This window comes from Pituophis catenifer, unplaced genomic scaffold, assembly GCF_029215685.1.
Source record: "Pituophis catenifer annectens isolate HBS135680 unplaced genomic scaffold, rPitCat1.0.hap2 SCAF_8, whole genome shotgun sequence".
NCBI classification, from domain to species: Eukaryota; Metazoa; Chordata; class Lepidosauria; order Squamata; family Colubridae; genus Pituophis; species Pituophis catenifer.
Window position 1 is genome coordinate 56,130,381 of NW_027256888.1, and position 52,894 is coordinate 56,183,274.

General features: G+C 37.6%; 1 protein-coding gene across 1 annotated transcript; it reads left to right on the plus strand.

Annotated features, from left to right (window-relative positions):
* The first annotated feature begins 1,481 nt into the window (after positions 1-1,481).
* FHIP1A (FHF complex subunit HOOK interacting protein 1A) lies at positions 1,482-47,391 on the plus strand. Its single transcript, XM_070948776.1, has 11 exons — positions 1,482-1,586; positions 2,978-3,604; positions 9,874-10,032; positions 14,551-14,637; positions 21,857-22,024; positions 26,861-26,940; positions 29,057-29,244; positions 31,796-32,839; positions 42,041-42,219; positions 42,494-42,632; positions 47,126-47,391. The coding sequence occupies exons 1-11, from the start codon at positions 1,482-1,484 to the stop codon at positions 47,389-47,391; spliced, it is 3,042 nt and encodes a 1,013-aa protein (XP_070804877.1).
* Positions 47,392-52,894: the final 5,503 nt, after the last annotated feature.

The following is a 52,894-nucleotide window of genomic DNA, read 5'->3' on the forward strand; positions in this document are numbered from 1 at the left end:
TGTCTGGGGGGTGAAATTGGAAAATGAATATACATCAAGATATCAAGTTCTTGATTGTTTTTTTGAGAGAGACTAGTACTTTCACAGTACAGCATATTTTTATTTGAATATTATATGAAGAAAATATATTTTGTTTTTGTTTATGTATAAATAGTATTCAAGCATATAGATTTATAATAAACTAAATTGAATTACAAATAACACTTCATTGGAGAAGTTTTCTATTCCCGCCTCTCTTGCAACTCTGTCCTAGTAGCAGTAGCTTTGAGTGGAAAACAACCATTCAAACTGTAATGAATAGCTTGTACAAATGGGAAAAGAAGAAAGATTGGGAACTTAGCTTGCATAAATAGTTTGGTTATGCAAACTTTGTCTCTACTATATTAAGTCTGTAACATGTTTCATTTATATGAACATATATGGATACTTTCATTAAATACAAGAACTTCTGTTCTTATAATAACATTTTCTTATCTGTACAGTGATGCTTTCAGCCAGAATAAGTTAACATGGTGTAATTTCACACATTTTGCCACTACGGAAAAGGAAAATTAAGTATTTCTAAAGCTGTAGCTGTTTTTGCAAAACAGAAAATATTTTTTACATTTGGATATAATTGTTCTCATTGTCTAAATAAACAGTATTGTCTTACAATGAAAAGAAGAGTTACCAAATTAATTTTTGTTCCATTTTATATTTTTCCAGTTAATAGATTCTGCAGAATTTTATTGAAAGCTCTTACTCTTTGAATCAGTAATCCAAACAGTCTACGCCCAAACTTAACAGTATTCTTCTTTTGAGAATGATTGATAACTTTTCCTGTAACATCTTCCCACTTGTACTTCACTGCAAAGGGATCACAGAGATATACCATTCATAGCAGGAGTGAAATCCAGCAGGTTCTGACAGGTTCTGGAGAACCGGTAGCGGAAATTTTGAGTAGTTCGGAGAACCGGCAAATACCACTTCTGGCTGGCCCCAGAGTCGGGTGGGAATGGAAATTTTGCAATATCCTTCCCCCAGGAGTGGGGTGGAAATGGAGATTTTGCAATATCCTTCCCCCAGGAGTAGGGAGGGAATGGGGATTTTGCAGTATCCTTCCCCTGGAGCGTGGTGGAAATGGAGATTTTGCAGTATCCATCCCCTGCCACACCACACCCACCAAACCACACCCACAGAACCGGTAGTAAAAAAAAAAAAGAATTTCACCACTGATTCATAGTGCCAAACATTGCACAATATAGGAGAAATACAGACTTGTTTATGGAAGCAGAGCATGTTTATAGGTTATTCCAGGCATTTTTGAGAGCTATTCCTGTTTCTTGCATTTATATTGTATGTTACAGTCCACATGCTTTATCTGGATTATTCTGAATTCCTTGCAGATCAGAGATGTCTATCCACATGCTATGCAGTGATATGCTACTCATGTTGAAAAGGAAATTTAATATGGTCTAGTAGAATTGACCATTGAAGAGCTTATGATGTCCACAGGTACAAGTGGGAAAAAATCCCATCAGGCTGTGAGCCTAGAAGGAGTTGACCCAGAAACATGCATGATAGTATTTAAAACCCACTGGGCACAGGTAATGGAGCTCCGAGAACTTTTCTTCTTTTTCTCTTTATTATTGATTGAATTGTTAGGAACCCATTTGAATTATCAGATATTTGCTTGTATTGTCAGAGTTCAAGCCATATTGTATAATACTGACACCAAGTGTATTTTTATTGACTTTTGAAGAACTGTATAACTTACTGCTTTTAAAAAAACCATCTTATATTAGGGATATAACAACCAATTGAATAAACTCATATTCTAATTAAGATTGCTAGGCTCTATTGCAAATGAAGTAAAGTCCTTTTAAAATAATTGTATTTTGAATCTTCATGGACAGTTCACTTCTTTGCCCGGTTATATTTCTTAAATCCACCAAAACACTTCCTATGCTGAAAGGCTGCATTACTATATTTAGAGTATGCAATACATTATTTCTATGCAATATATTATTTCTGAATCCTGTATGGTTCATTTTTAATTGGTGTTGTCTAATGCCCACATATATCTGCCAATAGAGCCCCTTCCAATGTGGGCATTAGTATCAATCTAGTATTTTTATATCTTCTATTTCAGCTATTGAACTTTTACTCTTTAAATGTACTTGACCATAAACGAAGCTAGGAAGATATTGGTTATTAAAATTCAGGTGACTAAGAACATTCTTAGTTGCTCAACATGGTCCTATGTTGGTGAGTAGACTGAGTCATGTGCTGCTCTTCTTAAGTAGCACAATTGATTAGATTAGCCATTTGGGGTGAGATATTTCAGATAAGGAATGCATAGGCTGTTTCTACTCATCAAAGCGCTCCATGGCTTAGAGCCCGGTTATTTACGAGACCACCTTCTGCCACCGATAACCTCCCACCGGCCAATACGCTCCCACAGAGAGGGTCTCCTCAGGGTGCTGTCGGTCAGGCAATGTCGACTGTGGGGGCACCCGCCCTCTGGAATGAGCTACCACCAGGGATACGACTGATCCCGGACCTCCGAACCTTTCGCCGGGCTCTGAAAACGTTTCTATTTCGGCAAGCCGGGCTGGCTTAAAAATTTTTATTGGTGAATTTTATGGGTAAGGGGTTTTAAATTGGGGAAAGCCATTATGGATTTAATTTTGTTTTAAATGTATTTTAATGTTTATATTGTATGTTTTTTAATCTTGGCTGTTCACCGCCACGAGTCCTTCAGGAGAGGGGGCGGTATAAAAATTTAATAAATAAATAAATAAATAAATAAATAAATAAATAAATAAATAAATAAATAAATCCATAGCTTGCCTCTTATGATCCATTTGGAATGTTCTGAACTATTATGAAGATATTTGTTCATAAATTCAATTTTTCATAATTAAAGATTGCAAGAGTGAGTCCATATTTTAATGCCTATTGTATGATTGAATATTTTTTATTTAATTTTCCATAGGTTGTAAAAATTTTAGAGAAGCATGACCCTTTAAAAAATATTCAAGCAAAATATGGGACAATTTCTCCAGATGAGGCCAGCACTGTGCAGAACTATGTAGAGCACATGCTCTTCCTTTTAATTGAAGAGCAGGCAAAAGATGCAGCAATGGGACCTATCCTGGAGTTTGTGGTTACAGAGAATATCATGGAAAAGCTCTTTCTTTGGAGTCTCAGGCGGGAATTCACTGATGAGATGAAAATTGAGCAACTGAAAATGTATGAAATGCTTGTCACACAGTCTCATCAGCAGCTGCTGCATCACAAACCCATCCTAAAACCATTAATGATGTTGCTGAGTTCTTGCTCAGGAACTACCACACCAGCTGTTGAAGTAGAGCTGGTGGTTCTTCTCAACCAGCTATGCTCAATCCTAGCCAAAGATCCGTCCATCTTGGAACTTTTTTTCCATACCAGTGAGGACCAAGGAGCTGCAAACTTTCTAATCTTTTCTCTCTTGATTCCTTTTATCCATCGGGAAGGGACTGTTGGCCAACAGGCTCGTGATGCACTACTTTTTATAATGTCTCTTTCTTCAGAAAGTTGTGTGGTTGCTTATCACATAGTAGAGAATACTTATTTTTGTCCGGTAAGTTTTTTTCTAGCTACTCATTCATATCTTCCAAATATGGATTCTTTTGTAAATGAATATTCAAATTAAGATTTTGCACAAAGGAGAATTAAATTTACCTGATGAATTGTAATTTTATTATGGCTATGTAGAAATTCTAAATGGTATAATTGGGAAAAATGGAACTTCTTCAGAAAGCCCATCACATTGAATTCAGAAGGGAATTTGTTGTCTTAACTTAAACATTCAGCTTAATATTGAACATTCTAAGAATAATGCAAATCGAAAGCTAAACTTGTATATTAAATTGTGGTTGTAATCTGGATCCTCATTTTACCAACCTTGAAAGGATGGAAGGCTGAATCAACCTTGAGCTGGTCAGGATCGAATTCTAGGATGTGGGTAGAGTTAGCTTGGCAGTGCTGCATTTTAACCACTGCACCAAGGGGTTGTGATAAGCTGGATAATGGCAGAATAAAACACTAAATTGACATATATCCAGTTGCCTTTGGCAAGATCTTGCAGATAATCTATATCTTCCTGGTAAGCTTACTTCGATGGAGGAGATACAATTCTGTGATGGCTTGTCACAAAACTTTGATATATGCTCCTTCACTTGTACATGCTCAGAGTATTTACATTAGATTTATTTCCAATCGGGATGAAGTGACTGGTGTTCTTAGCGTGATGTAATGTTCTTCCTGGAGAAGAAAGTTGATTTTATGGAACAAAGATGATAAATATTAGGAATTAATTATGTTTTCTTTTTAGTACATTGGTGGCTATTACACACTTGCACTCATTTTAGTAGAAATTGCAGACCAGACAAGATATTTGGAGCAGTCCTCTTTTTTTTTCCAGGAACATATTTCAGACATTATACTGTAAATAGGTCCAAATTCAGGATCTTATATGTTATTCTTACATCAATTTGTCTTTTTTAATCTTCCCATCCCAAGGTTTGTTTTGAACAATGAAATTGAGTAAGTTGAGAATAATTTTATTGATAAAAGATGTCATAATCCTAAACATTAGTATAATGTTGACTTTGCATGTAATCATGAGGTTAGAAAGGACCATTTAGACAGGGAGCCTAACCCCAAACTAAGGGCAACAATCCAAGATCAAGCATTGACCACAGATGGCTGCCTATTCGCTGCTTGAACTGATGGGAAATGATGACATCTCCAGGAAATTGTTCCACTTTCAAATTGCTCTTAGTGGTAGAAGTTTTTTTCTTACAATAACCAAATCTGCCTTCCTGTAACTTAAATTAATTATATTAATGTCTTGCCTTCTGAGATGATGGAGAATAGGTCTTGATTGGCTTCTATATTGCCTTCTTTTAGATATTTGAAAAGTATGTATTATATCCCGCCTCAGTCTTTTTAAAGCAGGAGTCAGCAACCCGCAGCTCCGGAGCCACAAGTGGCTCTTTGGGCCCTCTGCCGTGGCTCCCTGTCCCATCACTGGTTGGCCCCGCCCCTCATTTCTTTTTTGGATTCCAGCCCGAAGCGGCAGGAAGCGAAGGCTGCCTTACGCACAAATGTGGCATGAAGGCAGGTACAGGGCAGCTTCGCTCCTGCATTTTCCTCCCCCCCTCCACTCGTAACCCCCTGGCTGGCTGTGGCTGAGCCAGGAGAGTGCGCACGTACGGAGAGACCCTCCTTAAGTGAGCTGCTGCCCGCCCCCTGCACGCCTTTCCTGAGCTTTGGCGCTCACTTGAGGAGGGTCTCCCCACACGTGCGCACACTCCCGGCTCAGCCACAGCCGGCCAGGGGGTTACGAGACGACAGGGGGAGAAGAAGGACGGTCGCCCGAAGGGACGGGGAGAGAAAGACACACACACACACATACAGAGAGAGAGAGACAGAGAGAGAAACACACAGAGTGATACACAGAGAAGAGGTGAGAGAGGGGAAGAGAGGGAGAGATACAGAGGGAGAGAGACACAGAGTGGGGAGAGAGGGGAAGATAGGGAGGGGGACAGACACAGAGATACAGAAAGAAGGGGGAGAGGGGGAGAGAGACATAGAGAATAGTTTCGTGGCTGGGTAGGCATGGCTAGGTGGTCATGTGACTGGGTGGGAGTGAGTGACATCGAGTTGGCCACGCCCACCCGGGTTTTGTGGCTCCCGGTGTGTTTTTTTTCTGTAGGAAACGGGTCCAAGTGGCTCTTTGAATGTTTAAGGTTGCCGACCCCTGTTTTAAAGAATCCCAGTTCCTTCAGGCATAGGACTCAATTTGTAGTACCCCTTACATTCTTATTTCCTTTCTCTGATCCATCTTCCAAAATGTCATAAAATGCAGAATAAATTGGAACCATTATCCTTCCAATCCCCAATGCCATTCTCCATAAATAAAATAGAATAGAATAGAATAGATTTTTTATTGGCCAAGTGTGATTGGACATACAAGGAATCTGACATAAAGATATATCCAGCCTAGAGAAACCTTGTTGGTTTCATTTAAATGAATACATATAGAAAGTACTTATTTTAAAAAAGGTATTTTAATGATAAATACTTTTATTATATCCATGCCTTTGTGTACAAGCCTACATTTGCCAATTAACTTTTAGGAAGACTTTTTACTTAGAAGATTAAAGCTAAATGTGTTAACCTTCAAACAGTAGGGGCCATTATTGTCAAAATACATTAATTAGAATAATTGTTTTAGGATGTTGGAGTGAGAAAAGCAATAAAGGTAGCAAACCCGAGGCTATAATAAAAAGAACACAGACCATTCCTGAGGGCTGTTCAATTGTTAAATATCTCTAATATGCAGCCTTTATAAGAATGATATTTCCAGTTTGGGAAGCTTTGGTTTCCCCTTGAGGAAACTCAGAATGATGCCTCAGATTTTGGGTTTCTTATCATTTCCCAATGGATGCAACTGAATAATCTAATTCTGATTAAAGTGAAGTAATTCTTGTTAAATGTTACACTGTATGTAATATTTCTTTATAATTAAAAAAAAAAAAACAGAATGGAGCAAATTGTTCCTGACTGTATCCTTCAACTTAGAATTATGCTGTTATATTTAACATGTTTGGTGGGATTTATTTAGGATATACATGCCATTTTAGAAGTTGAAGACTTTCTCCTCAAAACAGACATGCATTTTTAAAATTTGCATGGAAGATTCAGACCAATAAAATGTTTGATTTTTAAGTGGCAGTTTATGGGAATCCATTTACTGTGATTTATACAATGTGGTTTATAGCTTAGCATATTGTATGAACCTAGACAATTGTGATTCATCTAATAAACTGTGGTTAATCAAACCAGACACAGCACAGTATTTGAATTCTGTCGATAATGTTTCTATGGGAGTTACTTCTATTTGGCAAACATGTCATGCCCTGGCTATAATGTTCTCTGACTTCATAAATATGTTCTGCCTCTGGAAACAGTTAGCAATTATGAAGATCCATGCTCACATATATAAGAAGCAATGCTAGATATTATAATTAGGGTTTAGAGAATTGACCTTGGAAATGTCATCCCACCAGGAAGTTTAAAATAGTAAATTGTCCTCCCACAAGCGCAGTTTATAGCTGTGATTTGCATGCAAAATACCTCCCAAATCTATTTTGCTGCTGGCAAAGTTAAACAGTACTGGTTTCAATAGATGAATTGGGAATTGCCTTCAGTGACTTGGAAGCAAAGCACGACCAGTATCAAAGGCAATAAATTCAAGATTTTAATTAAACTACATCAAGTTTTGATATATAATATCTAAGCATAGTAGCACTTTAAAAGTAGTCAATAGCATTATTTTAGTATACTTTGGCAGATTTTTTGAACATACAGCAGTATTGCAGCTGTGCAAAATTGTTGTGGCCCATGGCAGCATATTATTAGATAATATTTTTCCACTGTGTGTTCTTTATCAGCTATGATGATCTCACATGGAATCTTTCTAACATTCAGCAAAATTAATTTGCATTGAGCTGAATTTCCCCAGTTGTCATCTTCATCCATTGTGGCTATTGTAGAATTAGAAGAATTGTGTTCACTGAATCTTAAGAGTAAACTTTTTCCCCACTTCCCATATCCTAAAATGCGATGAGGAATCTTCTGACCCACTTCTGTTGTGACCCATGTCGGTTGAGCTTGGAGACCCAGTATATAGTCAAATCCTATTAATTCTCAGAGGGAAGAGCTACCTTGAACTTGTGGTAGCTAGAAAAATGAAAATAGAGAGAGTGGAAGGTCTGGGTTTACATTTCTTTTTAATGTTACCTATGTCAATTGGGAAAGAAAAATAATGAAGTGGGGAAGATCATTCTTTTTGTACATTCTTCTGTTGCTCAGTTTTATTTATTGAAATAAAGATGATTGGAAGGACAGCTTTCAGGAATAATTGCCTGCTGGAAAGAGGTAGCTGCTAAATTAACATATTCGCAAAATAAATTGGTGGGAAGCTAATGTCTTTATTTATGTGACTAGAATACATCAAACCTAGAGATATAGTGTCAAATTAACATTTCTGAAACATTAACCTGACAGGCTAGAACTTATTTTCCTTCCTCCTCAGTTTGGTTAATGGTAACTTAGGTACCGGAATAAGTTTGTAAGCACTTTTCCAAGCAAATGCACAAAAAATTAGAATTGGCAAGATATTTTGTTTTTACATGAATTAATACTTCATTTTGACTCCTGTGGAAAAACAAACCTGCTCTTTTAACTACTCCAAATGAATCATAGCTAGTTCTTACAAAATTGAAATTTTATGAATTAGGGTTTTTATTTTTGTTTTGTCTCCAAAATTGTATGCGTATGGATGGGTAGATAACTAATAGATACCAATTTCTCTCTCTTACTTATATGCATGTGTGTTTTTTTGTGTGTTTAAAAAAACAGTAATTATTTTCACTGCTCCTGTCAAGATTATTTTAATTTAAATATGTAAATTTAAATTGTAAATCTTAGAACTCTACAGATAGTCCATGATGCACGCAAGAAGCCTACTAATTACAGTCATAAGTCAAGACAGTTGTAAAATGGGTCTTGATGTGACCGACCTGATTTTATGACAGTTTTTGTGGTGGTCATTAAGCAAAAGACCATGGATGTTAGATTAATCTTTGTTGTTAAGCAAATGCCATGGTGATTCAAACCTATTATTTGCTATGAGGCATTTTTGCTGAAAAGTCTTACAAATGTTTTCAGCAAAAACATCATAAATCATGGCCACACGATTGCAGGATGCTCTAAACAATAGACAGTTTCCAAGGGCCCCAAATGTGAACACAGGAGGGCTCCGGCCATTGGAACCTGGATAGAAGTAGGTTGTAAGTACCTTTGGGGGGGGAGGTCCTATGGTAACTGAATGATCACTAAGTCATGGGTTATAAGTTAAGGACTACCTATGCCTAGTACTCTTTCATGAAACTTTGCTTGCATTGATGCCCAGTTTAAATCATGTGAATTTAATCTACCCCTTGTCTTCCATAGATTTTTTTTAGCTACTATAAAGATGGCATCTTTTTAATATAGGCAGATTCAGTGGTGGGTTGCTCCCAGTTCTGTCTGGTTCTTTAGAACCGGTAGTAAAAGCGGCGGAAGGCTCCGTCCAGATGTCATAATTGACGATCTGAGCAACTACCTATTGTGAACCGGGAGTAAAGGTAAGTACAACCAACCCCTGGGCAGATTGTTGGATGAGTGAATCCCATTTTAAAAGACTTATAGCCTATTATTTAGAAATAAAGAGATACGTAAAAATGTAAATTGTGGGAGAAAATTGTCAAAATTTAGAAAAAAAGATTTCCACATTCTATGCTTTCCATATCTGATGTCTTTCCTGGATAATATGGTTGTTTACAAAGCTAAACATTAAGAAATATGAATCAGATCAACTGCTATTTAAATGTATAATCCAGTTATCAAAACTATGGAAATGTTGTAACACGAAGGTTATAGCCACTAAGCCCCATTGCTTGATACAGAGCCTTACCACTTTTCTGTTTTCAATAAAAAACTGCAAGCTGTTGATTATTTATTTTGCAAATATTTCAAGTGGGAAAGTTCTCTTTGCTTTAATTTGTTTGGAAATACTTTATGTGATAACAATAAGTACATAGAAATCTGCCATTAACCTAAATTCAGATGCTATTCAACAGCATAATAGCAATTATTGGGAGGGAATATTTTAGATTACGGGAATTAACCTTCCACAAACTGAAAGCATGTTTCTATCCTTATAACAAAATGCTAATGCTTTTTTTTTAAACAAAACAAAAATCTGTATTTCTCTTCTCTTTCTCTTTCATCTTGCAGGTGCTAGCAACAGGCTTAAGTGGTTTATATTCATCTTTGCCTACAAAGCTGGAAGATAATGGAGAAGAATGGCACTGTCTTCTCAAAGACGACTGTTTACTTTCTCCAGCTCTTGTACAATTTATGAATTCTTTTGAATTCTGCAATGCAGTAATTCAGGTACTGGGCCAGAGAAAAGACTTACAAATGGAAGTAGTATTTTAAAACAGTAGTATACAATTTTATGGATATTTAGAAAAAAAAATATTGGGGTGTTTATTTTATATGTGTGATATACTATTTTTTTTTAAATGAATATCAGCATAAGTTATATTTTCTTAATATATAAGTGAAATACAAGTTTATTTAGAGGAGTCCTGGTGGAGCAGTGGTTAGAATGCAGTATTGTGATATATAAGTCTGAGTGCTATTGCTATCATTGTTACAAAATTTAACAATTTGCATGTATTTTTAAAGCAACTTTTATTGCAAACCAATTGATTTAGTTTTGGGAGGAAAATACTGTGCTTATTTGTGGTACAGGCAGTGCTTGACTTATAACCCTAATTGGGACTGGAACTTTCATTGCTAAACAATGTGGTCATTAAGGGAATCAAAATCAGAATAGGACTGGAAGGGACTTTGGAGGTGTTCTAGTCCAGCAGCCTGCTCAAGCAGGAGATCCTATACCAGTGATGGCTAACCTTTTTGCCACTGCGTGCCAGAAGTGGGGGAGGGTCGCGCGGCGGATCGCGTGCACATGCCCACACCCATAATTCAATCCCCCATGCCCTGCCCCCTTGCACATGCACGCGCGACCCTCCCCCGGGCCCCATTTTTGGCCTAGCAGGTTTCCCTGAAGCCTCCGGAAGCTGGAAACAACCCATTTCTTGACTTCTATTGGAACCAGAAGGCCCGTTTTTCACCCTCCCCAGGCTCCAGAAGCTTTCTTGGAGCCTGGGGAGGACAAAAACGGCCTCCTCCACCACCTCCCGGAGGCCCTCCAGAGGCCGAAAACGCCCTCCCAGAGCCTCCGTGCGAGCCCTGTACTTACCTGGCATCCAAAACGGGGCGCGTGGAGACTCCTGGGAGGGGAGAGGCAGCCAAAAATCAGTTGGCCGGCGTACACGTGCACTTTGGAGCTGAACTAGGGCAACGGCTTGTGTGCCCACAGATATGGCTCCGCATGCCACCTGTGGCACGCGTGCCATAGGTTCGCCATCATAGTCCTATACCATTTCAGACAAGTGACTGTCCAGCCTCTTCTTAAAAACCTCCAGCAATGAAGCAACTACAACATCTGAAGGCAAACTGTTCCACCAGTTAATTGTCCTTGCTGTTAAGAAGTTTCTCCTTAATTCCAGGTTGCTTCTCTCCTTGATTAGTTTCCATCCATTGTTTCTTGTCTTGCCTTCTGGTGCTTTGGAAAATAAATTGACCCCCTCCTCTTGCAGCCATTTTTACAACCTTTTTTTTTTGCCATGGCCATTAAGCAAATCACACAGCCATTAAGTGAATCCAGATTGCCTCATTGACTTTGCTTGGTGGAAGCCACCTGGCATAAATGGTGATCATGTGATCCTAGGACAGTGCAACTGTTGTAAATACATGCCAGTTGCCAAGAGCCCAAATTTTGATCATGTAACCGAGGGGATACAGCAATGGTCATAAGTGTGATTACTTTTTACAGCATCATTGTAACTTTGAAAGGTCACTAAACAAATGATCATAAGTCAAGGATTACCTGTAATTATATTTTGCTTTATGATAATAGAATATACTGTGTATATGTAGATGGTTTTGATTTGTTCAGTATTTAAAATTATTCTGGTTTTTTCATATTCGTTACTTTGGTTAATAATTAGGGATTTTTGTCCATTCTGCTTCTTGTTCCTCATCTGTCTAATGATAAGATTATACATTATACCACTTTGATGCTGTATTCAGGATTTTATTGCATCTACATCAAGGGTGTCAAACTCAAGGCCTGGGGCCCGAATCTGTCTGCGGGGGTACTTAGATTTGGCCCACGGGGCTGCCCTGGAAACAGCAAAGGGCCAGCCCGCGGTACTTCTGCCAGCAAAAATGCTCCCGAGCTCCGTTTTCAGCTACCACAGCACCCAATGGCACATGGCCCTCCCGGGTTGCAGGAGGCCATGACAGCTGAAAATGGAGCTCCGGAGCCCGTTTTTGCTGGCAGCGCTCAGGCCACCACAGGCACCCCCGACAGGAGTGATGTTGAGCTGGCCATGCTCCACCAGCCACGCCCCCTGCCCCCCGAGGTGAAACACAACCTTGATGCGGCCCTCAATGAAATCAATTTGACACCCTTGATCTGCACCTTTGATTTGATTTGTGCAGGCTTTATTAGTTACAGAAACTCAGTACAGTAGTTTTTCCAGAATGCAAGACTTTGTATGAGAGGTTTTTGCCAAAGGAATCTCTGTCTGTTGTGTTTAAAAAGGTTATGTATTTATTCTGTATACCTGCACATTCTAAATATAGAATAATTTCTAAATGCGAAAGCCATTCTTATGAGCCAAAGGCTATGTCTTCTGCTGAGTGGAACACTCTTAAAAAATAGCAGATAAATCCATTCATTTATATTTAATTATAAAACATGCTATTTGTTACTTTGAAGTCATGTATTAAATGTTGTTTGCTATTTTTAACTGAAAGATATAATGTGGTACTTCGTAAGGTCCCGCAAGATCATATCCAACATTTTATGTCAACATTATGATACTTCAGGCTTACCTAGCCCAACATATTTTATGAAATGGCCAAAATAGAATAAATAAAATAATACTCTCCAGGTCATGGTTACTGATGATTGGTATTTGGAGGCATACTTCAGTAGACAAAACAAATAAGCTACAGTTTCTAGTGGTGATTAATATCTTTATGTTTCATGAAACATGAAGTATCAGAGGCCTTCATAACTTGCCATTAATTTATGGCTTTGGATGGCATAGTGCAAAAAAGTACTAAATGGCTAAGGATGAATTACTTAACTTTAAACTTAAAGTTTAAATTAAAATCATTTCTTATCTGGCCTCTGGTGACTTTTTTGGAGAAGTTTCTTCCTTGGTTCAAAAAAGTTTTACATTCCTGTTTTAAACTTCTAAGTTAATGACTGACAGTTTATGTTGGTGAGAAAAATTGCTGATCTTTTGCTGTTAGGATTTAATTGGATGCTCTCATATTATGGAAGTAAATATTTTCCTATTTAAATTATCCACAGCACATCTTTGGATGTCGGAGATGAACAGGCTAAGCCAAGGGTGGGAGTCAAGATGTCATCAATTTAGAGTTGCTATGCTCCCACAAGAGAACAAAGTCCAATCTCTCCATGAATTCTGTTGAGTCTTACCTAAGGCCAATTTGCCTTGACCATTAGTAGATCAGATTTTTGTGTATAGGTAGCATGAAATAAACTTGTAGTACTTTTGAACTCTATCCCGGCTCTGGATTCTTGCACCTGAAACTGTTCCATCTTATCTATCTTTTCAATAGTTAAAATGTATTGACTTTTTAAAAACAATTTTGATATTCAAGATTGGTGATTTATTTTTTAACTTTTGTGATAAATTCAGAAATAAAGAAAAATATAACAAATATTTATTGCATAGCTTATACAATTCAATATCAGTAAAATATTAGATTCAGTATTCGGAGGTCATGAATGTTATAGTGATTTTCGTAACATTAAACCGGTTAAGATTTAGTAGGCAGTTTTATGTGCAAGTTTCTTAGTCTTGAACTTACATCTTCATAGTGAAAGGCAGTAATAACAATAGCACTTAGATTTATATACCGCTTTACAGTGCTTTACACCATCTCTAAGCAGTTTGTAGAGTCAGCATATTGCCCACAACAATTTGGATCCTCATTTTACCCACCTCGGAAGGATGGAAGGCTGAGTCAGCCTTGAGCCTGGTGAGATTTCAACTGCCAAATTGCAGGCAGCTGGCAGGCAGAAGAAGTAGCTTGCAGTACTGCACTCTAACCGCTGCGCCAACATGGCTCATTGTAATAATTAAAAATGTATGCAAAACTGCTTGAATTGAAATGATTTTGATGGAGTTTTTTAAAAAAATGTTTTATGTATTTTTATTTTGTCAATGCTGAAGAAATAGCCTGTAATAGAGATAGTGGAAAGTCATTAAATGATTTATAGACTGAAGTAAGGCATGTTGGGAAGGATATTTTAGAGATCTGTAGGGATACGAGAGTGACAAACTGCAGATTAGAATTTAAAAACCTGCTAAAAGCCTTTATTTCCAATTAAAAATAATTAAAAAATTGCTTGGGCTGCACAGGGGGGCACATAGCTACGGGGTTGGTGGGTGCCCTGAAATCCATCCTCCGTTTTTTAATTTTTAATTTTAATAATTTTTGTTTCTAATTGCTTTTTATTAAAATGTTTATATATAACTTTTATGCTTTTATGTATATTTGTACACTGATTGGAGTAACTCTCTGAGGGAGATGAGTAGTTTCTAAATGTGTTGTAAAATTTCTGGAAAATGTTACTTTTGCAAATGCAGATGTTGGACCTAGAGAAAATTTAAAATATGGATGTGGTTTACTCATCAAGTTCAGCTTCTTTAAATATATGTTTAAATTGCACAGTGGGAAAGTAAATGCTTATTTATTATTTCAGGTATATCCTTCTCTTTCTCTTTCCATTTTTAGGTGGCACATTCTTTGATTCGTAACCAGCTTGTGAATTACATTTACAATGGATTTTTGGTCCCAGTTATGGCCCCAGCTCTCCATAAGGTTAGTGATAAATAATACATTTTAGTCAATGAATCATAAAGCTAAATTAATATAAATTCAATATTTGGGCTTTGAATTTGGTGGAGAATACAAAAGCAGAGAATCATTTTGGTGTAGTGGTCATGCATGAGGTTAGAAACCAGGAGACTGTGAGTTCTAGCCCTGCCTTGCTCACAAAGCCTGCTTGGGTGATCTTGGCCTATCATTTTCTCTCAGCCCTAGAACAGGAGTGTCAAACTTGATTTCATTGAGGGCCGCATCAGGGTTGTGTTTGACCTCGGGGGTGGGTGTGTTTGGCCAGCTTGAGGTCACTCATGTCGGAGGTGCCTATGATGGCACTCTGTCAGCGAAAATGGGCTCCCGAGCTCTGTTTTCAGCCACGACAAACTTCTGCAGCCCTCTGCCAGTGAAAACAAAGCTTGGGGTGTATGTGCATGTGGTTTCCCCAAGCTCCATTTTCACTGGCAGAGGACTGCAGGAGGCCATCGTGACCAAAAACGGAGTTGGCAGAGGCACTACGTGTCGTTCCTTTGCTGTTTCTAGGGCAGCCCCGTGGGCCAGATCTAAGCAAACCCCTTGAGTTTGACACCTCTGATCTAGAAAGAAGGCAGTGGAAAACCTTGCTAAAAAAATTGCAGAGACTTGCCAGGCAGTTTCCAGGAACCTGATGCAATTTAATGGAAGGGGAAAAAAACAAAAGCAAAAAGTGACTTGTCTTCAGTAAAACAAAGTATTCTTTTAAAATTTGATGAATGAGATGTCAAGTAGATAATATCCCAATTCATAAGCTGGCATGTTTTTAATACAGAGGCTTTTAATATATTTTTTGGCAACAATGCAGATATACTGCATTATAGCAGTAATGTGTAATTTCATTATGCAAGAGGCTTGACTAACACAACCTGGATTACAGGAGTAAGAAAAAAAATGAACCGAATATGAAAAGTTTGTTCATACATAGGTTCATAATTCTACTTCCGGTCCTGATATTTCATTGATATGTTGAACTAAGGACAAATGTTTGTTTCACTTGAAGAATTTAATAAAACAGGCATTCACTTTTAACTGAATGTTTCCATTTATATGCAGAACTTTCATTAGCTCTTGATTATTGTGTAGTCTTTTATTCACTATAAGGGTACTGAAACCTTTCTTTGTTCCTAATAAAGCCTTTTTTTATATTTAGAAAAATATAATGGTATGTGGGTAAGTAATTCCCTCTGCCTTCTCTCTTTTAGTATTGTAAATCTTTTGTATACTTTTTTAAAGACTTGAAATAAATGAAAAATCATTTTAATAACTCGAATAATTAATTTTAAAATATATGGATCTTCTTGACAAAGGATTTCTTGACAAACTTCATTGTTAATTATGTTCTCATCTTTTTTCTCAACATGTTTTGAATCTATTGCCTAAATAAACATGTTGATCTCCAGATGGCGACCCATAAACATAACAAGATAGACGGGAAATTTAAATTAGAACCTAGCAGTTACCTCAAATGTAGATTGGTATTTCAAAATGTATTCTTATAGCATAAGCACTTTAGCTATTAAATGATGGAATGTTATAACAACTTATGAAAATATTTCGGGATAACTTGCTAGTCAGAACATTAATAAAAATCTTAATTTTGCTTATCTTACCTTCTAATTCTCAAAATCTGCTATGACATCCACTTATTAATTACTTTTTGTGGTCCTATTGTAATTGTAAGCCTATTGGATCCAAATAGATTGCATGCTTGTGTGCCTCCTAATACTGTTATGCCTGCAATCCAAACTTAATTTCTAGCCACACGTGACCAAATAAATAAAATTTAATTAGTGGAAAAACTTAGGTTTTTTACTCCAAAAACCAGAAAGGACTTAATATATATGAGCAGTATTTCAGAAATATTTGTAGAACATTTTTTATTTTATATATAATATATAAAGAAAGAATAAAATTTATGTTCCAATAGGTGGAATACAGAGGGACGCGGTAGTTCAGTGGCTAAGACGCTGAGCTTGTCGATAGAAAGGTCGGCAGTTCAGCGATTCGAATCCCTAGTACCGCGTAATGGGGTGAGCTCCCGTTACTTGTCCCAGCTTCTGCCAACCTAGCAGTTTGAAAGCACATAAAAAATGCAAGTAGAAAAATAGGGACCACCTTTGGTGGGAAGGTAACAGCATTCTGTGCGCCTTTGGCATTGAGTCATGCCGGCCACATGACCACGAAGACGTCTTCGGACAGTGCTGGCTCTTCGGCTTTGAAACGGAGATAAGCACCACCCCCTAGAGTCGGGAACAACTAGCACATATGTGTGAGGGGAACCTTTACCTTTACCTTTAGGTGGAATACCTTTTGTTCATCATTTCATTCTTGGAAAGTCAAATTACAAGTGAAATTACCAAGAAAGAAAAAACATACCAGCATTTTTTACATATAAAACTTTCTAAATTCAGAATATTATAAAACTTTCAAGTTCCTTGTATGAAATATTTTCACATCTTTAAAATGTCTTAATATGGGATAGAAGTGTACAACAAACCAGAGATGAGTGGTGTATGTGTGTGTATGTATATATGTATGCATGTACGTATCACACCTTTATTAAATGACGAACTACTGATAGGTGGTAAATATATCTAATACTCCATCCTCCTGCTCTTTTCTCCAGAAGAGGGAGAAAGGGGTTGGGCTTGAGAGACACCAAGTGGCCCAAGGTCACCCAACCGGCTTTTGTGACTTAAGGCAGGACTAGAACTCACAATCACCTGGTTTCTAACCTGATACTGTAACCACTGGACCAAACTTCCTCTTTTATCAGTTTGCCCCCATAATAACGGTACTGATTCACTGATATTGGTAGAGAGGATTTGTAGGAAGTGAAAGGGGTTTTGTAGCAATGGTGGGATTCAAATTTTTTTTACTACCGGTTCTGTGGGTGTGGCTTGGTGGGCGTGGCATGGCTTGGTGGGCATGGCTTGGTGGGTGTGACAGGGGAAGGATACTGTAAAATCTCCATTCCCACCCCACTCCATGGGAAAGATACTGTAAAATCCCCATTTCCTCCTGATTAGCTGGGATTTGGGAAGCAGAAAATAGATGGGGCGGGCCAGTCAGAGGTGGTATTTATCAATTCTCCGAACTATTCAAAATTTCCACTACTGGTTCTCCAGAACTGGTCAGAACCTGCTGAAACCCACCTCTATTTTGTAGATGAAAAAAGTGTATTCAGAGTAGCTACTACTAAGAGATTTTAATAAAAGTGATATGATTGCAATCTTACATTTTCCCCCCACACAAAATAGATAATACAATTTTCAGGGCTATTAACCTCTAATAATTTATTAAATAAAAAGTGGTCTCAGTTTATTATTTCCACACTCAGAGCAATTTTGAATGCACACTAGCTTTTATCATTAATTTTCTCTTTAAATACATTAGCTAGATAAGGTGAGTTTCTGCCACCTAGTGGACTTGAAGAAGAGCCACGATACAGCCTTGAACCCCAGGATTAAGATTATGTTTACTAAAGTAAGAATATAGATCTTCCTTTTTTGTTTAGTCCTTCTCCCCCAAATATTAATTAAAATCTACTCTGTCCTGGTGAGAGCCCAATAAAGTCTGTTTCAAGTTCTGGATGCAAAAACAAAAATCAACAAATAAAAGTAAACTTCTGATTATTACTGCTCAGAAAGGATAATGACAGTAGTAGGAAGTTTAAAGGATAGCTCCCAAATTAGTAAAAGATCTGAAATCCAAGGAATTGTTAAAGGTCTTTGTCTATTAAGCCTACAAAAAAAAAAAAGCTGATATAGCAGTCTTCAAATATCTTACAACAAGCAGTGATGGATTCTACTTACCTTTACTATCAGTTCGCATCGTGCCTATGCATGCGCAGATAGCTTCTGATGACGTCGGGTCAGTGGGCGGAGCCTTCTGCCAGTTTTACTACTGGTTCTATAGAACCAGTCCAAACCGGGGGCAACCCACCACTCACAAGGGTTGATATAAAGAAGGGGGAATGAATGGGGGAACATATTTGAGGGTCAGAATCAGAATTAATATAGACATTTATAGAAACAATGGGAGAGAATGGGCAGGTTGTCAGCCCCTGAATCAGGCTGTTATATGATGTGAGGAAACGTCTTTTGCTAGGAGTCTCAAACAGAACCAGAATAGTCATCTTTCTGTGCAATCTTTTACTCAGCATGGGGCTGGACTAGATTATTCTAGTGACATCTGAAAGACAACTTTTGGGATAGATCGCTTCTCTCTAACCTGTCCCCACGTGCTACAAAACTTTATTATAAAGGCATTTCTGATCAGTAATCCAAGCTGAGTCACTGTTGTCTCTGGCTAGCGCTTGTACATATGTATATTTTTAAAGATTTATTTCTCTGTTTTGGTCTGTCATGTCAACTAACTTAAATGAAAGAACACTTTAATATTGTGCTAATTTGAATAGAATTGTATGCCCCAGAAAGTGATGATGTAACAAGAAATTACTGTCAATGATAGAAATCTTTTTTTCATTAACTGTTAGAATTTTTGCTTGCTGAGAAATTTTTTCTGATACAGTGCAAGCTCAATTTAACTCAAAGGACAAACTGTCCATTATTTCCAGTTATTTGTTAAGTATGAAGTTACATCTTCATCTCTGTTTTCACCATTGTGTAAAAATGTAAATTCTTCTTTACCGAATAATTCTTTAATAGAAAAATGTAAATTCCTTCTTCTACTAATATATAGAATTTATGTAAATACATTATTATACAAATTATATAAATTAATATAAATGTTACTATTGCTGTATTTACATCACTATGGAAATTATGTAAATCATTACAGTTAAAGTATATTTCTTGGTAGTTCTGGACTTACAATCGGCAATTGGGGCCAGATTTCTGGTCGTAAGTTTTTTTATTCATAAATCAAGGCCCAATTTTAAGACATTTTTTGCAGCACCTGTTATTGATTAATTTTATATATTGCTTTAAGAAACATGTATTTGACCATTGTTTTTCAAAGATATTCTAGAAAGGTGTCTCTGGATTTTTTCATATGTTATTTCTACATTTTTATTTCTTGACTTTCCTTCTGATGATAATCAGGGCCTTGTAATCTTTGTAGTAAAATAGATTTTTCAGATGACGTTCTTCCTATTTGATTTGTTGGTTTGTAATATAACATATTACCTTCAATATTACTAGATCTCAAAGCCTCATACAAATTGCAACTATGCAGATACAGAATATTCCACGAGGAATATTTTTACATATTTTTAATAAGACTTCATTGGCAAAGATAACAGTTTATTCTCTAAGCTAAATTTAAATGCATATCCAAGCACCATGCAGTCCCAAGTAATTTTGCAAGAATGAAGTAAAAGCATTTTTTTTCTGCTGTACATTCTGTGCTATACCTCAGCAGTTGCTCCACTGCTAGAATGCTTATTGCATAAGTGTTTACTCTATTAGCAAGATTTTTAGGCACTGAGCTTCTACAAGTAATCTTATAAAATAATATATTTCCTGCAGAGAACATACTGTGCAGAACTTCAGTTAATGCTCCGCTGGTAAAATCTTTAAACTTCTATATCTTGGTGAATCTACTTATAAAGGAGGTTTAAACAGAAGTTTTAAAATGTCTGTAATTGGCAATATTTGCATGAGACCATAGTTTCTTTTGAATCTGAGGACTTGATTTCTGAACTTTTTATATGAGCATATCATTTGTATTTTTAATGAAGATAATGTCACAAAGATCAGTTCCAAAATTTAGCTTAGTTTACTTCACTAACTGCACTTTACATGGCTTAGAAGCCTTTTCAGTTGAGCAGGGTACCCGTTTTAGCTCCTGATACCTCTTCATAATAATTTTAACTTGTTGCAAAATAACATATTTTTTTACTACAAGCATAAACATCTACCACATGCGAATGAAATATATTAAGACGCGTATAACATAGATACATTTCTGTGGCATTTCCCTGCGGACATTTGAGTCTTGAGATTCAAAAGTGTCTAAATAGCGAATAGATCTTGGTATCTAAATAGCCAATATATTTATGTTCCACTATAGATAACTACTTTCTATCAATTGGCATATAGTGTATCAATGAAATGGTAGAATAAAGTGACGTAATTCATTTTTTCTAGATTTGCATTGCACTGTTGGATCCTTTAGACCCGAGTTCCCCAACCTTTCTAGCTTTGCGGACTGCCGGGTGGGTGAGAGAGGGGATAGTTCCACGTGCGTGGTGGGTAAGCGCAATGTGTGCTGCTCCATTTGTAGGAGTAGTGGGCACGTGCCTGTTGCTCACGCAAATAGAGCACACAGGCAAATGCTAGACTGCTGCTTATGGGAGTGGGGATGTGCGCGCGCGCGCACACACACACACACACACACACACACACACACACTCACTTGCCATTTCCGTTGCTCGGTTTTAAAAAGCTCAAGGTCTGGTAGTGGCTCAAGGTCAACCCGGTAGTTGAGGACCCCTACTTTAGCCAAAGGAAGAAATCAATGTATATATGTATTTTTAATTTAAAATCTGTGAGTTTATAAGAACTTCTTCTAGTTGTTAAATAATAGTTGGCTACATAGGGGCCAGAAAAATAAAGTAGGTTTTCATAAATTCCAATATTTATATATAATCTTGAACAATATGTTTAATAGTTTGCATATCAGCACCACAAATCTTTTCAGAAGAGCCACATTGTCATGATTTAGAAGGGAAAGTTTGAGAGTTTTGTAGAATATACTGTTTCTGAGACAATCATCGGGCTAATGAATAGCAGTTCCAAAATGGAATTTTTAAACGATCCCTAATTTATTTGCGACATGACTTTCATTCTTGATTTTCTAGCACAGTAATAAGGCCTTTTCGTTTTCATTTTTTAAATTTTATTTTTACGACTTTATAATCCCTTATTTTGGGGCAGTTGAATGGAGCTGAGCATTTATTGACTGGATTAAGTCATCACAATAAATAACCACACACTTGCTACAATGTAAAAAAGCTATATATACTGTTGTTATGACTGTGCTGAGTGTTACTGCTGTTTTTATCTTAGTGATATTCCTATGTTTATTTGTGTTATATTGTTTTTGTAATTTGTTTTTCATACTACTTTTTAAATTAATTTGTCAAGCACTCAGGATATTCCAAAAATTTAAACAAGTCTGAATTTTGGTATAGATTATAATAATTATTCGTTTTTAGGTGACAGTGGAAGAAGTGATGGCTACAACTGCATACCTAGATCTCTTTTTGCGGAGCGTTTCTGAGCCAGCCTTACTCAAGATATTTCTTCGTTTCATCCTTCTGCACCGTCATGAGAATGTACATATCCTGGACACTCTTGCAAGCCGGATAAATACTCCATTTCAGGTGAGCGGCTGGGGTATCTAGTCCGCTCTTTCTTGTTGTTGTTACTGAAATTGTTTTAGATATATATGCAACTTATAAACATTGATAAAGGAAATTTTTGAAAAACCCAAATGAAATCCATGTTTTCAGGACAACTATCTCATGCTACACAAGAAAAAAGGGAAGCAAAAGGAAAAAAATAAATTGAAATCTTATCACTTATATAATGAGTGTAACTCTGGTTTCATATAGATAAAATGTGGTATTAATATAGATAACAGGCCATTCATTGAAATTGAGTAAGTACCTATTATTTTCTGTTGCTTTCCGCTAGCTGTTCTATTAGTGCCCCCCTCATACAGGTTTAACAGCACAATTTGTACTCTGGCTTCTGCTAAACTACACTTATAACTAGTCCAGCATTTTGTTTCTTATAGCCAACTATTACTGTATTATGATCTGGAAACAGTCTTGTTTTAACAGAACCAAAAGTGTGGATAAATAACTCCTGTGTATATTATTTCTTAATTCTTGCATACTGGTTCCTTTTTAGAACTCTGAATGGCTTATGAAAAGGTCCCAATAGCCTTTCATACAAAGGTTAATCCTTACACAAACTCACATATAGCACTTCTCAATTTCAGTTAGGCCAGGGGTGGGCAACTATGGCCCTTTTATGACTTGTGGACTTCAACTCCCAGAATTCCTGAGCCAGCCATGTTAGCTCAGGAATTCTGGGAATTGAAGTCCACAAGTCATAAAAGGGCCATAGTTGCCCACCTCTGAGTTAGGCCAAGGTATTTTTTGAGTTTGAATGAGTACTTATTTTGAAAGAACTAAAAAACATAATGAGATACTAGGCAGTTCAGTTGCCTTGTTTAGTTTTCCTTTGGTGAAATGTATTTATGTTAGTTAAGAAAATGGCATTGTTCATAGTTGTTTGCTTCTTTATTTCTGTCTTTTACTTACTCAATAAAGTGGCAGTTCATTTGCAATCATGGAAAATGTCTAGATCAGGGCTGTCAAACTCCCGACCCACGGGCGTGATGCGTCACGCACTGGCCATGCCCACACTTGATTTAATAAAGGGGGGGAAGTCCCAATACATCACGTGATGCCGACGTGACGACGTGAGCTTGACACCTCAGGTCTAGATCATTTCTTAGCCTCAGCAAGTTTAAGATGTGTGAACTTCCAGTTCCCCAGCCAGAATCTTAAAAGTTGCTGAGGTTCAGAAACACTGTTCTAGATGGCTGCCATTTGGCAGTGGTAATTTCCCCCACCCACTTTATATATCCTAACTGTTGCCAAGGAAATCAGGAGTCCAGGCAGTTCAAATGAATATAAAAGTTTATTGCAAGCTTATGCTCTCTATGAGAATCCGAATTACTAACAGTCAAAGCAAATTGGCTGTAGACAAGAATCAACAAAATTCAAGGTCGGCTGGACTGAGATCTCTTTTGAGTGCGAAGGGACTCGAGACTGATGGTGCATTTGATTCCTCCCTCAGGCTTAGCCTGGTCATCTTCTACAATATTAGGACAACTGGTTCTTTTTCAGAATGGCCCTGAAAGATGAAAGCATTTGAGCAAACATAGTTACAGCATCCAGAACAGTATTAAGATAACTTTGTTGCTGAAAATGATTTGAAATTCAGAATAGTTGTACATGAAAAATAAATTTGAATAACAAGAAGATGACCTGCATGAATATAACTGAAATAAATGAGTAATTATAGAATAGGCTGTTTAATCTGATTCTAACCATACAAAATGTTTATAAACTATTTTTCTCTAAGTGACATTGAACATTTATCAAAATTCCAGATTTACAATGAATATTTTTAGACAGGGATGAGCAGCCTACAAGCTAAAGTCTAAATTTCCAACTTCCCATTTTGTGGCCTGACAAACAGTAATCAATAATCACCATCAAAATTTGGCAGCCAGACCAGTTCCTTTCAGTGCTATAATTTGCTGTATTTGTTTTCTTTTTGCCTTTAATAGGTTAAATATGGATATATCAAGCTTCTGTTAGGTTTGGTGCCTGTTTCTAATCTTGAAATTCTTCCAGCTCTCCTCATCTCAAAACTCAAATCTGCCAATAAAACAATATCATTTATACCATTGGCCACGAAAGAATGTGAATCATATCTAAAATTATGTTATTCATTTTTCTTCTGTCTTTCTACACCTCTTCCCAAGTATATTTGAGCCACACAAATTCATGCTTAAAAGTGTTTCCTGCCTCAGTTTCCCCTTGTCTTTGATTCTGGTGGGAAGTTGCTGAGAGATTTCTGTTTATTGCCTCTAGTCCAATCAAATTCAATGCAAACCTATTTTACATACTGCAGCCCTGTGTTTTAAAAAGTTCTTAATTTCAAGGGAAACTTGTTGAGAGATTTAACCTCTTTTAACTCTGATTCTAAATTTAAGCTAGGATGCTCAGGCATGGTATTTTGCATCTATTTGTAAAGTTTTTATGATACTGTTTATTTTATTATTTATTTAGCCTTGTGTCCAATTATTTTACTTACATCAAATCCTAAACTCTTCTTCCTTTCAATGAAAATAACCATAGAAATACAATAAACTTTAATTGTATAAATAATTAAAACAACCAAACAATTAATTCAAACAACAATACAATCACAAGTTGGCAATAAAATCAGCCATTCAGCAGTATAAAACTGATTTATTTTTTTTGTTACTTCATTAGACCATTTGGGGGGGGGGGTGTTTATAGCCGTTAAATACATAACACAGAATATATGTAGTTGCATAAAACACTAATGATACTGATTTTTTAAAAGTTTGAAATTATCTATATAATTTTTTTCACTAACCCAATTTTAGAGAAATAGATCTGAACTCTGAAGCTGACCTGACTGAAGCCATTTTGAGGCTTCAGTGTTGCCACACTGGAGCTGAGGGATAGGGGAGCGGGGAATAGAGATAGATGGGGTTTTGTAGCCAAAACAAAATACTTTCTCCTGGGAACCAAGGACTTCTCACAGCTGGTCCAAGAGAGGAGGAGTGATATTACCAGGCAACCGGATGGCACCTTAATTGGACCATGTGATTGTTTTGGGGAAGGGGAAAGTTTTTTTACTTCTAATTAGGTGAAAACCGCGGTAACCTTCAGAGTTGGTTTTCACAAGAACCCTGACATTAGAATTAAGTGGTCCATTTTCATGAAACCAAACACTTGTTTAGTATAATGTTGTTTGATCCAGTGTCATCAGTAATAATAATATCCACATGACCAGCTTGATTACTTCTTTGGATTGCCAGTATAAATAGAAATACAAGATATTACATCATCATCATCATCATCATCATCATCATCATCATCATCATCAATTTTATTTCTATACCGCCCTTCTCCCGAAGAACTCAGGGCGGTGTACAGCCTATTAAAGGCACAAAGACAGACATCAATTTAAAAATAATTAAAATTATTAAATAATTTCATCTCAGATTTAAAACCCAAATTTAAAACACCCAATTTAAAATCTTTATATTGATAGCCCAGCCTGGCGGAACAGCAGGGTCTTGAGGGCACAGCGGAATACACGGAGGTCGGAGATCTTACGCATTTCCGGGGGCAGTTCATTCCACAGGGCAAGGGCTCCCACAGAGAAGGCCCTCCCCCTGAGTGTTGCCTCTTCTGAGTAATTGTGGTATGTTACTTATGCCCCCAAAATAGCTAACATGGTAGCAGATTCCAATAGGATTCTGAAGCAGTAAATAAAAACATTTGCTTCAGTCTGCATTCCTGCCTCTCCCCTTGACACTTTATTTTGGGCAAAATAAATATGATTGAGGGTGGTATGTATGCACATACATATTCTGCAATGATTCCAGTTCCAAAGCAGATTTACTCTAAAACTCTCAGTTTCAACAGCCAAATTGCCAGTGTTGTCTTTGTTGAACTGTGTTGGTTTGATAAATAGTTTGGGTGTTATGAAGTATTGTTCTTTGGAATCATGCCGTAATAAATAAATGATGCTAAATGACTTGTTTGTTGTATAACTTAACCACAGGATTTATTTCTATGAATAGTTAACAGCAGAGATACCCAGGATTATGCTCATCCGTTGCCATATAAGCTGATTTATGTGGTAATTTTGGACCAGTCATTCTTTCTTGGTCCAATCTTACCTGACTAGATGGCTTTCAGGAAACATTAGATGGAGTCCAGCCCAGAATATGGGTGTGGCCCTTTTTTGTTTTTTCCATTCAGTCATGTCTGTTTTTCAGAGACTGCCATATTATGTTGCTTCAGTTATTTTGGCAAATTATTGCAGAAGTGGTTTGCCATTGCCTGAATCCTAGGGATGGGAGAAAATAACTGCTACAAGGTCATTCAGCTGGCATTACCCATTACACCCACTAACTAAACTGGCTTTTTAAGATGACCTGTAATTTTGATTAAATAAAATAGATATATACTGTCTACTATTAACATAGTTTTTCATATTAGAAATAACAGCCATTTTCAGTTTAAGATCCATATTTAAACAGAGCAAAATTGTCATGCTAATGTTCCAGCATATTGAACTTAATTACAGTTTAATTCTCTTTCAAATCATATCTCAGTTCTTTTCTTTTTCTTGCCCTTAGAATTATTTTTCCCATATCCCAGCATATATCTCTCTTTATCTTTGGTTTATGCTGTTAGGAGTACTAATTTAATTGTTCTGGAGATATGTAACAAAGTAAAACATTTATATAATTCCTTTCAAATGTACTGCAATTCAGTTTGGGTGCTATTTGCATGTATGGTTTTTTTCTTTTTTTTTACCTTGGAAAGGATGAAAAATCATGCATTCATATTGTGCTTGTCGTTTCCTAGCTTTGTGTGGTGTCCTTGGCATTGTTCAAAACACTTATCAGTTTGCATTGTGAAGATGTGATGTTGCAGCTAGTTTTAAGGTAAAGTCAAACTTTCCTTTCTGATATTACAGTGCAAATTACTGTGAAAATTGATATCTTGGGGTTACTTAATATATATATTGTTTGTTTGTTTGATTGATTCATTTTCTATAGCCACCCATCTCAGCCACATGACTTGGCTTACAATTCTAAAACAATAAAAACAATTGTTTTTATTGGGTATAGTTAAGGGTTTTACTAAGGGTGAAACAAAGTTGATATTGTACATGATAACAGCTGCAAGATTATTGATAGGTAAATATTGGAAGAATGAAGTTTTGCCCACGATTGAGGAATGGATTTTGAAGATGGCCAGTTTTGCAGAGATGGCGAAGATCTCAGCATTTTTAAAAGACTGTTCACAAGAGACTTATGAATGGGAATGGAAAAAGTGGATAGATTATGTTCAGAACAAATATCAAACTAGGAAGTACCAAATAGCTTTTAATTGAAAATAATATCTTAAGATAGAAATATTTTAGTGTAATGAAGATGAAAATTTACAAGGAGGAGGGAGGGGTTCAAGTTTTATATAAGTTTTATATCAAGGGGTTTTTTTTACCTGATATAAGTACATTGTGTGGAAGTCCGGGGGGAGGGGAGGGTTAGGGAGGGATAGGGAGGTTGGGAAGTTTGGGGTGGGCAGAGGGAGGGGGGGGGGAAAGGGGTGAAAATGTAATTGTAAAACTTTTGCAATTAAAAAAAAAACAATAAGAGTTAAAACAACTAAAACACCTAAAACAATAAGACCAACAACAAAAACTACATACAACATTTGAGGTAGTTAACTAAGTAGCAGTAAAGCCCTTAGTTAATGGGGCCCTTAATACATTCCATGCCCCAGGCCTGGGTAACATCTAAGTTTTTAAAGCTTATGAAAGACCGACAGGGTTGGGATCATTGTAAACTCTGAGGAGAGAATATTCCACAAAACAAGGGTTCCAGCAGAGAAGGCCTACCTTCTAATGATCAATTATACCATAGGCATAAATGCAAAATTCAGTATGTAGAAAAAAGGGGAATTTATTTAAAAACAGGACCTCTTAACTGGCTGAAAGAGGCTTATCAGAAATTTAAGAGAAGGGCAGGAAAGCATTGTTAGAAATTAAGCGACAAGGTTGAAAAGTTACATTTTCCTAAATTCACATAGCTGTTGAATGACCCAATTCACCTTTGTATGTACAGTAGGCAATATGTAATCTCATGTTTTAGTCCTTGTGCCTTCCAAAAGGAAAATGAGGTATCACTTACGTCCAGTCTTCATGCAGTTTTTCCTCCTGAGTTGGCCAGTTTTTGAAATTGGAGACACTATCTTCAGAAAGATGGGGGTGATTAATGGAAGGAACATATTTTAGAAGAGATTGGGAATCTGTTCTTCTCCTAATACTTTATGCTTTCCAGCCCATCTCCAGCTCAGGAAATACCTTGGCAGCACAAGAAAATGTTCCTTCATCATCATTTGATTGTCTATATAAGCTGGTGAAACAAAGCATTCCGCTTTTATTTTTGTCAACCCAATTGATTTGCAGTGATTAGCTAAATGGACACCATATATCTGTTTTTTTTCCAGGCCATGTTAAAGCTAATTAATTAGGTGGCATAATAATTACTCCAAGTTTGTAATCTTTTCCTGAAAAGATGAATAGGAGATACTGGATGAATAGGAACTATTCTGGATAACGTTAATCCTCTCCTCTTTGTTGCCTCGTCATGACCATAATGCCAAGTGAGACGTGATGCACCTGTTGCATTGAAACCACTGTCTTCAACCACAGTACAAGTTTCTTTTGATGCTCATCTTCCTGGCTGAGAGAAGTCATGGAAAATTCTCTAAAACCCATGTCCAAAGTCTATCTTGAATAGCTGCTTCACTTGGCCCACTATTAACGACTCAGGAAGTCACAGTATCCTGATACTTCTACCACCAAAAATGCAGTCTTTTATTTTATTTTTACATATCACAGGCATAGCATCTGCTCAGCAGCCTAATCTTTAGCTATTCTGTAAAAAAATGGTTTTGGGTGTGTTTTAATCTAAATAACAAATAAGGCACCCTTGATACTTTTTCTCTTTCTCTCTGCTATTTTAGTTTGATGATAGCCTCTTGTTGTTCTAGGTACCTGATACCCTGCAATCACATCATGATCAGCCAGAGACGAGCTGTGAAAGAGAGAGATTGGTATTCTGTATCTGCTGCTAAGCTGCTTGCCTTGACTCCTGTCTGTTGTTCAAGTGGCATTACTCTGACTTTTGAAAAGCAAGAAAAAGATTATATTCTCTGGAAAAAAAATAATCATGGGGAAGGTAAACATTGATCTGTTTTCTAAAAACACAATCCTTATATTAAGTTGAATTTGATTTTTTTTCCACACCAATATTCATATTTGGAAATGTTGTAGAAAATTAGTTTAGTCTACAAAGGAATTTGATTTACAAATTTAAGTAAAGGTAGTAATCAAACCCCTCTTAAAATGTATGCTGTATCTAGATAATCAATGGTAATTATACTTTTTTTGGGGGGTTTACGTGATTCACAAATCTTAAATGTAAAGATTTTAAATCTTATTTGTCTTATGCCTAGATTGGGATTAGTACTGCCCAGAACATGCCCCATTATTAGATACTTAATGTGAAAAACTCAAGCAACTATTTCTGGGGTCATAAAAGAACAATAAAGAGCTTATTTTAGTCAAGGAAAGGAAGACATATTTGTGGTCATTGTTGTTTTTGATTGACTTTTACACCTAAGAAAAGAATCATTTCATGTTCTATAACACATAGCAGAATAACTTGTCAGTCCCAAATTCTATTTAATGTGGGCTAAAAATACTTTCTTACCATATTTGTTTGCCATACAACACTAATTATTACTTTACAGAAAAAGAAACTTGTCCAAGAATTGATAACATTAAGAATGCCAAAAAATGGGCGAGAAGTTGTGTCATGTTTGATAGTCCAGATCCAGTGCTCTGTATTCCAATAATTCAGTATTTACGTATTGCCTCAATACACATGGATTCTGAGCTTTGCACAAGAACTCCAACTCGAAACCACATTAAAACATATAATGCTAATAAACATGGTTGCCTATAACCACAGAAAAGGTCCAGTAAAATGGCTTTTGGAACAAAAGAACTAGAGTTTATGTAACATTTGAGTTCATCCTTGAGAAAGTATACCTGGGTGGTTGCTAAGAGTCGGCATTGATTTAATGGCAAATAATATTTGGACTGAATCATGTCAAATTGTGCTATTGCATATTTGTGTGATTTTTGAGACACTGCGTAGATTATAGAATACATGTCTCTGAGGATGGGAAAGAGTACATTTTTAAGGACGCTGTTTCATTTTGCAGGACACACGGAAAAAAAAGCAATCATAAATGTGCCTCTGTATTTATTATCTGTTGTTTTTCCGTGGAACCATAGTTCCAGTGCTTTGTCACAAACATCTGATAGCATTATAGAGAGCTGAATGGATAGCATTTCCATTCAGCTTAACTTGCCTGTCTGGGTTTATTGTGATCATTAATGAAGATAGAAATATATGGGTTCTCAAGTTGAAAAATGGCACCTAAACAGAAAGATGTAAATCTCCTTTTCTGACTTAAGAAAAATGCAGCCATTTCCCTATGACAAAAAAAAAAAATCTCACCCATGCAAACCAATAAAACTCAAGCCAGTTGCTTGAAGCTTTCATATTTATTCTACAAGGGCATCATAAATATCTCAGGACAACTTGGTCATAGGTCGGCTGAAATAATTTATGGAAGTTTGTTGGAAATTTCCTGTATAGTGACTAGTGGCGTGAACTTTAACTTCTCATTGTTTTGTGTTTATGGTTTGACAATTTAGTCAGACAAAGAAATATTTCTTTATGATGAAAAATAATTCACTGAGTTTATTTAATGTCAGCAGTAAATGTTCTGGAGCTATCCAGTCATTCCACACCACAAAAGTATATTTTCTTTTGCCAGTATGCAAAACCTAATGACCTTTTATATTTTTATTAAATTTCATTTATTCCCTACAAAACAAAAGCAATTATTCTTGTTATACTTTGAGACTTATTGAGCCATTACACTTAAATAAGATTAAAGTTAGGATCATAAAAATTGATGTGCCACTTGGGCACTGCTCTACCATGCAGTTCTTCTATATTGTATCATGTTAAATACAGTAACTTATATAACAATGTTTTCCAAACTAGCCCCCTGCCAGAAGATTAGATTTTAACATTAGAATCCCACCATTGGATGCCCATTGTCAAGAATTTTGTAAGTAGAAATTGTCTCATATGCAGAGGTCCAGGTGAGACCTAAAGGGCTTATCCCTAGATAGGTAATAATAAACCTTAGAAAATAGAATTGGGTTCTTTTTATTTTGTCTCTTTCAGAAAAAAAAAAAGGCAGATGCCTCATTTTTCCAGCGGTAGGATGTGTTTTTGTAGCAGAAATACAGACCAGGATTTTATATTAATACACCACAAGGATTTTGATATGCAGGAGTTTACCTGCTGGCAATGCAGGTAATGCAAACTATTGGAGTAATTTGTTGAAAATCATATTTTGCAAAGGATACATTTGCAAGTATAAATAATAAGCAAAAATATAATAACCACAGTGCAAAACAAATAGGGAGAGGTTAGCTAACTTAGAGACAGTGTGACAGTTAATATTCTCTCTTTGAGCTCATTCAAATACTTAGCATCAATTCTGCATCTTGTTTAATTATACTATTTATTGATGTGATTTACAGCTGTGATACCCATGTAAACAGATGATTAATAATTATGTCTGAATGAAGATTAGTATTTCCCCTTAGTTCCCTGTAACTTTTTTGTTGCTGCATTGCAGATTCCACCGAAGAGCCCTCTAGGAAGAGCATTGCAGATTCCGCATGTATTGTGAAATATGGGAAAACTATTGATATCAGTTACCTGCAGTACCTTTGGGATGCTCAAACTCTCATACTGCACTGTATGAAAGATTGTGAAGTTTGGTCTGCTCCATATGATGGGGAAAATCCCAATCCATATACCTTTATCCAAGCTTTGGTTGAAGAAGATGGTAAAAGCCTAGATCAGCCTATTTTCCAACTGCAACACAGAACACCTAGTAATCATGTCTCTTCTCAGGTGAGACCACTGAGAGAAAAGACACAACTGGAGCTGGAATGGGATGATAGCTATGATACTGGGATCTCTCCAGATTCTGATACAGGATCTCCCCAGCATAATGACGAGTTTAATGCCCAACCTCCTGCAGAACCCCCAAAGCATATTCAAGAAATGAAGAAAAATGCTAACATGTTGATCAAAGGATCATACATAGAAGAATCAGACTTTCAGGATGATGTCATGGTTTATAGGCTATGCGCTGAAAAGGATGCACAGGAAGTAGACCGCTTAAAGGAGAAACCTTTAATATCAGAAGCTGCAGATGTAGACAATCCAGATGCTATCTCTACCAATGGTCCTCTAGAAAGTCCCACATCGGATTTAAACTTGGAGGAGCGCAATATGAAAAATTTAAATCTGATCCAACAAGCAAAAGATGAAACCCAAGGCAGCATTGACGAAACGACTCTGCAACCTGATTTGGAGCAGACATTGTCTTCCCCGGAAGGAGATCATAACACTAACATGAAGTTGTTGAGTCCTGACAGTGAAGATTTTATTTCCGAATGTGATAACATCATTAAAGAATTGGACTCAAACTCCTCAGGCTTTGTAGAACTGAAACTGCTGATTCCTGATCCAGTATCCCCTATTGAAGAGGAAGAAGATTTTGAAAACTTTTCAGCAGATACTCCATCAGCAGAAAGTGTGCCCTCTCCCTTTGGGGTAAAAGATGCCTGGCCCAGCAACCCTGCAAGAGTCCAGAATATCCCATTTACAGGTACAGTTTTCTAATTTATTAAGCCAATCACGCTATCTAAAATTCTAGATATGAATAACAGGTGTTGCTATATTATTTTGCATGTATACATTTTATTGTTCTCTTTGTTTAAAATAGAGATAGTCCTCGACTTACGACCACAGTTGAGCCCAAAATTTTCGTTGCTAAGTGAGTTTTGTCCCATTTTATGACTTTTCTTGCTGCATTTGTTAAGTGAATCACTGCAGTTGTTAAATTAGTAACCCGGTTGCTAAATTAAACTGGTCTCCCCAATGACTTTGCTTGTCAGAAGGTTGCAAAATGTGATCACATGACCTCAGGACACTGCAACTGTCATAATTGTGAATCAGTTGTCAAGCATCCAAATATAAATCACATAACCATAGGGATGCTGCAACGGTCATAAGTGTGAAAAATGGTCCCAGGTCACTTTTCAGTGCCGTTGTAACTTTGAACGGTCACTAAGTGAATTGTTGTAAATCGAGGACTACCTGCAGTCTACTTAATCATCTTGGATTTATATTTCCTGTATAGAAAATCTCTAATGGTGACATCATTTCGGGCTGTAGGCCTACATACTTTAAAAGAAAGACACATTTAATTATTAGTCTTAAATTATATGTTACATGTTCATAAGGAGAAATTGCTACAGAAAAAAACAGATTCTTAATTTAACAATTACTCCTCAAAGTATTAAATAGAAATTGAAAGAAGAAATTGTTTTTGCGTTCACGTTTTAGCACGTTTTAGATGGCAGCTCTGTTACCATGTGGTCAGCATTTGCCACAATCACCTCCACAGGGATTATGCTTTATCAGTGTGAATATTCTGTAGCAGGGGTGTGAAACTCAAGGTCCGCAAATCTGGCCCATGGGGTGCTTAGATCTGGCCCGTGGGGCCACCCTGGAAACAGCAAGGGACTGGCCTGCGGTGCCCATGTCAGTGAAAACAGAGCTCGCGCTCTGTTTTTGCTGGCAGAGGGTTGCAGGAGGCTGTCGCGGCTGAAACTGGAGCTCGGGAGCCCGTTTTCACTGGCAGAACGCTTAGGCACCCCCAACACGAGTGATGTCGAACTGGCCATGCCCACCCTGGCTCCCTGAGGTCAAACAAAACCCTGATGTGGCCCTCAATGAAATCGAGTTTGACACCCGTTCTGTAGGATTGCAGAATATTCCATCTGCTTTCAAGTGACACGTATCTTTCTTTCATAATGCAGCAAGTCACTTTGTAGCATCAGAAAGCATTTTTTAAATAGATTTTATAAGTTCTTGGAAAATACTCCAATATGAATGCCTCAAATCCTAGAGTTTAGATCTGTGATGTAAAACTCACCCAATAAAACCATCAACTGGAGAGAATTCCAGGCAGTCTTTTTCTTCACAGGTCACTGGATTCTTGCATCCATATGAGCCAAGAGCAGGGGTGTCAAACTCAATTTTGTTGTGGGTAGCATCAGGCCTGTGGTTAACTTCTGGGGGGGGGTCAGGCAAGTGTGGCCAACTGGGTGGGCGTGGTCAGCTTGCCGCCACTCCCCAAATTGCTGGCATGTTTCCTCTTCACATTGGATAGACTGGGCTGAAGCCACGCTGGCCCAATGTTTCCTCTTCGCACTGGGTAGACTGGGCTGAAGTGACGCAGGCCGGCTCCTTACATTTTCCAGGATGGCTGCACGGGTCTTGTGTTTGATACCCCTGGCCAAGAGCTTCTGTATGTTGATTAAAGATACTTAAGCAAATATACTGTCTGCCTTAGTTTAAAAATAAGTTTATATCCTGTTTCCCCAAAAATAAGACATCCCCTGATAATAAGACCAATCGAGCTTTTGAGCACATGCGCTAAAATAAGCCCCTCCCTGAAAATATTTAAATGCATGCACAGCCGGTCTCCACCATTTCCTCTGATTTCCTCCACGTGTCCCAAAATAATAAGACCTCCCAGAAAATAAGGCTCAGTTCTTATTTCGGGTTCAAACAATTATAAGACAGGATTTTATTTTCGGGGAAACACGGTAGTTACTTTTTAACTGTAACAGTAACAGAGTTGGAAGGGTCCTTGCAGGTCATCTAGTCCAACCCCCTGCTCTAGGGACATAGATATTTGTGAGATGTTTGTTGAGGTGTGACATGGTAGTTTTGAAATATGACTTATGGCAATGCTCTGATTGTTATTCTAGCAACCTTGTACTGTATGTTATTGCAAGGACAAAAAGATAAAAGGAACAAACAAATCTGGATGCATGCTTGAATCTTGTTTTGTTCCAAGGCATGAATGTTATAACCAACTAATTACCAACAGGAATAGATTGGCACACTTTTAAAAAAAGGAAAAAATTATTGAGAAGTAAAGAGACACAATAAGGGAATGATGTACAGTATTATATTACAGTGCTATCAGCAAGCATGTACTTCTGTTGTTGATTTCCATAATCTATTCAACCTGAATTTTTATTTCAACTTTCATAGATTCTATTAATCTTCACCCATTAGAGAAAACAGAAAGCAAACAGTAATTTTAATTTTTATAATGGTAGTAGATGGGTTGATTTTACAAACCTTAATTCAGTTTTGACAGGAGTATAATGTGGAAAGATTTCTTTGTATTGTATGACAAGTTTGTTATCTTTCTTTGATGTGTTCTAATAGTTGTTTTAAAATCTGCATTTATTCTATTCATCCTCTTTTTGGGCAATATATGGCAAGGCATTTTCTAATGACTATTCATCTATAAAATATGAATAAAAATAAAACTGTCTGCTAGTTTTATGGCAGAGCACAGGCACAATGGAGAGGATTCATTGTTCCTTTTCCACAGTATAATGTGGAAATAGAATTTGTCGGTCGGGGAATAAGCAGCAAGTATGGAACTGAGTGGACACGAATGCTTTCTACGTTTTGACTAATATAACATCTGTGCTTTTAATTATTTATAAAGTAATGCTCACTGCTCACTTACCTATTAACAAGGGCACAATTATCATTATAAAATGGGAATGTAATGTAACAAATACAACTTTTACTATGAATAGGAACCAAATAAGTTTTAAGACTGTACGGTGAGTTGTGGGTAACCTTTTTTTTTAATCTAATTTACTTTTTATTGCAAAAAGTACAAAACCTATAAATCTCTTTTTGTCACAATTGCTGGAAATTAGTTTAATAATAGGCTATTTGTATGTATCATAGTACAGGTAGTCCTCAACTTACGACAGTTTGTTTAGTGACTGTTCAAAGTTACAATAACAACACTGAAAAAAGTGACTTATGACCATTTTTCACACATTTTTCGCAGCATCCCTTCGGTCACTTGAATAAAATTTGGATGCTTGACAACTGACTCATATTTATGACGGTTGCAGTGTCCCGGGGTCATGCAATCCCCTTTTGCAACCTTCTGACAAGCAAAGTCAACGAGAAAAACAGATTCACTTAACAACTGTGGTACTAATTTAATAGTGATTCCCTTAACAAATGTGGCAAGAAAAGCCATAAAATGAGGGAAAACTCAGTTAACAAATTTCTCACTTAACATAAATTTTGGGCTCAGTTGTGGTCTTAAATCAAGGATTACCTGTAAATTTCTTCAGAAGCATTCCCATTCTGTCTGCAGTCATTCGTTCAGTGATCAAAGTTACATTGACACTGAATGAATGATGGTTATGACCAATCCTCAAAGGCTCAGCAGTTCCAGCTTCCCTGCAGTCAAGTGATTGTGATCTGGGTGCTTAGCAACAGCCTTACCCTTAGGATTAATTGCAGCACCCCTCAATCACGTGATCGCCATTTGTGACTTTCCCTGCCAATTTCCCCAGAAAGTCAACGGAGAAGCAGGAAACAAGGTTGCAAGTCACTGGGTTAAGTCTTCCCCACCTGTCCATCTCCCATACTTTTATGCTCACCACACTGCTTCACACTGTTGCACGTACCCTCTGGAGCTTCACTGCACCACCTTTATCCCCCCCCCCTTGCCCCCTTCCCCAATCATTGTAACACCTCCTGTGCAGTGGTGGGTTTCTACCGGTTTGCCCCGGTTCAGGAGAACTGGTAGTGGTGGCGGCGGGAGGCTCTGCCAACCCGCTCGGACATCATCATGGATGCTCTGCGTATGCACAGAAGGTTCTGCGCATGCACAGAAGCACCGTGTGCGAGCAAAACAAATGTGCGCATGTGCACGCTCCCAGTTCCGAACCGGTAGCGAAGATAAGTGGAACCCATTACTGCCTGTGCATCTTTGCACGTCCTCCCTGACCTTTGCCACAGTGGCACAGTGGTTAGAGTGCAGTATTGCAGGCTGTTTCTGCTGACTGCCGGCTGCCTGCAATTTGGTAGTTCAAATCTCACCACGGCTCAAGGTTGACTCAGCCTTCCATCCTTCCGAGGTGGGTAAAATGAGGACCCAGATTGTTGGGGGCAGTATGCTGACTCTGTAAACCGCTTAGAGAGGGCTGTAAAGCACAATGAAGCGGTATATAAGTCTAAGTGCTATTGCTGATTTTGGGCCTTAAAAAATAAGAGTCTCTGTTGGATGTTTGCACTGTTTACTTTGTCAAGGGACAAACATCACTTTTATGCTCTTGTCCAGGTCAGATTTTAAAATGGCTTAGAAATACTACCAGCTATCTATATCTATATTTGATATGTAATACATTTATTTTGGTCTTGAGTTTTATAGCAATAGCAATATCACTTAGACTTATATACCAATTCACAGTACTTTCCAGCCTTCTCTAAGCGGTTTACAGAGTCAGCATATTGCCCCCAACAATCTGGGTCCTCATTTTACCGACCTCGGAAGGATGGAAGGCTGAGTCAACCTTGAGCCTGGTGAGATTCGATCAGCCAAACTGCTGGCAGCCGGTGATCAGCAGAAGTAGCCTGCAGTACTGCACTCTAACCACTGTACCACCGCAGCTCATTTATGACTAGTACATACTATCTATCAATCAAACAATCAGAATAATGGGAATGGAATAATAAATGATACAAAACAATACTAAAGCACATATACTATGTATAATGTTAACCAAGTAATGTTAAATGTCCCTAAACATTAATCTTTGATTTGAGAATTACATAGAACAAAAATGAAGGATTCGTTTTTGTCCTTTACTGTCACCTACATACTGATTTTGTTTATGTGGTTTTACAATTTCACTGAACATATGTAGCTCAAGTTGGAATACTACACTGTTGCTATTATCTGAGGATGGTTTTGGGAATACAGATTTCCCTTCTGGGTAACAGGATGTATGAATGTATGAATTCATGTAATGTATGAATTAGGAGAAGTGAGTTCAGTTGATTTGTTGATTGGTCTTTCTCTCCGGCCTGCTTTGTATGTGCTCCAATGCAATGATTTTATTGGCCGATATTGTTTTGCAATTGATTGATGCGTTCTTGTAGATTTTTTTTTTTTGCCTGATAAGATGATGCTCCAATCTGTGTTGATTGCTTCCTGTGTGATTGACAGTGTTGATTTCTGTATGATGGAATTGTTTGCTGGGAGGATATTGTTCCATTTTTGTGACTGTTGAATTGTAATGTTTTTCTGTTATTAGATATGAAAAGTGCGAGAGCACTTTTAGAAAGAATGACAGTCTAGCCAAACAGTGATCCATAGATATAAAGACTTAAAACCTGTGTATAGACCTATCTGATAACATATCCAAAGACCCAGAAGTAGTGCATGGAGCAACCCTCAATATTTTCCCCATATCACAAAGTAATCAACTAATTCTGATATTAATAGATAGATCCATTTTATGGAATCAGTAATAAAAATCTAAACAAATTCAACAATCACAGGGAAAGAAAATAGCCTCTCAGTGAGCCATCCCATCAAAAAAAAAAAAAAAGCTGATTTCACAGACAAGACAAAGATGTCATCTTGCAAGTCAAAATCTACCAACAAGACATCATTCAGTTGAAGAACACCGTTCACTTGTAGCACCATGCAAGCAGGCAAGACAGATGCATGCATAATCTCTGCCAATCTCCCTTCCTCAAATTTTCTCCACTGATAATGTTGTCTTGCATAGTAACAAAACATCTGTAACCCAAAACCAATCTTGGCTAGTTCCATCAATGCAATATGCCAATCCTGAGTGACATTTGTAAAGTATGGCAAACTATAGGAAGATAAAAGGAGAGTGGGATTACTTTGCCCCATTCCATTCTGTGAAAAATAACAGTATAGGCCCGTGATGGTGAACTTATGGCATGCGTGCCAGGAGTGGCACACAGAGCTATCTTTCTGGGCATGCAAGCCATCGCCCGTTGTTCTTCCAGGTTCCAGAACACCGGGCAGCTGGTCTTCATACACGCGGGAGTGCAGGAAACTGGAAAAGCAGTTGCCTGGTGCGCATGTGTGCACCGGGAAGATGATCGTCTGGCTTCCAGTGCATATATGTGTCCCGGCTAGCTGGTCTTCGCACATGCATGTGAGCCAGAAACTGAAAGATCAGGTGGCCAGTGCGCATGTGCGTGCAAGAAACTGGAAGATCATCTTCCCGGTGTGCACACGCGCACCGGGCTGCTGCTGTTCTAGTTTCTGGCTAGCGCATGCACACTGGCCAGCTCATCTTCATGCATGCATGCGCACCAGAAACAGGAAGACCAGGTGGCCAGCATGCATGCGCACGCCGGAAACTGGAAGATCATCTTCCCAACGTGCACATGCATTCAGTGCCGAAAAGATTCGCCAACACTGGTATAGGCCAAGCTATAATTTACTTTATCTCTTTGAAAGCTATATTTTCCAGGGGCAACAATTACTTGGAATGCGTGGGAAGACAACGGGAGAAGAGACCTCGATTTGGAGGGTTGCTAAATTCAGAATGTCACTGATACTTCAACTCCTGAGAAATAGGATAGGAGGATTTCTCTCTCCCTCCCACCCCCCCTCTCCATTTAAAATCTGGAAGAAAATAAAGGGGAAATTACAACAGTATTGGAATTCTCCGTCTCTTTATAAATATTTCTTTTCTTTTTTTGTTTGTTTGTTTGTTTTTGGAGCAGCTGTGCTTATTGCGAAGTCATATTGTTGTACACTGGGACAGGCAGCATGTTGTATGGGTATACTGTGTATACACGTACAATGACAATAAAGTTATGATGATGATGATGATGATGATGATGATGATGATGATGATTATACACTGTTCAGTATATGCTCCCTATCCTCTGCCCAGGCATATGTATTCCATATTAGCCTTAAATGTACCAGTTGTAATGCCATCAGTTCCTGTCTTTTTGTTGAAAAAGAGAAATGCAGAATACCCTATGGCTGTGGTTCTTAATCCAATTTTTAATATCAGAGCTCCTGTAACAGCATGTCACACCCTAGGGCTGTCTGTTATCCTGTCTTACATTCACCCAAAGAAATTCATTGGGTAACATCTTTTCTCACCGAAAAAGATCAACTGCTGTGCTGGCAAAAGGAAGGAGGGAACCAGGGACATAAGACTTTTTGGAAACGCCCAGAGGAATGACTGCCAACCGTCCCCCACCCCAATAGATTCTAGACAATATTGGCTGCTGAAGGATCCTTGGTTTCAGGAGGACCCAGATGTTCTGACCTAGGCTTCCTTAAAAAGCAGGAAGCAGAATTTGGTCCCGACAAAACCTCTTTTATTTACGCGACTGCAAATTACTGTCATTCACAGTCAGCAAGGCTTTTTCAAACAGTTTTTCAAAGGAATATTTATCAACACACCTTATCTCAGTGGTCCCCAACCCCCGGTCCGCGGACCGGTGCCGGGCCGTGAAGTACCTGGCACCGGGCCGCGCAGCGGCCGGGGGACAGGAACGCTTCAACACAAAGGCTCCTGGGCCGTGCGCAATGGGCCTGCGCAAAGGCTCAGGCTCCTGGGCCGTGCGCAATGGGCCTGCGCAAAGGCTCAGGCTCCTGGGCCGTGCGCAATGGGCCTGCGCAAAGGCTCAGGCTCCTGGGCCGTGCGCAATGGGCCTGCGCAAAGGCTCCTGGGCCGTGGCCCCACCCCTGCGCGCGCTCAGCGGGCCGCGGCCCCACCCCTGCGCGCGCTCAGCGGGCCGCGGCCCCACCCCTGCGCGCGCTCAGCGGGCCACGGCCCCACCCCTGCACGCGCTCAGCGGGCCGCGGCCCCACCCCTGCGCGCGCTCAGCGGGCCGCGGCGATAAAAAGGTTGGGGACCACTGCCTTATCTCACTTGGCAAGCTGTCATGTAACTTGTTTTCAAATGCAGAGTAAGGCAAAATTTGGCACAGAGTCTCTAAGAGTCACGAACAGAATTTTCCACTGTTGAAACAACCGAACGAATTGTTTCCTGCAAAAAAAACCCCTTCCCATTCGCTCCTCTTTAGTTTCCTATGAGAGGGGCCAATCATCTCCAAGGTGTGTCTTTACTCCCAAGTCGACCCTGCTTTCTGAGTTGTTCTTGTCTTACGGCAGCTCTGCGCATGCGCATACTGGGAACGGGCTCCAGCTGTTCCTCTGCCTTGCTGTTGTCTATCTCCCTCTCTGCCTCCGACTCAGAGCCCTCGTCTGAGCTTTCCCCAACCTCCAGGACTGGCCCATGTTCCTCCCCAACCTCCTCACTGTCTGACTCTGCTGCCAGCTCCACTGGCCATTGGTGGGCCACAACACCAGGCTAGACAAGGGTTGATTGGGGGTTTCAGGACTGAAGGTGAAGTACCAATGAGGGATGCTTCTACTCCTTGCATATGGCTTCTGTGGAAAGTGGGGTAAGGGAGAAATCATATCCTGCCAGCTTGAGAGAGACGATGCCAGCCAATACCAGTCAATGCTTCTTTTTTTTAACACTAAGTAGGAGTCTAGAAATAGCAATGCATACATTTTGTTAATGCACTGGGCTGCACTCCTATCCAGTGGAAAGGCAATTCATTTTAAAAATGCTTGGCCAGATGCTAATAAATCAAGTCTCTTTTTCTTGCAGTTCTGCTCCTTAGCGGAAGAAGAGGCAAGAGAGCTGAAAGAAAGGAAAGCAGCCTGATTAACGGTTGCTTACCTGCTGTAATTACTGTTTGAATTTGTACACCTGCAAACGAAACTAATAACTGGCCTAATGCTGCTAATTTTAAATAAAATCATAAAATATGTTGATGCTATGAGTTGGATCAGATCTCACAAACTCCTCTTTCCTTTTCTTCTCCTTTCTTAACGATTCAAAAACCTGCTTTGTTTTGATTTTGCTTTTTAAATCTGCAGGCCCGTTTATCAGCGTGGTGCTATCAAAACTGGAAAACATGTTGGAAAACTCCTTGCATGTGAATTTGCTGCTCATTGGAATAATTACTCATCTGGCCAGTTACCCACAACCTCTTCTTCGTTCCTTTTTGCTCAATACAAATATGGTATTTCAGCCTAGTGTGCGGTCTCTGTACCAGGTATTATTTAATACTAAAAAGAAATCTTTTAAAACTCACTTTAAAGTGCAGCAGTTATCATTTTTAAAAAATTTAAGTTTTTCCTTCAGTTTTTGAAGAGCGATATCTTAATATTGATTTGTTAAAATGTAATCGTTTAAATCAAGAGAATGTAAAATATCACAGTATGATGAGTTATTAAGGACAAAGTACATAATTCAGTCATAATTTAGTAAATAAATGTATTTGTAGCTGTACAGGTGCTATTTATTTATTTTACTTTATTCTTGGTCAGGTGCTGGCATCTATAAAGAATAAAATTGAGCAGTTTGCTTCCATTGAAAAAGATTTCCCTGCTCTCTTGATACAAGCACAAAAGTACCTGCTTTTACGAGTAGATGCCCTGGATGTTCCTTTAGAATCATTAAATAAAGGTAATAATCATTCCTGATCAATTAAACATTTTTTTTCTGGCTTTAATAAGAATTGAATAAATGGAAAATAAACTATATACAGTGCAAGGTTATTCTAGATAATTGTTAGGATTAATTTTGTGAATTTTCCTACCCACCATTCTTTTTAGGTAAAGATAGTTGGCATTGTTTACCAATCTAGTGTTCGGTTCATCTTGATCAGGGTTGGTTCTACTTACCTTTAATACCGGTTTGCAATGGGGCTGCGCTCGCGTGCTTGCTTCACCAGCCCCAACATCATCAGGAAGCTTCTGCAAGCATGCACAGAAGCTTCCTGATGATGTTGGGGCTGGTGGGCGGAGCCTCCCGCCAGTTTTACTACCGGTTCTATAGAACTGGTCCAAACCGGGGGCAACCCACCACTGATCTTGACCAGAGCTGGCAGGTAAATTAGATGGCTAGGACGTGTGTCAGCTTGAACTATCAGTTTATCTTAATGGTGGAAAATCAGAGAATAATCCTTTTTTCTTGAGTTCCCTAATATTTTCTAACCGCTTAGAAATGGTGGCATAATTTTCCAACTGTTGAGCTACATAACTAAATTATGTAGAGCTACATAAAACCTGTATCATAAACCCTAAAGTAGGTTTAGCATAATTGAATGTTCACTGCTATACCCATATGTCCCAAAGAAACTAGAGCAGAAAAAACAACAACCGGTAACTCTCAGTCCTCATGAACGACAAAGTGCTGAAACTTTGTGTATGCAAAATAAATGTGCAACTTAGCTGTAGTCTTACCTTTCCTGATACCCTACTTTTCTCTCAAGAAGGTAAGACCATTATACACCTATAATTTTATTTATTTATGCAATTGATTGCATTTATTTATGCAAGACTGCTATTATTGTTGTTATTTTAAAATGGCACAGCTTTTTCAAAATAATTCCCATCTATAGGTGTAACAGCCATTATTAAAATATTGTTTTAAGTCGCTTTATTTTTAGCAAGGCTATATGATGGGCAGAGCAGTTCCAAACATTCATTTGGAAATTCTAGTAGTAAAAGGTTCTGCAGTTTATGCATTGTTGTCAGAGATGAGCAAATCTAACATCTCATGAATGCACTTTGTCAAGTGGAATGATCTGTGATAAAAATAAATCTAGCTATAAACACTTTAGGGCAGAAAAGGTTAGGTGATTTCATATGAGACAACATTTTCCTATTGCAGCTGCCTTTTGATTATACTGTTGTCAATTCTAGCATATTAGTCAACTTTTATGGCAACAATTTGTAGGCTAATAAAACAAAAAATGCATTGCTCTAGGGAGAAGATAATCATCGTTTTCCGCATCCCCACTTTGACCTGGGATACTTGCATAAAATGACTGGATAATTTTATGTAAATAACGCTATTGTGAATATTGCTCAAGAGTTGTTTAACAGTAATTCAGGAAGAAAAAAAATCTCCGTATAAGCTAGTGGTTTATTTCTTTTAGGATCTCTTGTACCAAACTGTTTTTTGAACTTTGGTCTGTAGGATTTTGTTACATCATTATTTATTTGACAAATGACTGGTTTATAATTTGTAATTGAAATTGAGATGCCATATGTAAACATTTTACATGATTATCTAATTTTCTAAGCATCTTCTTGATCCTCTTTCTAACCATTCCTTAATATACTGGGAGTGTTGTTCCTTTTCATGTTTCATTGTAATGTTTGACAAACATGTTTTCAGTATATCTAGCTACATATGGAGTATTATATCTGCTCTAATTTTATTCCCACAGCAAACCTAGGCATGTGGTTACTGTTGCACTAGATCAGCTGCTTACCATGTATGCTCCCCTAGTGATAAAATGTAAATACTTCAATGGCCATGGAATGAGTTTAAAAGAAGAAGGCCAATTAGCACAGATGTGAAAGAAGTAAATGGAATGCAATTCACATACTATTTATATGAATGGAATTGTCAGTTTTGTATGTAAATTGGAGTAGGTCAGGAAGCTTCTATTGACTCTCATACATCTTCCATATAGAGCATATCTTAGTGGTAACTCGACCCTAATTTTTAACGAACCCACTTTAATCTGAAAAGTCATGTCCCAAATTATAAATTGCTTTATGAAATTCAGCTGAATTTTTAATATAGAAGACAAAAACAGGGAAATGATTCCAATTATAAAGGCTGGAAGAGTTAATTAAAAGTTGGATTTAATTCCTATCATTGCTGCTGTTTGGTTCATTATAGGTTAAGAATAAACAATTCTGTGCAGATGAAATTACTTTCATAAAATGTAATAATATATTACCTTTAATCAAATTCATGAAAAGACAGGGTGAATAAAGGGAGCTTCCCTCTTCAGGGCCATGGATATTAAGATTAAAAGAGTTGGAAGGGACCTTGTAGGTCATCTAATCCACCCCCCTTCCCAAACAAGAGACCCTACATTATTTCTGACAGATGGCAGTTCAGTCTCTTCTTGAAAGCCTCCAGTGCTGAAGTTCCCACAACTTCTGAAGGCAAACTGTTCCATTGGTTGATTGTTCTCACTGTCAGAATATTTCTAGGTTGAATCTCTCCTTGATTAGTTTCTATCCATTATTCCTTGTCTGGCCTTCAGGTGCTTTGGAAAATAGCTTGACCCCCTCCTCTTTGAGACAACCCCTCAAATATTGGAACGCTGACCTGAAAAGGTCTCTAAAATATGTTTCAAGGGAATTGATACTGAGGAGTCTTTTAGAAAAATAGCATACTTGCATTCTGTGGACCGAACTTTTTTAACCCCACCAAGCCTTGATTAGCATTCTGCTAGAATCTTTGTGTCAGAGGATTGTTCTTCTATAGCTGTTGTAGATAGGAATTTTCATTAGTGGCTGCGTTCAGGGATAAGGGGACTTTTCAGAATCTGATGAGAACAGTAACCATAGTGACTAATTGCTTAACAGTAGAACGGGTAAAGTGGTTTCTTTATTTTTTTCCAGAATAGTCTACCTTTTTTTTTTTTTGCTCCTTGATTTCATTGTAAGCTTTGCTTCAGTGTTAATAAGAAGCAGTTGGGACCTTCTTTCTTTCCTTTCTTCCAGTTTTAATTTAAATACTTCTTCATTTTTGATTGCTCTCCTAATATCTTCTGGTATCTTTTATAACCATTGTCTAATCCACATAATTAGTGAATCGTGTGAGATATACATTAAGTAACTGGCTGCAAGGAGATATGGTAGTTGTTCCCTGGAGTTTGAATATAAAACCCAACATATGGAGACTAGGATTCAAACAAATCTGGTTTCAGTAGGCTGAGTTAACCAGAAGATTTTTGACATCATATTATAGTTTTCAGAACTATTTTGCAAGACTTCTAAAGTCTTCTGTGAAAGAAAAATAGATGCCTAATGCCTTTCCTTTGAATTGTGGCCACTCTTTTTATGTGTCCCCCAAGGCATGGACCAAATGCTTGCTTTGATATTTTTAGCCCTGCTTCATCTATCTCCAAAATATTTAACACATGCAGTATGAACAACCCCCAACATCCAATGAATTTGTCAGGCAGTTTGGATTATTTTTCCCTTTAAAATATTCAAGATATTTTAAACAGAAACATATTTTTAATTCCAGCTACATATACTTTTATTGTAGCCTTCATCATTTGTCTTCCCTGATTTTTCTGGTCAATCTGCAAGCTGAATCTCTTTTTGCTGCTCACACTCTCATTTTGTAGCAGCTTTTTAGGAATCACTGACTAATGCCTCATAGTTACAATTTACAATACCTATAGCCAGATGTCATCAACACAGATAGTACCAATTAGGAGAGAATTAATTTGTCACAAGACTGTGCCTAGAAATCGGACAACCATTTGTAGAGATTAGGCAACCATTTGTCTGATATGGTATAGGGTTCCTCTTCGAGCAGGAGGTTGGATTAGAAGACCTCTCAAAGTCCCTTCCAACTCTTTATTTTGTTAAGACTGTTTGTAATGACCATAAAGTTATCATGAGGCGATCATTTTTATTGGGAAAATGAATTTTTTCTTCCCCAAACGATCAATTTTGTACATAAATATAAAAGATTTATATTTCATGTTCATGTCACTAATTTAAGTTGCAGGACACAAGAGCAGAACTACATGAAATGCACCTGTTAGGACCCTGAAAAATTCCCACTACATTGCCCTAAATAATATCCAGAATTAGAATGGCTGGTTCATGTTATTGATACTGCCACATTGCTTATAAATATAAACTCTGCATGTTGTGATGTTCCACACTTAAGAATCTTGGTTGACAAGCCCATTTATCAAAAGATAAGTCAAGTTTTCCTAATAGTAAAATAAGAGTTTTGATGACCTGTATTGTGAGGCTGGTTATGAAACTTAAAATAATGATCTCAAAACACATTTAAACATCTTGTAAAAAATAACCCAATACTTTTTATTAGAACTTCTAACACTGCATGTGCATTTAAAGTAATTTCAAGCATTTTACTTTTTTATTTTTATTTTTATTTTGCAGACAATGGACAGCAGAAGAGTGTCACAGAAAAGGTTAAGAACCTCTCAGAGGCATCCCAAGCCCTCCTTCAGACTTACTTGGGAAATAAAGCAAGAAAAGGCTCTGGTCTTCCCAACGTTCCCTTTAACATTCCAAACACCATCCTTGCGGCAGCCCTCTTCCCAGAGTTTCTCAAGGAACTAGCAGCTCTTGCACAGGAACATTCGATTCTGTCCTATAAAGTATTGGCTGACCTTGAGGATTACTACCCATTCCAAAACATTTAAAATATGTGCTCACATTTGTTTTAAATGCAGAACTACTTACGAAACAAATTTGAACTCCATATTCCTGGTATTACTTGATTCAGGAGAAGTTGTTACTTTTTGGGTTGTGTCTCATTTTCATAAGAAATTGATTAGTAATGAAGCCAATACTTTTATGTCCTTGATTTGGCTGACTTTCAGGTTTTCTCTTTTAAACTTTGCTGTTGTGACTCTCCGGGTTAGAAAGATAAGAGTTATACAAACAAAGTAAAAATCTTTTATCTCTCTCTTTCTTGCAAAGATTCATTAAGTCCAGCATGACAATCCAATAAGACGATCACTGTTGAAAGGGAAACTAGCAATCTTCTCTCCAATCTTCTACCTTAGCAGGGATTAGACTTGTGAATCCAAATGGATTCAGTCTAAGCCTGTGATTTGCTGAAAGCAGATGGTGGTGCTGAACACGTACCATGTTGCCTTACGCTATGGACATGTCTGGTATTCTAAAGCCGGGGGCGGGGGGGGGCAAACTCAATTTCATTGAGGGCTATATCAGGTTGTGTTCAGTGGTGAAATGTAAAATTTGTTACTACCGGTTCTGTGGGCATGGCTTGGTGGTGGTGGAGTAATGTGACTGGGTGGGCGTGGCCAACTTTTTCTTTTTCACTTTTCAAAGCATTTTTTCTACAACCTCTTTGACTGTAGAGGTTGTAAAAAAATGCTTTGAAAAGCCTCTGACGATGGGGCAACTCAGCTAGGATCATCAGAGCCTTTTAACATTTTTTTACAACCTCTTACGCTGAAGAGGTTGTGGAAAAAATGCTTTTAAAAGCCTCTGACGATCCCAGCTGAGTCGCATGATCATCAGAGGCTTTTTTTTTAACTTTTAAAAGAATTTTTTCTACAATCTCTTCGGCCGAAAAAAATGCTTTTAAAAGTAAAAAAAAAAAAAAAAAGCCTCTGATGATCGCGTGGGTCAGCTGGGCATGGGGAGGCCCCAGGGATTTTTGCTACTGGTTCTCCGAACCACCCGCTGCCATCACTACCGGATCAGGCAATCCAGTCTGAACCAGGAGCATTTCATCCCTGGTTGTGTTTGACCTCGGGGGGCCGAATGGGTTCCATTTTTGCTGGGCTGTCGCAGGTGAAAACAGAGCCCGGGAGGGCTGTGCACAGCCCTCGCAAGTTCCGTTTTCACTGGCAGAGGAACCATGGACTGATCCTTCACTGTTTCCAGGGCAGCCCCATGGACCAGATCTAAGCACCCCCACGGGCTAGAGTTTGACACCCCTGCTCTAAGCTGTTGACTTCTTTGACATTTAGATTAAATGAGTACAGTAACTGGATGTTAAGTGCAGACTGCAGAGTATTTTCTTGCCATTTCTTGGCATTTAAAAAAAAAATTAGATTGCTGCTAAAAAAAAAACTCAAGCCTTATTTTAATAAAATTTGCACACGGTGAAATATTTCTATGCAAGCTGTAAACTTTTTTTTTTTTTTTTTTGCAGAATGTTTGTAAACTTTTGTTGACAAGCTAAAAAGCAAAGGTTTTAATAGTCTTAGGAATGTAATTATTCCTAAAAATTGTGATTGTATATTTTGTAAGTCAGTTTAAAAAAAAATGAAAATGGTAAATTTCCAAATGGTTTTTAATGAAATTTTATTTGGTTCAAGAAAATCTTTGTGGTACATTCGTACGTTGGTTAAATCTTTTTGATGTACACTGATCTGTTGCAAGATGGCACTTTATAGACATGGCTTTAATATATTGCTCTACTAGAATTAGAAAAAAAAAAACAATTGTTTTCTGGGATATATACAGTGCAACCTGTTACAATTGGTGTAGAATTCCTTAAGAACATTTTCTTTTTTGAGTAATGAGAGTCATTAGAAGAGTCCAGACATGATGAATTGGTATATTATAGCTGCATTCCAGTTTGCACTAGTAAGAGTAATTGTCCTTCCAGTGGTGAAGCTAACTTTGAGCAATAAGTGGCCCAACAATTGAAAGCCTTCGTTTTTTTTCCATTGGTGGAAAAGAGAAGCTATTTTAGAACAAGTGAAAAAAAATGGGCATAAAGACCAAGCTGGGAAAAAATTATTTTCATCTGTTTTTAAATTATATTTAGAAGAACTAATAATTGCAGGGAGAGTTTGTAATTCCTTTGGTAAGAGTTAATATAGCATCTCTAAGCATAGAAAATAAAGGAGAATCTGCTTGTGTATTTGATTACTCATCAAAATATTGCAGGATGTAAAAATCTTCTTATATTCTGTCCTAATTTCCATGTTTGCTCATACTATATCTCAGCTCTTTGCCTTTCCTTTGGCAAGAAGAACACTGTAGCGACTTGGGCATCTTACATTTTTCTTTAGACCTGAATTTGTTCTCCATAGCAATTCTTTTGTGTATAATTACTCCAGACTAAGGAAAGAACTTAAGTAATTTAAGCGCTATACCGATTAGTAGTCAATTGAAGCCAGAATGGTTCCTTTTTGAACTGATGGGTAAACAGTTAAAAAATAACAATGGAAGCATTAATTCGATATACAAGTATTCCTCGATTTGCAACCATTTGTTTAGCAACTATTAAAAGTTACAATGGCACTGAAAAGAAGTGACTTGTGATCGGTTTTCACACTTATGACCATTGCAATATCTCCACAGTTACATCATCGAACTTTGGTTGCTTGGAGGCCTGCATGTTATCATTTGCAACCAATTTAGAAAGCAAAGTCAATGGGGAAAGCCAGATTAGGTTAACAACCCACATGATTCACTTAACAACCATGGCAAAAAGTTTGTAAAATGGGGCCTGACTTATTTAAGAGCTGTCTTGCTTAAGCAATGGAAATTTTGGGCTCAATTGCGGTCATAAATCGAAAACTATTACAATGGCAAGATTACTATATGCACAAAGATGAACAGATTTACTATCATGGAGGAATGGTTGGTGAAATTGGTGGAACTTGCCCAGATGATCAAACTCACTTCTTTGATTAGAAAAAGGATAATATCTACATTTGTTGGTGACCTTATTGATTTTTTAACCTAGAAAATGATTTTGTGACTTACAGTTTGAAGATTAGAAGTTATAGAAAAAAGGGAATTATGATTTTGTCAGGAGAGAGAGGCTTTATTAGAATTATATATATAACTGCAGAGAAGGAGATTAGAAGTCACTTCTTTTATTTTCTGTTTTTATTATTTTTTCTCTTCTTTATTTTTCACATTTACTAATTTTCTCTTTGAATGTATTTCTTATTATGTATGTAAAAGCTTTTAATAAAAACTATTTTGAAGAAAATAATTGGCATTGTACCATTCACTACATATTGAGAAAATGATATGATTGACTGGTTATTTATCCGACAAGCAAATACTGTATTTTATTTTTCCTCCATCTTCAACCTTATCCAAATACTAGGATCATCTTAAATGCATGTTCTCTTCAGTACCTTCTTTCTGAAATGTCCCCTTGAACATTCTGGGAAGTCTTGTTATGTTATTATGTAACTAATTATTTTATATTGTTCACAATCCGAAGTCATTTGTTGAGATGGTGACTATACAAATTGAATAAATAAAACAAAACTGCTCAGTCCCATTCAGTTTACCAGCTAAGCTTTCTCTGAATAGAAACCAACAGGCTCCATTATTCCATTTTCAGTAGCCGCCAAAACTGTCTGATCCACATTATTCAGCGTAGCTGCCAGCCAATTTGTTCATAAACAACTTCTCCCAAAAATCCTCTGTGATTTTAACAAGTCATCTTGGAAGCTTTTAAGTGCATCTTCCTTTATGACAACTTCATAGCTGTTCCATATTCTCCTATGGGAAACTAAACTCGTTACCTTACTAACAGACAAAGGTGATGTAGAGAGAGAAATAGTTTTGAGTTATTTTCTGTTCTCTTATCACTCGCTCCAAAGTTCCTATGCATATGTGATTAGCTAGCAACGAAGCTATGGTAGAACGTATTGGTATTTATAGCATTCCCAATTTATTTCAGGACAGGGGAACTAAGGTATATATTTGAAGAAAAGATGACCTAGAATTTTAGGGAATCTGGTTCAGAGTTTGTCGATGTGTACATGCACAAGTCTTTCTGACATGCTAGAGGCAAGCATACATTAAAAATGTGCTTGGGTAAGAGATTAGCAATTAGATAAAAGCCAAGGTGTGAAAAAATATGTATGCAGATAGTGCAAAGAATGCAAGGCAACAAAACAGGAAATTGAATAACAGGATTTATGTTTGCATGCGGAGTTTGCTGAGAAATGACGAAGAGACTTAAAGCAACCCTAGCACTCTGTGGTCAGAAAAGCATAAGGAGATTCAAAAGCTCAAGACATGAACAGAAGCAAGCCAAACCTGGGAGTGTACGAGGAAATCCAAAAATTGAATCCAGCAACTAAAAACTGGCAGTATTGTTCTAGCCCCCTTCCTGTTAAATGTCACAGCTGCATCTCCCTTAGCATAGCTGGCTGTGATGATGAGCAGCCAGCCAGAGTGTTTGTTGGAGGCTTGCTGCTTGCTTGTGAGTTGTTCAGTCTTGCAGAGCACATGGTATTGAACTACTGTATATAGTAGACTGGGTAGTTTGCTGTATGATGCCTACATTGAGTGGCCTATATTGGGGAGGTTTCTGTACTGGCAAAGTAAAAACAAAGTAAACATCAGAGCATCTGGGGAAATGGAGGGCAATCCTGAGACAAATCCTCTGTAATGCTGTAGATTCTCTCCACACTTCAGTGAATGTCTGCTTGTGAAACATGTTTATATATACATATGGTTATGTAGAAGATATGCCAGAAGGCATATATACATAAGGTTCTTTGTGACAAAAGCCATACTTAAAAAAAAAAGTATTTACAAATATGATCTAAATTTATAGAAGATATAAAGACAAATGAGGTACAATTGGAACAAAACGAATTAGATAAAATTGTATTTGGGATGGAACAGAAACTAATTAGCAAAATATACAAATTCTTATTACGGTATAAAATGGAAGAGGAAATAGTGAAAGATGCTATGATTAAATGGGCAAGGAATTTCAATCACACAGTAGAATTAGAGAAGTGGGAAAAGATGTGGCAAATAAGCATGAAATTGACATTATCAATGGCATACAAGGAAAACCAGTTGAAAATGTTCCATAGATGGCATCTACCACCAGCCAGCATAGCGAAGATGTTCCCCAGCAATTCACCGAAATGTTGGAAGAATTCTTTATTGGCCAAGTGTGATTGGACACACAAGGAATTTGTCTTAGGTGTATATGCTCCCAAGTGTACATAAGGAGAATAAAATACATTCAAGAGTAAAAAGATATAACACTTAAGTGATAGTCAAGGTTACTAATAAGCTATCAAATCGTACTAGGAAACAAAAACAATTGAAAGATACAAGCAACATGGTTATAGTAGTAAGTGGGAAGAGATAGATACTAGTCAGCCTTTCACTGATCTTCAATCTAAAAGACATATATAACTTTTCCCCTCCTACCAACACAAATAA

Bases quoted from the DNA above. Each gene is read 5' to 3' on its own strand.
- FHIP1A (XM_070948776.1), top strand. From the start codon at position 1,482: ATGATGTCCACAGGTACAAGTGGGAAAAAATCCCATCAGGCTGTGAGC. The intron at 26,941-29,056 runs GTAAAGTCAAAC...TTGTTGTTCTAG, and splicing joins ATGTTGCAGCTAGTTTTAAG to GTACCTGATACCCTGCAATC. The intron at 42,220-42,493 runs GTATTATTTAAT...ATTCTTGGTCAG, and splicing joins GTGTGCGGTCTCTGTACCAG to GTGCTGGCATCTATAAAGAA.